Source organism: Hypanus sabinus, chromosome 6, assembly GCF_030144855.1.
Source record: "Hypanus sabinus isolate sHypSab1 chromosome 6, sHypSab1.hap1, whole genome shotgun sequence".
NCBI classification, from domain to species: domain Eukaryota; kingdom Metazoa; phylum Chordata; class Chondrichthyes; order Myliobatiformes; family Dasyatidae; genus Hypanus; species Hypanus sabinus.
In genome coordinates, this window is record NC_082711.1 from 178,263,249 (window position 1) to 178,334,367 (window position 71,119).

Consider the following 71,119-nt stretch of genomic DNA (forward strand, 5'->3'; position numbering starts at 1 on the left):
TTCCTATAGTGGGGGAGTCTAGGACCGGAGGACACAGATAGAGTGGATGTGGAGAGGATGTTTCCTATAGTGGGGAGTCTGGGACCAGAGGACACAGATAGAGTTGATGTGGAGAGGATGTTTCCTATGGTGGGGGAGTCTAGGACCGGAGGACACAGATAGAGTGGATGTGGAGAGGTTGTTTCCTATAGTGGGGGAGTCTAGGACCAGAGGACACAGATAGAGTGGATGTGGAGAGGATGTTTCCTATAGTGGGGAGTCTGGGACCAGAGGACACAGATAGAGTTGATGTGGAGAGGATGTTTCCTATAGTGGGGGAGTCTAGGACCGGAGGACACAGATAGAGTGGATGTGGAGAGGATGTTTCCTATAGTGGGGAGTCTAGGACCAGAGGACACAGATAGAGTGGGTGTGGAGAGGATGTTTCCTATAGTGGGGGAGTCTAGGACCGAAGGACACGGATAGAGTGGGTGTGGAGAAGATGTTTCCTATAGTGGGGGAGTCTCGGACCGGAGGACACAGATAGAGTGGATGTGAAGAAGATGTTTCCTATAGTGGGGGGAGTCTAGGACCAGAGGGCACAGATAGAGTGGATGTGGAGAGGATGTTTCCTACAGTGGGGGAGTCTAGGACCAGAGGACACAGATAGGGTGGATGTGGAAAGGATGTTTCCTATAGTGGGGAGTTTAGGACCAGAGGGCACAGATAGAGTGGATATGGAGAGGATGTTTCTTATAGTGGGGGAGTTTAGGACCGGAGGACACAGATAGAGTGGATGTGGAGAGGATGTTTCCTTTAGTGGGGGAGTCTCGGACCGGAGGGCACAGATAGAGTGGATGTGGAGAGGATGTTTCCTACAGTGGGGGAGTCTAGGACCAGAGGGCACAGATAGAGTGGATGTGGAGAGGATGTTTCCTATAGTGCGGGGAGTCTAGGACCAGAGGGCACAGATAGAGTGGATGTGGAGAGGATGTTTCCTATAGTGGGGAGTCTCGGACCGGAGGACACAGATAGAGTGGATGTGGAGAGGATGTTTCCTATAGTGGGGGAGTCCAGGACCAGAGGACACAGATAGAGTGGATGTGGAGAGGATGTTTCCTATAGTGGAGGAGTCTAGGACCAGAGGACACAGATAGAGTGGACGCGAAGAAGATGTTTCTTTTAGTGGGGGAGTCTCGGACCGGAGGACACAGGTAGAGTGGATGTGGAGAGGATGTTTCCTATAGTGGGGAGTCTGGGACCAGAGGACACAGATAGAGTTGATGTGGAGAGGATGTTTCCTATGGTGGGGGAGTCTAGGACCGGAGGACACAGATAGAGTGGATGTGGAGAGGATGTTTCCTATAGTGGGGAGTCTGGGACCAGAGGACACAGATAGAGTTGATGTGGAGAGGATGTTTCCTATAGTGGGGGAGTCTAGGACCGGAGGACACAGATAGGGTGGATGTGGAGAGGATGTTTCCTATAGTGGAGGAGTCTAGGACCAGAGGACACAGATAGAGTGGATGTGGAGAGGATGTTTCCTATAGTGCGGGGAGTCTAGGACCAGAGGGCACAGATAGAGTGGATGTGGAGAGGATGTTTCCTATAGTGGGGGAGTCTAGGACCAGAGGACACAGATAGAGTGGATGTGGAGAGGATGTTTCCTATAGTGGGGAGTCTGGGACCAGAGGACACAGATAGAGTTGATGTGGAGAGGATGTTTCCTATAGTGGGGGAGTCTAGGACCGGAGGACACAGATAGAGTGGATGTGGAGAGGATGTTTCCTATAGTGGGGAGTCTAGGACCAGAGGGCACAGATAGAGTGGATGTGGAGAGGATGTTTCCTATAGTGGGGGAGTCTAGGACCAGAGGACACAGATAGAGTGGATGTGGAGAGGATGTTTCCTATAGTGGGGGAGTCTAGGACCGGAGGACACAGATAGGGTGGATGTGGAGAGGATGTTTCCTATAGTGGAGGAGTCTAGGACCAGAGGACACAGATAGAGTGGATGTGGAGAGGATGTTTCCTATAGTGGGGAGTCTGGGAACAGAGGACACAGATAGAGTTGATGTGGAGAGGATGTTTCCTATGGTGGGGGAGTCTAGGACCGGAGGACACAGATAGAGTGGATGTGGAGAGGTTGTTTCCTATAGTGGGGGAGTCTAGGACCAGAGGACACAGATAGAGTGGATGTGGAGAGGATGTTTCCTATAGTGGGGAGTCTGGGACCAGAGGACACAGATAGAGTTGATGTGGAGAGGATGTTTCCTATAGTGGGGGAGTCTAGGACCGGAGGACACAGATAGAGTGGATGTGGAGAGGATGTTTCCTATAGTGGGGAGTCTAGGACCAGAGGGCACAGATAGAGTGGATGTGGAGAGGATGTTTCCTATAGTGGGGAGTCTGGGACCAGAGGACACAGATAGAGTTGATGTGGAGAGGATGTTTCCTATAGTGGGGGAGTCTAGGACCGGAGGACACAGATAGAGTGGATGTGGAGAGGATGTTTCCTATAGTGGGGAGTCTAGGACCAGAGGGCACAGATAGAGTGGATGTGGAGAGGATGTTTCCTATAGTGGGGGAGTCTAGGACCAGAGGACACAGATAGAGTGGATGTGGAGAGGATGTTTCCTATAGTGGGGGAGTCTAGGACCGGAGGACACGGATAGAGTGGGTGTGGAGAAGATGTTTCCTATAGTGGGGGAGTCTCGGACCGGAGGACACAGATAGAGTGGATGTGAAGAAGATGTTTCCTATAGTGGGGGGAGTCTAGGACCAGAGGGCACAGATAGAGTGGATGTGGAGAGGATGTTTCCTACAGTGGGGGAGTCTAGGACCAGAGGACACAGATAGGGTGGATGTGGAAAGGATGTTTCCTATAGTGGGGAGTTTAGGACCAGAGGGCACAGATAGAGTGGATATGGAGAGGATGTTTCTTATAGTGGGGGAGTTTAGGACCGGAGGACACAGATAGAGTGGATGTGGAGAGGATGTTTCCTTTAGTGGGGGAGTCTCGGACCGGAGGGCACAGATAGAGTGGATGTGGAGAGGATGTTTCCTACAGTGGGGGAGTCTAGGACCAGAGGGCACAGATAGAGTGGATGTGGAGAGGATGTTTCCTATAGTGCGGGGAGTCTAGGACCAGAGGGCACAGATAGAGTGGATGTGGAGAGGATGTTTCCTATAGTGGGGAGTCTCGGACCGGAGGACACAGATAGAGTGGATGTGGAGAGGATGTTTCCTATAGTGGGGGAGTCCAGGACCAGAGGACACAGATAGAGTGGATGTGGAGAGGATGTTTCCTATAGTGGAGGAGTCTAGGACCAGAGGACACAGATAGAGTGGACGCGAAGAAGATGTTTCTTTTAGTGGGGGAGTCTCGGACCGGAGGACACAGGTAGAGTGGATGTGGAGAGGATGTTTCCTATAGTGGGGAGTCTGGGACCAGAGGACACAGATAGAGTGGATGTGGAGAGGATGTTTCCTATGGTGGGGGAGTCTAGGACCGGAGGACACAGATAGAGTGGATGTGGAGAGGATGTTTCCTATAGTGGGGAGTCTGGGACCAGAGGACACAGATAGAGTTGATGTGGAGAGGATGTTTCCTATGGTGGGGGAGTCTAGGACCGGAGGACACAGATAGAGTGGATGTGGAGAGGTTGTTTCCTATAGTGGGGGAGTCTAGGACCAGAGGACACAGATAGAGTGGATGTGGAGAGGATGTTTCCTATAGTGGGGAGTCTGGGACCAGAGGACACAGATAGAGTTGATGTGGAGAGGATGTTTCCTATAGTGGGGGAGTCTAGGACCGGAGGACACAGATAGAGTGGATGTGGAGAGGATGTTTCCTATAGTGGGGAGTCTGGGACCAGAGGACACAGATAGAGTTGATGTGGAGAGGATGTTTCCTATGGTGGGGGAGTCTAGGACCGGAGGACACAGATAGAGTGGATGTGGAGAGGTTGTTTCCTATAGTGGGGGAGTCTAGGACCAGAGGACACAGATAGAGTGGATGTGGAGAGGATGTTTCCTATAGTGGGGAGTCTGGGACCAGAGGACACAGATAGAGTTGATGTGGAGAGGATGTTTCCTATAGTGGGGGAGTCTAGGACCGGAGGACACAGATAGAGTGGATGTGGAGAGGATGTTTCCTATAGTGGGGAGTCTAGGACCAGAGGGCACAGATAGAGTGGATGTGGAGAGGATGTTTCCTATAGTGGGGGAGTCTAGGACCAGAGGACACAGATAGAGTGGATGTGGAGAGGATGTTTCCTATAGTGGGGGAGTCTAGGACCGGAGGACACAGATAGGGTGGATGTGGAGAGGATGTTTCCTATAGTGGAGGAGTCTAGGACCAGAGGACACAGATAGAGTGGGTGTGGAGAGGATGTTTCCTATAGTGGGGGAGTCTAGGACCGAAGGACACGGATAGAGTGGGTGTGGAGAAGATGTTTCCTATAGTGGGGGAGTCTCGGACCGGAGGACACAGATAGAGTGGATGTGAAGAAAATGTTTCCTATAGTGGGGGGAGTCTAGGACCAGAGGGCACAGATAGAGTGGATGTGGAGAGGATGTTTCCTACAGTGGGGGAGTCTAGGACCAGAGGACACAGATAGGGTGGATGTGGAAAGGATGTTTCCTATAGTGGGGAGTTTAGGACCAGAGGGCACAGATAGAGTGGATATGGAGAGGATGTTTCCTACAGTGGGGGAGTCTAGGACCGGAGGACACAGATAGAGTGGATGTGGAGAGGATGTTTCCTACAGTGGGGGAGTCCAGGACCAGAGGACACAGATAGAGTGGGTGTGGAGAGGATGTTTCCTGTAGTGGGGGAGTTTAGGACCAGAGGGCACAGATAGAGTGGATGTGGAGAGGATGTTTCCTGTAGTGGGGGAGTTTAGGACCAGAGGGCACAGATAGAGTGGATGTGGAGAAGATGTTTCTTTTAGTGGGGGAGTCTAGGATCAGAGGACACAGACAGAGTGGATGTGGAGAGGATGTTTCCTATAGTGGGGAGTCTCGGACCAGAGGACACAGATAGAGTGGGTGTGGAGAGGATGTTTCCTACAGTGGGGGAGTCTAGGACCAGAGGACACAGATAGGGTGGATGTGGAGAGGATGTTTCCTATAGTGGGGAGTTTAGGACCAGAGGGCACAGATAGAGTGGATATGGAGAGGATGTTTCTTATAGTGGGGGAGTCTAGGACCGGAGGACACAGATAGAGTGGATGTGGAGAGGATGTTTCCTATAGTGGGGGAGTCTAGGACCGGAGGACACAGATAGATTGGATGTGGAGAGGATGTTTCCTATAGTGGGGGAGTCTAGGACCAGAGGACACAGATAGAGTGGATGTGGAGAGGATGTTTCCTATAGTGGGGGAGTCTAGGACCAGAGGGCACAGATAGAGTGGATGTGTAGAGGATGTTTCCGATAGTGGGGGAGTCTAGGACCAGAGGACACAGATAGAGTGGATGTGGAGAGGATGTTTCCTATAGTGGGGGAGTCCAGGACCAGAGGACACAGATAGAGTGGATGTGGAGAGGATGTTTCCTATAGTGGGGGAGTCTAGGACCAGAGGACACAGATAGAGTGGATGTGGAGAGGATGTTTCCTATAGTGGGGGAGTCTAGGACCAGAGGACACAGATAGAGTGGATGTGGAGAGGATGTTTCCTATCGTGGGTGAGTCTCGGGCCGGAGGGTACTGCCTGAGAATATTAGGGCCCCTCTTTAACACAGAAATGAGGAGGAACGAATTCAGCCAAAGATGGCGAATCTGTGGAATCCGCTGCCACAGGCAGCTGTGGGAGCCAAGCCAAGGTGGGACTGTTAGGGTTTTGATCGGTAAGGTGATTAAGAGCTGTATGTGGAAGATCAGTCCCATTGACTGAAAACAAAAAGAAAGGCACCCTTTATTGAATGACGGGGCAGAATCATTGTGTTAAGTGATCCGTTTGACTAGCTCACCTGGATGCCAGCTCAGAGTACCAAGTGGGACCCTGACGGAGACAACATCTACCATATTGCCCTAATCTGCCTTCAATCAGATTGGTGAGGCACAATTCCACAAAGCCACGCTGACTCTTCCTAATCAGCGATTGCCTTTCTAAATGCAGGTAGATCCCATCTATCAGAATCTGTCCCAGTGGCAATAGACGTTGGGCTCACAGGTCTGCTGTTTATTTAAGCCCGTTACCCCTACTGGGGCACAGTAGCTCACCAGAGTCCTCAGTCCATCTGCCCCACGGAGGCACAGGATACCGACAGCAGCTCAGAGACCCCTGACCTGGGCCAGCCTTTCAAGTTGTCCCCAGCTGGTGTCAGCTTCCAGGTCGCGTCGTCGGCTGTTCTCCTGCCGGCTTCTCGTCCGGATTGCCACGTTCCCGCGTGCCTGGCGCACGTGCTCGATCAGACACGCGTCACGGCCTCAAACGTCTTCAAATCAGAGAACGTCCCTCTTCCAGGGATGAAGTATTTGGAGCTTGTGTTGCCGTTTCTGTAGCTCTGTGTGTTTTTACGGAATGGGGTTGCTAGTCCCACGCCCAGCCCTCCTTCTCTCGTAGCCAGGCTTGGGTCCGTGCATGGTGGAGGTAAACTGGTCATTAATTCCAAGGATTTTCCTCGCAGCCTTCCTTAACGAAAGCACAACCATTATTCGGTGTCACGTCACCATGGTTACTGATGATACAAACTTCTCCACAAAGGGCCTTAGTGCGACGGCCCCCCCCCCCCGCCCCCACTTCCTCAGGAGCCGAAAGAAATGTGGCTTGTCTGTGTCAGACTTTGCAGATGCGGCGCAGCTACCTGCGGTCACAGCTCAGCATATCGTCGAAACCGGATTCCTCCCCATCGACTCTGTCTGCACTTCTCTTAGCAGATGTCATAAGCAAAAAACCCTTCCCACCCCGCATAGAACATAGAATATAGAAAACCTACAGCACAATACAGGCCCTTCGGCCCACAAAGCTGTGCCGATCATGTCCTTACCTTAGAAATTACCTTGGCTTACCGATAGCCCTCTATTTTTCTAAGCTCCATGTACCTGTCCAGGAGTCTCGTAAAAGACCCTATCGTATCTGCCTCCACCACCATTGCCAGCAGCCCATTCCACGCACTCACCACTCTCTGCGTAATAAACTTACCCCATGACTGTTCCACTATTATCCTGCTTATAGTTCACATCCCATGCTTGTCTACCAGTTGACTGTTCCGTGTAGCTGACAAAATGGCAGGCTCAGCGAGGACCCATGCGGGCGCCCGCGGCCCAAAGGAAGTGAGAGGAGTCAAAGGAGAAACCGCTGACTGTGAGGAGCAATATTCTCACTTCTCCTATCTCCCTTCAGGCAGGAGACACAATCGCCTGAAAGCACGTCTCAGCAGACGCCAGGGCTTGCGCATCGTTTGCCTGCTCTGCACTTTTTCGGTAGCATTCAAGTTCAAGTTTATTGTCATGTGACTGCACATACGGACAATCAAGCGAAACAACGTTCCTCCGGACCGCGGTGCTCCCACAATACACATATCACACACTTCACATCAACAAAATATTTTCGCAAATAAGTTAATAAAATATAATTCAAGATACATGTAGTGTACAGCACAAGTAAATAGTAAACGGTTTGCTATCCGAGTGAGGAGACCTCGGAGGTGATACGGACATTTCACATGTATTTTCATGATCAGTAGCCTAAAATCAATAAGATACACCCGAAGTATTCAGGCAGCAAAATCTTTATTGTCCAGTGTAATCTGTGAACGCTGGCAACGGAGCGATTCCGCATCTAGTGACATCATACTGCGGCTGCGCACTCGTTGCGGAGCCTTTGTCCCTGCCTGCCGCTGTCCGTGGTTACTGGAACCGCCGCTCCCGTCCCCAGGCTGTCCGGAGGCCGGCCGCTGACCCGACAGAATCCTGTCTCCAACCAGGGTTGTCCAAACTCTCTTCGGGGCTGATTGTGCGGTCCCGGGTGAATGTTAATTCTGACCCGGTCCTTTCCGGGTATACGTGGGTCCCGTCCGGTCTCGGACCTGATCTGGGGTATCTGTGCGTCTTGACCCGGAGTGTGTGTGTGTATTCTGTCCGGTCCTGACCCGGAGTGTCCTTGGGTCCTGCCTCGGTCCTGACCCGGTTCTGTCTCGGGTTTCCTAGGCTCCGGCGCCGGACAGGCTGGGCGCTATCCCGCTCCTACGGACCATGCTGAGCCAGAGCCGGCGCAAGAAGCTGGTGAGCCCGCCGGGCCCGGACAGCGGATCGGCGCAGGACCTGCGGGAGGCTCTGTCCGCCCTGCGGAGCGACCGGACGGAGGAGGAAAAGCGCACGCACTTGGCCTACATCCATCACCTGGTGAAGGAGGCCTGGCATCTACCGGGACAGGGCAGGGAGGTGGCCTCAGCCATGTGCCGAGAGATCCGGCTGCAGGGGACCCTGGAGCTGCTGGTGGAGATGATGCAGTCTCGGGGCACTGACACCCGGTACGAGGCGGGCAAACTCCTGGAGCAGGTGCTCATCACGGAGAACCGGTGAGTGGGGCGAGGAAAGGAGTCACAAAGAGGGAGAGAGAAAAATGCCCCCACCCCTCCACTTCCCTCTTCTTCTTCCCCTTCACCCACCGCATCACACTCCCCTGCCCCCATACCCGCATCCCTTCCCACGCCCACCACCCATCGTGTCACACTTCCTGCTCCCCCTCCTCTACCTTCCTCTCCACTCCCTTCCCCTTTCCCACCACTTCCTCTCCCTCCCTATGATTTTTATGATACCGTTAAACAAGAGGTTTGTGGACCTAGGTTTCCAGGGATATGGGCAGGAAACCTGGGGTCCACAAACATTTTTCTGCATATTCATATGCAGGACTATGAAATTGCTCAGATTCATTCTGTAGGGATCTCGGCAGGTACCGTTGAAAGTTAAGAGCAGGAACAAACTCGGGTTGGGCAGTTTTCACCCGAACTTCGGATGCTGCGGAGACCAGATGGAGGTTTAAAAATCGTGACTGGTACAGGGAGGGTAAACGGTCAGAATCGCTTTCCCAGGGTCGAAGTGCCACAGTCGAGACTGGAGAGGACATACGGGTTGGCAGGACAGCGTAGCGGTGAGAGTAACAATGCAACACCAGCGACCCGGGTTCCGTCCCTGCCGCCTTCTGTGTGTACTCGTGACCGTGTGGGCTCCCTCCCACACTCCGAAGGGTTGAGATAAAGTTTATCAGCTTGATTTGTCTCGTACACGCACGCTGAAACATCCTGTGAAATACAGTATTTGCATCGTCGAATCAGCAAAGATTTCCTGGGGCAGCCCGCAAGTGTCCACACTTCCGTCTCCAACATAGTCCGTCCACATCCAGGGGCTCCCATGGACCCCCATCAATAACCAAGCACCAGGATGGGAACCCCTGCTACAGAATGTTGGAATGTGTGAGGAAACTGGAGTACCCGGACAAAACCCATGACTACTATTAATGTTACCCATTTTCTTGTAAAAAGTGCAGTGCTCCCCCCAGTAACACCCCTCGCCCAGTGTGACCCTCCCTCAGTAACACACCTCCCCCAATAACACATATTCCCCAGTAACACACCTCCCCCAGTGTGACCCTCCCCCAGTAACACCCCTCCCCCAGTGTGACCCTCCCCCAGTAACACCCCTCCCCCAATAACACATATCCCCCAGTAACACACCTTCCCCAGTGAGACCCACCCCCAGAAACACACCTCCCCCGTGTGACACTCCCCCAGTAACACCCCTCCCCCAAAAACACATATCCCCCAGTAACACACCTCCCCCAGTAACACCCCTCCCCCAATAACACATATCCCCCAGTAACACCCCTCCCCCAGTGTGACCCTCCCCCAGTAACACCCCTCCCCCAATAACACATCCCCCAGTAACACACCTTCCCCAGTGAGACCCACCCCCAGAAAAACACCTCCCCGTGTGACACTCCCCCAGTAACACCCCTCCCCCAAAAACACATATCCCCCAGTAACACACCTCCCCCAGTGTGACCCTCCCCAGTAACACCCTTCCACCTGTAACATACCTCACTCAGTAAACTACCTCCCCCATAACACACCTCTCCCTGTACCATCTCTCCCCCAGTACCACCCTCTCACAGTAACACACCACTCTTCCCACAGTGTGACCCTCCCTCAGTACCGCCTCCCCCACAGTGTGACCCTCCCTGAATATTGAACCTACCACAATGTGACCCTTCTCATTATAAGAATGATGTGGAAGCTTTAGAGAGGGTGCAGAGAAAATTTACCAGGATGCTGCCTGGATTAGAGAGGGTGCAGAGGAGATTCACCAGGATGCTGCCTGGATTAGAGAGGATGCAGAGAAAATTTACCAGGATGCTGCCTGGATTAGAGAGGGTGCAGAGGAGATTGACCAGGATGCAGCCTGGATTAGAGAGGATGCAGAGGAGATTTATCAGGATGCTGCCTGGATTAGAGAGGATGCAGAGGAGATTGACTGGGATGCTGCCTGGATTAGAGAGGGTGCAGAGGAGATTGACCAGGATGCTGTCTGGATTAGAGAGGGTGCAGAGGAGATTGACCAGGATGCTGCCTGGATTAGAGAGGATGCTGAGGAGATTTACCAGGATGCTGCCTGGATTAGAGAGGGTGCAGAGGAGATTGACCAGGATGCTGCCTGGATTAGAGAGGGTGCAGAGGAGATTGACCAGGATACTGCCTGGATTAAAGAGGGTGTAGAGGAGATATATCAGGATGCTGCCTGGATTACAGAGGGTGCAGAGGAGATTGACCAGGGTGCTGCCTGGATCAGAGAGGGTGCAGAGGAGATTGACCAGGATGCTGCCAGGATTAAAGAGGGTGTAGAGGAGATTTATCAGGATGCTGCCTGAATTAGAGAGGATTCAGAGGAGATTGACCAGGATGCTGCCTGGATTAAAGAGGGTGTAGAAGAGATTTATCAGGATGCTGCCTGGATTAGAGAGGGTACAGAGGAGATTGACTGGGATGCTGCCTGGATTAGAGAGGATGCTGAGGAGATTTACCAGGATGCTGCCTGGATTAGAGAGGGTGCAGAGGAGATTGACCAGGATGCTGCCTGGATTAGAGAGGGTGCAGAGGAGATTGACCAGGATGCTGCCTGGATTAGAGAGGGTGCAGAGGAGATTGACCAGGATGCTGCCTGGATTAGAGAGGGTGCAGAGGAGATTGACCAGGATGTTGCCTGGTTTAGAGAGGGTGCAGAGGAGATTTACCAGGGTGCTGTCTGAATTAGAGAGGGTGCAGAGGAGATTGACCATGATGCTGTCCGGATTAGAGAGGGTGCAGAGGAGATTGACCAGGATACTGTCTGGATTAGAGAAGGTGCAGAGGAGATTGACCAGGATGCTGTCTGGATTAGAGAGGGTGCAGAGGAGATTTACCAGGGTGCTGCCTGGATTAGAGAGGGTGCAGAAGAGATTGACCAGGATGCTGTCCGGATTAGAGAGGGTGCAGAGGAGATTGACCAGGATACTGTCTGGATTAGAGAAGGTGCAGAGGAGATTGACCAGGATGCTGTCTGGATTAGAGAGGGTGCAGAGGAGATTTACCAGGGTGCTGCCTGGATTAGAGAGGGTGCAGAAGAGATTGACCAGGATGCTGCCTGAATTAGAGAGGGTGCAGAGGAGATTGACCAGGATGCTGTCCGGATTAGAGAGGGTGCAGAGGAGATTGACCAGGATACTGTCTGGATTAGAGAAGGTGCAGAGGAGATTGACCAGGATGCTGTCTGGATTAGAGAGGGTGCAGAGGAGATTTACCAGGGTGCTGCCTGGATTAGAGAGGGTGCAGAAGAGATTGACCAGGATGCTGCCTGAATTAGAGAGGGTGCAGAGGAGATTGACCAGGATGCTGCCTGAATTAGAGAGGGTGCAGAGGAGATTGACCAGGATGCTGCCTGGAATAGAGAGGGTGCAGAGGAGATTGACCAGGATGCTGCCTGGATTAGAGAGGGTGCAGAGGAGATTGACCAGGATGCTGCCTGGATTAGAGAGGGTGCAGAGGAGATTGAGCAGGATGCTGTCTGGATTAGAGAGGGTGCAGAGGAGATTTACCAGGATACTGTCTGGATCTGAGAGCATGTGTTATGAGGAAAGGTTGAGCGAGCCAGGGCTTTTCTCTGGAGTGAAGGATGATGAGAGGTGACGTGACAGAGGTGTGCACAATGATGAGGCATATATTAAGTGGACAGCCAGAGCCTCTTTCCTTTGGTAGGAATAATTAATACCTGGGGGGAGTAATTTAAAGGTGTTTGGAGGAAAGTCGGGGGTTGACAGAGGTAGTTTATTTGACACACAGAGTGGTGGCTGTGTGGATCTCGCTGCAAGGGTGATTGCAGAGGCAGATACTTCAGGAACTTTAAGAAACCCTTAGATAGGTACATGGATGAGGGAAAATTGGAGGGTAAGATTGATCTTGGAGTAAGTTAAGAGATTGCCACAACATTCATAAGGCATGCTCTCAATACGGATGGCATCTTGATAAATCTCCTGTGCACCCTCTGTAAAGTGTCCACATTCTTCCTATAATGAAGGGATCACAATTGAGTGCAATACTTCACGTGTGGTCTCACAGACCCTGATTTGGGAAGCTGTCACCATTGCTTCGTCACTGATTCTAACCTCTGAAACTCCCTCCCCAGCAGCCAAGTGAGAAAACCTTCACCATAAAGGCTACAATGGACCAGAACTGAACTCAATACTCCCAGTATGTGTGGTCTACCCAGTGTTTTATTGAGCTGCAATATTACCTTGCAGCTCCTGAACTTAATTCCAGTGAGTAATGAAGATCCACACCAAACCCTGCCTTAATCACCCTATCGACTTGCACCACACACGAAATGTTGGGGGAATTCAGCAGACCAGGCAGATTCTATGGAAAAAAAGTACAGTCAAAGTTTCGGGCCGGACTCTTTTCCATAGACATTGCCTGGCCTGCTGAGTTCCTCCAGCATCTCGCGTGTTGCTCGGATTTCCGGTATCTGCAGATTTTCTCTTGTCTATTAACTTTGATGGATTTATGGACGTGAACTGTAAGGTTCCTCTGTTACTTTGAATTCTGCCATTAACCCTGTACTCTGCCTTCACATTTGGCCTTCTAAAGTATACACTTGACACTTCTCTGGACTGAGCTCCATCAGCCATTCTTAACCCAGCTCTGCAGCCTGCCCTGTGCTCTTTGGGACCTCATCTCATGTTTTACCAATGTACTGCCCGCTCTCCCCCTTGAGAAATTTCTACAACCTCTCAGAGACATCTTTGAGCCTGGTGCCTGGGAGTCTGCACACCTTCCTGGCATCTGTTCTGCCGCCACAATATGTCCTATTTGACTCCTTCACCCAACGGCCAGAACCGCACGCCTGCAGATCAGTGGGGAAACCATTGTCTGCAAGTCTGAGGCTGAGGGCGGCCGGAGGCTGAAGATGGCGTGCCCTGAACCTGGACAACGTGTCTGGTCTTAGATGGCCGGGAGGGAGAGAAAGGGCTTCTTTTGTTGCCTTGAACATGCAAAATGCTGAAGGAACTCAGCAGCTCCAGCGGCATTCAGGAAATCAACCAATAAGATTGTTTAACACCATTTCCAGAACACAAGTGTAAAGGAGAATGACATAATTTTCTTTCCATAGATGCTGCCTAACCTACTGAGCTCCTCCAGCATTTTGTTCAAAGTTCAAAGTAAATTTATTATCAAAGTACTTTTACATCACCTACAACCCTGAGATTCATTTTCTTGTGGGCATACTCAATAAATCTACAGAATAATAACCATAACAGAATCAATGTAAGTCTGCCCAACTAGGGTTTTCAACTAGAGTCCCAGAAGACATCAAACTGTGCAAATACTATCAAAAGGAAAGAAAGAAATATTGAGAACTTGAAATGAAGAATCCTTGAAAGTGAGTCCATAGGTTGTGGGAACATTGGCAGAAGTGAAATTGAATGAAGTTATCTCCTCTGGTCACGAGTCTGATGGCTGAGGAGTAATAACTGTTCCTGAACCTGGTGGTGTGAATCCTGAGGCTCCTGTACCTTCTTCCTGATGGCAGCAGTGAAAGCAAAGTGCTGGGTGGTGGGGGTCTGTAATGGTGGATGTTGCTTTCTTACAATAACATTTCTGTAGATGTGCTCAATGGTGGGAGGGCTTTACCCATGATGGACTAGGCCATACCCACTGACTTTTGTAGGATCTTCCATTCAAGGGCATTGGTGTTTCCATACCAGGCTGTGATGCAGCCAGTCAGTATACTCTTAAGCAAACAACCATAGAAGTTTATCAAAGTTTTAGATGTCATGCCAAATCTCCCCTAACTCCTAAGGAAGTAGAGGTGCTGCCCTGCTTTCTTTGTAATTGCACTTATTTGTGGGCCCTGGACAGGTTCTCTGAAATAGTAACACCTAGGAATTTAAATTTGCTTACCCTCTCCACCTCTGATCCTTCAACGAGAACTGGCTCATGGACCTCTGGTTTCCTTTCTCCTGAGGTCTATAATCAGCTCCTTGTGAGTGTTCCTTTGGATTTCCAACTTCTGCAGAATTTTTTGTTGTTTGTGTTGTGCTGTTGTTTTGTTGTTGCTGTTGTGCTGTTGTTTTGTTATTTGTGTTGTGCTGTTGTTTTGTTGTTTGTGTTGTGCTGTTGTTTTGTTGTTTGTGTTGTACTGTTGTTTTTGTTGTACTGTTGTTTTGTTGTTTGTGTTGTACTGTTGTTTTGTTGATTGTGTTGTACTGTTGTTTTGTTGGTTGTGTTGTACTGTTGTTTTGATATTTGTGTTGTGTTGTTTTGTTGTTTGTGTTGTGCTGTTGTTTTTGTTGTACTGTTGTTTTGTTGTTTGTGTTGTACTGTTGTTTTGTTATTTGTGTTGTACTGTTGTTTTTGTTGTACTGTTGTTTTGTTGGTTGTGTTGTACTGTTGTTTTGTTATTTGTGTTGTGTTGTTTTGTTGTTTGTGTTGTACTGTTGTTTTGTTATTTGTGTTGTGTTGTTTTGTTGTTTGTGCTGTGCTGTTGTTTTGTTGTTTGTGTTGTGCTGAGCATTGTGGCTGTGCCATGTTGACACCGGAATGTGTGCAGCACACCTTTGGGTGTTACACTCTTTGGTTACTCTTTGGGTATTAGGCATCACACTCTATGTTTCAATGTGCATGTGATGAACACAGTGAATGTGAATCTTGAATCGCGATTGTGCCCCCTATCACTATCCATCTTGCTGATCCTGATTAGAGGTTGCTCTTGCTCGATACTGCTGAACTTGCTTTTGTTCAATCAGAACTGGAATCGGGTTTAATAATGGGGTCCGAATCCATTGGACGTTCAAAGCTGCCGCGCAGGTTGACTCTGTGGTTAAGAAGGTGGACGGTATATTGGTCTTCATCAATCGTGGGATTGAGTTTAAAAGCTGAGAGATAATGTTGCAGCTATATAGGACCGTGGTCAGACCCCACTTGGAGTACTGTGCTCAGTTCTGGTCGCCTCACTACAGGAAGGATGTGGAAGCCATAGAAAGGGTGCAGAGGAGATTTACAAGGAGGTTGCCTGGATTGGGGAGCATGCCTTATGAGAATAGGTTGAGTGAACTCAGCCTTTTCTACTTGGAGCAACAGAGGATGAGAGGTGACCTGATAGAGGTGTATAAGATGATGAGAGGCATTGATTGTGTGGATAGTCAGAGGCTTTTTCCCAGGGCTGAAATGGTTGCCACAAGAGGACACAGGTTTAAGGTGCTGGGGAGTAGGTACAGAGATGTCAGGGGTAATTTTTTTATGCAGAGAGTGGTGAGTGGTGCCGGCAACGGTGGTGGAGGTGGATACGATAGGCTCTTTTAAGAGACTTCTGGATAGGTACATGGAGCCTAGAAAAATAGAGGGCTATGGGTAACCCTAGGGTATTTCTAAGGTAAGGACATGTTCAGCCGAAGGGCCTGTGTTGTGCTGTAGGTTTTCTATGTTTCTTTCACCGACATATGTTGTGAAATTTGTTTTGCGGTAGCAGTACATTGTGATAGATAATAAAAAAAAAACTATAAATTACACTGAGTGCATATTTCCTGTATAAAATTAAATTAAATGAGAGAGGCAAGCATAGTGAGTTGGCGCCCCTAGACTTACTGCCCATTTGGAAATCAGTTCTATGTTGTGTAACGAGTCGATTGTCTCCCACAGGGATCGCCTGGCGCGGACTGGGCTGCCCGCCATTCTGCAGCTGGCCATGGAGCGGGACGATGTCACCATGGCAGCCATTGTCTCAGGGATCCTGGAGCACATGTTCAAACACTCCGAAGTGACCATCCATCTCCTCATCACCAACGGCGGCCTGGACTTCATCCTCTTCTGGTGCCGCAGTGCTGATGTCGTTCTCCTGCGCCACTGCGCTGCCGCCCTCGCCAACTGTGCCATGCACGGGGGCCACACCAACCAGCGGCTGATGGTGGAGAAGAAGGCGGCAGACTGGCTCTTCCCGCTGGCCTTTGCCGCGGACAGGATGGTGCGCTTCCACGCCTGTCTGGCCGTCACCGTCCTGGCCACCAACAAGGAGGTGGAGAAGGACGTGGAACGGTCCGGAACGTTGGACCTGGTCGAGCCCTTCGTCGCCTCCTTGCAGCCCGACGAGCTTGTGCAGAGCTGGCTGGATAGCACCGAGCACTCGCAGGGCCGGACGGCCTGCGAGCTGCAGAGGCTGGTTCAGCTGCTGGACAGCTCCCGACTGGAGGCCCAGTGCATGGCGGCTTTCTACCTGTGTGTGGAGGCCGGCGTGAAGGCACGACAGAATAAAACCCAGGTACCTGGCGGGGAGGGGTAGGGACTGGAGGATTCAGAGGGCGTTGGAGCAGGGAGGTCGGGGGAAGCATGAGGGTGGAGAGAGTTTTAGAGTGAACAGGAGTGGGAGGGAGGAGGGAGGGGAAGGGGAGAGGGAGTGGGTTTCTGAGGGGGAACAGGAGTTGGAGGGGGAGGAGGAAAGACAGAAAGAGTGGAGGGGTGGAATTCTCTCACTGTCTCCATCCCATCCTCTCATCCAGTGAAAGTTTCCTGAACCCGAAGAGCAGAGCTGAGGCATTAGTCCCCCCACCAACGAGACCGTTCCCTCCCCTCCCATTCCAGGGTCCCTGCTCCCCCGCCCCTACTTTTCCCTAACTCTGATTAACCCTTCCCTCCTCCTATGCCCCTGATAATCCCCACCACTCTACAATTCAAGACATCTTCACTCTTCCCTCCCTCATCACTGGCAGCCATGGTATGTCAATCTTGTGAAGGGTCTCAGCCCGAAACATTGATTGTTTATTCTCCTCCACAGATGCTGCCTGACCTGCTGAGTTCCTCCTCCTTCCTCTTTCCTCACCCCTTTCTTTTCCCTCAACTCCCCCATCTCACCTCCCCCCTTTCCAACTGTCTTTCCCTCCCCTCCTCCCTCTCCCCTTCCCCTCCCCTCCCCTCAGTATTTCTCATGAGAGGATGGGAAGGATTAAAGAAGCATTCTGTACGTCCAGTCAGAGCAGGAGGATAACAGCACTGAAGGATGGAGGAGGGTGAAATGCCTGGAGGATGCAGGACAGGTCCTAAGTGAGTTCTTTGTGCTGGTGTTCAGTGTGGGGGTGTGATAATGTCCTGAGGTATTTTGAGATCAGGAAGTAGGTGATGCTGGGTCGTGGGAGAGTACCAGCTGGGGTAAGGCCCCAAGAGCTGATGGGATCTCTCCCAGGGTGGCCAAGGCATTCAGTGGGGGTTGCTGAGGGTTGACTAAGTCTTTGTTTCCTCACCGACAATGGGCCAGGTGCAGAGAGACTGGAGAGACTGTTTAAGGGAGGAAATGGGGATAGTTGAGGAAATTATAGAGCAGTGAGTTGCTAGAGTGCCTTCTTCAGGATTAGGCCTCCAAGCCTTAGGAAGAACATGATCTGATTAGGGACGGTCACCACAACTTTACGTGGCCAGGTCATGACCTTTAACATGATTGAGGAGGTGACTGCAGAGCGCAGGGCGGTGAACGGGTTCAGCAAGACCTTTAACATGATTGAGGAGGTGACTGCAGAGCGCAGGGCGGTGAACGGGTTCAGCAAGACCTTTAACATGATTGAGGTGACTGCAGAGCGCAGGGTGGTGAACGGGTTCAGCAAGACCTTTAACATGATTGAGGTGACTGCAGAGCGCAGGGCGGTGAACGGGTTCAGCATGACCTTTAACATGATTGAGGAGGTGACTGCAGAGCGCAGGGCGGTGAACGGGTTCAGCAAGACCTTTAACATGATTGAGGAGGTGACTGCAGAGCGCAGGGCGGTGAACGGGGTCAACATGACCTTTAACATGATTGAGGAGGTGACTGCAGAGCGCAGGGCGGTGAACGGGTTCAGCAAGACCTTTAACATGATTGAGGAGGTGACTGCAGAGCGCAGGGCGGTGAACGGGTTCAGCAAGACCTTTAACATGATTGAGGAGGTGACTGCAGAGCGCAGGGCGGTGAACGGGGTCAACATGACCTTTAACATGATTGAGGAGGTGACTGCAGAGCGCAGGGCGGTGAACGGGTTCAGCAAGACCTTTAACATGATTGAGGAGGTGACTGCAGAGCGCAGGGCGGTGAACGGGTTCAGCAAGACCTTTAACATGATTGAGGAGGTGACTGCAGAGCGCAGGGCGGTGAACGGGGTCAACATGACCTTTAACATGATTGAGGAGGTGACTGCAGAGCGCAGGGCGGTGAACGGGGTCAACATGACCTTTAACATGATTGAGGTGACTGCAGAGCGCAGGGCGGTGAACGGGGTCAACATGACCTTTAACATGATTGAGGAGGTGACTGCAGAGCGCAGGGCGGTGAACGGGGTCAACATGACCTGTGGTGAGGCTTTTGACAAGGTCTCTCTAGGAAGGCGCATCCAGGAATGAGGATGACAGTGACTTGGTAGTTTGAATTCGGAATTGCCCTGCCCATTGAAGATGGGGTAGCAGTGGAGGGTGTTATTCTGACTAGAGGTCCGTGGTCGGTGGAATTCCACAGGGACCTCTGCTGTTTGTGAGGTATATAAATGACTTGGACAAGAACGCGTGGGTTAGTAAGTCTGCAGATGATCCACAGACTGGCGGATTTGTGGGTAGTGTGAAGGATCTCCCTCATCACTGCATCATCCCCCTCCCCACCCACCCATCACTGTACTGCTCCCTCCACCCTTACTGGACCCTCTCCCCTGGGCTGGGTGAGACTGGCTGGGGTCAGTGCACTCTGTGATGGGGGTGGTGTGTGTGTGTCTCTAGGTCCTGCATGAGGTGGGGGCCACCCAGAGCCTGAAGCGGATCGTCAGCTACTCGAGCTGTGGCACCGTCTCCGCCCTGGCGAAGAAAGCCCTGTGCTTGCTGGGAGAGGAAATCCCGCGCAGGCTCTCCCCCACCGTCCCCAACTGGAAACCTGTCGAGGTCCAGACCTGGCTGCAGCAGGTCGGATTTGCCGAGTACTGCGAGAGATTCTGGGTGAGCTGGGGTGCTAGCACAGGGAGGGTGGGCCGAGTGGCCTGTGGCCCCCGTCGAGCTTGCGCGGAATTCGCTCGGGGAACTCGTAAGAAACCGGTAGGAGTCACCTATCTGACTCATCGAGCATGCTGAGCCATTCTGTAAGATCATGCTGATCTGGCCATGGACTCAGCTCCACCGACCCTCCTTTCCCCCAGAATTACTTCCACAGCTCCTGGAGAGGGATGGGCTCCGCCCGGTTTCAGATGCCCACGACACGCCGTACGATGAGCAATCGCCAAAAGATCGGTGCAAAAAGCTTGTCATGACGGCGCCCCGACGACTCCACAGGGAGACAGACAGACAGACAGACACACACACACATTTCCACAGCTATGCAAAAATCTAACGAACCATTTTAAATGCATTTAATGAGGTAACCTTGACTTCTTCCCTGGACAGAGAATTCCACAGATTCATTACTCTCTGGGAAAAGCAGTTTCCCCTCATCTCTCCCCTAAATTCATTCCCTTGAATCTTGAGGCTGTGTCCCCGAGCTTTGACGATAAAGATTAGCTTTATCTGTCATACGTGCATACGATGTTTGCATCAATGACAAACACAACCCGAAGATGCACTGAGGTGACCACACTCCTGGCACCAACATTGCACACCCACGACATGCTAATTCCAAATTCAAAGTACAATTCATTACCAGAGTACATCGGTACATGTCACCACGTACAACCCTGACATTTGCACACTCAGCAAATCCACGGAATAGTAACTGCAGACAGGATCAACTAATCCTAACTCGTGCGTATTCGAAATGTGGGAGAACACCCACATGGTCACGCGGAGAACGTACAAAGTCCGTACGGACGGTGACAGGAATTGAACCCCGTCACAGAGTGTAACGCTAGCTGCTAATTATTTCCCCTCGTTCCAGTTTCACTTGTCTGTGGAAACAACTTTCTTGCCTCTATCTATCCCTTTCATAATTTTATATTCTTCTACAGGATTCCCTCTCATTCTTCTCAATTCCAATGAGAAGAACGTCAAACTGTCGTGTACTCCAACACCCTCCATGAAATGCACCCTCAGCCACTCCACACTTCTAGAACAACTCCAACCCCTTCCCAGCCACAATTCTAGAACAACCCCAACTCCTTCCCCATCCACAGTTCTAGCACAACTCCAAATCCTTGCCTTCCACAGTTCTAGAACAACCCCAACCCCTTCCCCTCCACAATTCTGAAATGACTCCTTCCCCTCCACCATTGGATTTCTGAGCAGCCCATGAAATCATGAACACAACAATGTTATTGCTCCATTTTGAAATCTATAGTTTGTTTTTTAGACCATTGGACATGGGAGCAGAATTAAATCATTTGACCCATTATACTTGCTCCACTATTCCATCATGGCTGATTTATTATCCCTCTCAATCCCCTTCTCCTGCCTTTTCCCCGTAACCTTTGACACCCCAACTAATCAAGACCCTATCAACCTCCGCTTTAAATATACCCAATGACGGCCTCCACAGCCACTTGTGGCAATGAATTCCACAGATTCACCACCCTCTGGCTAAAGAAATTCCTCACGATCTCCGTTCTAAATGGACGTTCCTCGATTCTGAGGCTGTGCCCTCTGGTCCTAGAACCGCCACCATTGTAAACATTTTCTCCACCCTCTCGATCTCGGCCTTTCAACGTTCAACGGGATCCCCTCCCCCCTCATTCTCTTAAATTCCAAGGAAGCCCAGAGCCATCAGTTGCCCCTCCTCCTAAGCCTCTCACTCAGGGAGTCTCCTCCGAACTCTCTCCAATGACAACGCATCCATTCTCAGATACGTGGCCCAAAGCTACTCTCGGTACTCAAGTGCTGTCTGACCAACACCTCAGCATTATATTCCCGTTATACTGTAGTCCTCTCCACATGGAAGCCAACACTACATTAGCCATCATCGCCTCCGTCATCTTATCGTGACACACCTCTGTTGTAGCATTGTGTTTACGGTACTGTGATGGGCGTCCACCATGCAAATGATTGTGGTTAATGTCAGGGAATCCTCTGTCAACTGATATGTGTCCACTAAAGCTACTGCCTCAGCCACAGTTGGATCTCTGTCTCCAACAGGACCTGCAAGTTGATGGAGACCTCCTACTGTTGGTGTCTGAATCGGAATTAAAGGAAGACTTGGGAATACGAACCAGCATCACTCGAAGAAGGTGCAAGAATCTTCCTCTTCCTTCCTCATTGAACAAACCATGATGTAGAGTAGATGGAGATTCACTCTGAGTCTGACCCCGGGAGTGTGTGATGGGACGGTGTGGAGGGAGTTTCACTCTGTGTCTGACCCCGGGAGTGTGTGATGGGACGGAGAGGAGGGAGCTTCACTCTGTGTCTGACCCCGGGAGTGTGTGATGGGACGGTGTGGAGGGAGTTTCACTCTGTGTCTGACCCCGGGAGTGTGTGATGGGACGGCGAGGAGGGAGATTCACTCTGTGTCTGACCCCGGGAGTGTGTGATGGGACGGTGAGGAGGGAGCTTCACTCTGTGTCTGAACCCGGGAGTGTGTGATGGGGCGGTGAGGAGGGAGTTTCACTCTGTGTCTGACCCCGGGAGTGTGTGATGGGACGGAGAGGAGGGAGCTTCACTCTGTGTCTGACCCCGGGAGTGTGTGATGGGACGGTGTGGAGGGAGTTTCACTCTGTGTCTGACCCCGGGAGTGTGTGATGGGACGGCGAGGAGGGAGATTCACTCTGTGTCTGACCCCGGGAGTGTGTGATGGGACGGTGAGGAGGGAGCTTCACTCTGTGTCTGAACCCGGGAGTGTGTGATGGGGCGGTGAGGAGGGAGCTTCACTCTGTGTCTGACCCCGGGAGTGTGTGATGGGGCGGTGTGGAGGGAGATTCACTCTGTATCTGACCCTTGGAGTGTGTGATGGGACGGTGTGGAGGGAGTTTCACTCTGTGTCTCACCCCGGGAGTGTGTGATGGGACGGTGTGGAGGGAGCTTCACTCTGTGTCTGACCCCGGGAGTGTGTGATGGGACGGTGTGGAGGGAGATTCACACTGCGTCTGACCCCGGGAGTGTGTGATGGGACGGTGAGGAGGGAGCTTCACTCTGTGTCTGACCCCGGGAGTGTGTGATGGGACGGTGAGGAGGGAGCTTCACTCTGTGTCTGACCCCGGGAGTGTGTGATGGGGCTGTGTGGAGGGAGCTTCACTCTGTGTCTGACCCCGGGAGTGTGTGATGGGGCTGTGTGGAGGGAGCTTCACACTGCGTCTGACCCCAGGAATGTGTGATGGGACGGTGTGGAGGGAGCTTCACTCTGTGTCTCACCCCGGGAGTGTGTGATGGGACGGTGTGGAGGGAGCTTCACCCTGTGTCTGACCCCGGGAGTGTGTGATGGGACGGTGTGGAGGGAGATTCACTCTGTGTCACACCCCGGGAGTGTGTGATGGGACGGTGTAGAGGGAGATTCACTCTGTGTCTGACCCCGGGAGTGTGTGATGGGACGGTGAGGAGGGAGCTTAACCCTGTGTCTGACCCCGGGAGTGTGTGATGGGACGGTGTGGAGGGAGATTCACTCTGTGTCTCACCCCGGGAGTGTGTGATGGGACGGTGTAGAGGGAGCTTCACTCTGCGTCTGACCCCAGGAATGTGTGATGGGACGGTGTGGAGGGGGTTTCACTCTGTGTCTCACCCCGGGAGTGTGTGATGGGACGGTGTGGAGGGAGGTTCACTCTGTGACTGACCCCGGGAGTGTGTGATGGGACGGTGAGGAGGGAGATTCACTCTGTGTCTGACCCCGGGAGTGTGTGATGGGACGGTGTGGAGGGAGCTTCACTCTGTGACTGACCCCGGGAGTGTGTGATGGGACGGTGTGGAGGGAGCTTCACTCTGTGTCTCACCCCGGGAGTGTGTGATGGGACGGTGTGGGGGGAGCTTCACCCTGTGTCTGACCCTGGGAGTGTGTGATGGGACGGTGTGGAGGGAGTTTCACTCTGTGTCTCACCCTGGGAGTGTGTGATGGGACGGTGTGGAGGGAGATTCACTCTGTGTCTGACCCTGGGAGTGTGTGATGGGACGGTGTGGAGGGAGCTTCACTCTGTGTCTGACTCTCCATATGTGAGAAGACGGTGCTATGACTGTGATGTTGTTTTCAATGAGGGATGAATTTGCTTTCCCTTAGGTTTCTACGGGAACTGCGGGATTTAAAGAGAAATGCCAACTACTCCACCTGCGACCCCGGCAACCTGGCCGACTGGCTGTCCAGCATCGATCAGTACTTCCGGCAGTATACCTACAACCTGGTGCACTGCGGGGTTGGCAAGGAGACCTTATCCCGAGTGACAGAGGAGCAACTGCGATGGGATTGTGGGATCGAGAACGGAGTTCACCGGGCCCGGATCTTTGCCGCAGGACAGGGTAAAATGCCGGACGCTCATCGGGACGTAGGTGAATGCTCCCCCTCCTCCCTCGGATGCTCCTGTCCTCGTCAGAGCGCTTCTGTTTCAGGCGCCTTTCGTCCTCAGGTTACCGATTTCAGATTTATTTCTCACAAGTACAGAACATCGAAACACCGAGTGACACAGCCCAGAAGCAGACTGCGAGTATCGCCATGCTTTCTGGCTCCAGCAGAGCCTGCCCACAATAACACAAACAAGAAACCCCTTTCCACCATCGCAGCCACCCACTTACACTGTCCTCTGAGCCCAGGACGGCATCTTCCTCAGCCTCCAAGTGACTCACAGACACTGGGCCGGACCTTCAGGCGGCGATTCGAACTTCTTCTTGTCTATGACTCTCTGCCCTTCCCCCTTCCAGGGTCGTGGTGAGGGCTCCTGTAGATGCCCCTTGCCTTCACCTCTCTGTCCTGCCCCGTTCACTCCCAGCTCTCTCTGACAGACCGTACACCACCCCCCCCCCCCTACATAGGCAGGCCCTCCCCTCTGCCCCCTTGGGCTCTGGTTACTCTCCTGCTGAGGCGTGCAGGTCTGGGTGTGACGATGATGTTGGAGAGACTAAATCCTTTCCAGGGCAGTGCTCAGATGCATAAGCTGGGTTTGTGCCCATGGAGCACGACAGCACGGCGCAGGCCGTTCGGCCCGTCATGTTGTGGAATAGCACAGGCCATTTGGCCCACCATGTAAGGCCAACCTGTTTCTTTGCATCTCATCCTCTTCACAGAGAACATAGCACAGTACAAACCCTTCAGCCCACAGCTTTGTGCTGATCCTTTTACCTACTGTGAGATCCATCTAACCTTTCCCTACCCTCTATTTTATCATTGTGTATCTGCCTTCTAAGATTCTCTTAAATGTCCCTAATGTATCTGTCTTTACCCTCAGCCCAGCAGCACCTTTCACACACCCACCCCTGACATCTCCCCTACACCATCCTCCAGTCACCTTCAAATTATGCCCCCTGGCATTACCCGTTTTTGTTCCTAGGACAGAGTTTCTGACAGTCTGCTCTATGTACACCTCACATCATCTTGTACACAAAGCCCTCGCTTGCTCAACCTTCCCTCATACGACATGCTCTCTAATCCAGGCAGTATCCTGGTCAATCTCCTCTGCACCCTCTCTAATCCAGGCAGCATCCTGGTCAATCTCCTCTGCACCCTCTCTAATCTAGGCAGCATCCTGGTCAATCTCCTCTGCACCCTCTCTAATCCAGGCAGCATCCTGATCAATCTCCTCTGCAGCCTCTCTAATCCAGGCAGCATCCTGGTCAATCTCCTCTGCACCCTCGTCAATCTCCTCTGCACCCTCTCTAATCCAGGCAGCATCCTGGTCAATCTCCTCTGCACCCTCTCTAATCCAGGCAGCATCCTGGTCAATCTCCTCTGCACCCTCTCTAATCCAGGCAGCATCCTGGTCAATCTCCTCTGCACCCTCTCTAATCCAGGCAGCGTCCTGGTCAATGTCCACTGCACCCTCTCTAATCCAGGCAGCGTCCTGGTCAATCTCCTCTGCACCCTCTCTAATCCAGGCAGCATCCTGGTCAATCTCCTCTGCACCCACTCTAATCCAGGCAGTATCCTGGTCAATCTCCTCTGCACCCTCTCTAATCCAGGCAGCATCCTGGTCAATCTCCTCTGCACCCTCTCTAATCCAGGCAGCATCCCGGTGAATCTCCTCTGCACTCTCTCTAATCCAGGCAGCATCCTGGTCAATCTCTGCTGCACCCTCTCTAATCCAGGCAGCATCCTGGTCAATCTCCTCTGCACCCTCTCTAATCCAGGCAGCATCCTGGTCAATCTCCTCTGCACCCTCTCTAATCCAGGCAGCATCCTGGTCAATCTCCTCTGCACCCTCTCTAATCCAGGCAGCATCCTGGTCAATCTCCTCTGCACCCTCTCTAATCCAGGCAGCATCCTGGTGAATCTCCTCTGCACCCTCTCTAATCCAGGCAGCATCCTGTTCAATCTCCTCTGCATCCTCTCTAATCCAGGCAGCATCCTGGTCAATTTCCTCTGCACCCTCTCTAATCCAGGCAGCATCCTGGTGAATCTCCTCTGCACCCTCTCTAATCCAGGCAGCATCCTGGTCAATCTCCTCTGCACCCTCTCTAATCCAGGCAGCATCCTGGTGAATCTCCTCAGCATCCTCTCTAAAGCTTTCCTATCCTTCCTGTAATGTGGCAACCAGAACTGAGCACAATATTCCCAGTGTGGTCCCACACCACTCTGACTTGGGAATCTGTCACATTCCTTTGTTACTGGTTCTAACTCCTGGAAGATGGTAGGGGAGCAGTTAGCATGACACAATTACAATATGGCATATCACTCTGTAGGGGTGGTCCCCCTGGAACTCATGCACCTTCTCCGGTTGTGACAGTTGCCTCCCACAGTCCAAAGATGCACCGGGTAGGTGAATTGTCCTGCGGTTGTGTTAGGGTTAAATCGGGGTTGTTAGGGTTAAGAGGCCGGGAGATCCTATTCTGCAATATATCTCTAAATAAATGAAATGTGTGATTCCTTCCCCAACAGTGGAGTGGGAACTGTCACCATGTGCGCTGGAAATGTGGGACCCCTAATGTAGAGAGAAGACAGACTCGAGTGTAGAGATGGCGCCTGGAGTTTATTCATAATTCCAACAGAACGTCGCTGGCTGGCTCGACCAAGTGATGACAGGAGAGATATAACACTCTCAAAACTAGGACCTTGCGATTAGTGCTAATTGGGCGTCTGCTTAAATAATTCAAGTAACAGAAAATCCCTGAACCTATCAAAATAAACTCAACAAGTTAAACAGAAAGTACCAGGAGACTGCCTTACAATGAGCAAGTCGCTGGAGTAAAGCACACAGAACTCCCAAATCATTAACAAGTCTCATTAACTGACCAATCAGGTACTCTAACAGCCCAACACTGTCTGGCTACCCCACACATGCCCGAAGAACTCGCTTCAGGGAACAGCTTCACTACAACGATGACATGAGTTCCAGGAGGTTGCCCACCTCTCTCCCACTCCAGCTACCCCAGGGGCAGTTGATATCAACCAGCTGGGGCCACTTCCTGAACACTGCAGTCCTTGCCTGCTGCGAGGGTCTCACTACCCTCCTACCCAACCCAGTCCTCTAAAGCTCGTCTTTTCTTGCTTTCCAGATCTGCAGTCCAACCTGCCCTGCGAACTGGAGGTCAGAGACAACGCTCCTGACGTCTTCATCAGTTACCGCCGATCCACGGGTTCACAGCTGGCCAGGTCTGTACTCAGTCCCGTGAAGCTGAGGACCGCGTGCTGGGTGGGCACAGGGGGGAGGCTGACGGTTTGGATGTTCCACTGGGGACTGAGGGTTGTGAGGGAGGTTCCAGTGGAGGCTGATGGTTGTGAGGGAGACTCCAGGGGAGGCTGAGGGTTGTGAGGGAGGTCCTGCCAGATGAAGGTTGGGTAGGTAAATTGAACTGAAACAAACAGTGAGATACATTGTTGGCATCGATGACGCAAAGAGTCCGAGGATTGTGCTGGACTGGGCCCAGCCCGCAAGTTTTGCCAAGCTTCCAGTGCCAGCATGGTGTGCCCACAACTCTCTAACTAACCCGCGCACCTTTGAATGTAGAAGGGAACTGGAAACTGGAACACGTGTGGTCACAAGGGGAACGTACAAACTCCTTACCGAGAATTGAACCTGGATTCTGGCGCTGTAAGTGCTGCCCACATTAGGGTTGAAGGTTACCCCCTGTGAGTGAAGCTGGTGGTGGTGGGGGGGGGGGGTGTGCGGGGAATGTGCGCTGATTGATGTCGAAGCTCTTCGGCTGATGCCCCACAGCTGGTGCCAACGGGGGAAGGTGTGGGCCTTGTTCTGACCCGCCTGCTCCCTCCTTCTCGCACAGCCTCCTGAAGGTCCACCTGCAGCTCCGAGGGTTCAGTGTCTTCATCGACGTGGAGAAGCTGGAGGCCGGGATGTTCGAAGACAAGCTTCTGCAGAGCGTGAAGAGGGCGAAGAACTTCGTGCTGGTGTTGACAGCCAACGCGTTGGACAAGTGTGTGGGTGACCTAGAGTTAAAGGACTGGGTCCACAAGGTGAGACGTTATTCAGGCAGGAACACGCACAGAATTCTGGAGGAAGTCAGCAGGACAGGCAGCATTTACGGAAGGTAATGAACAGTCAGTGTCTCTGACCGAGACCCTTCATCAGGAGTGGAAAGGAAGGGGGAAGAAGCCGGAATGAGGGAGGCTGGAGATGGAGGAGGAGTACAAACTGGCAGGTGATTGGTGGAGCAGGTAGGTAGGTGATCGGTGAAGAAGTTAAAGGGCTGAAGAAGGAATTGGATCGGAGAGGAGACCATTGGAGAGAGAGAAGGAAGAGGACTACTCGAGGGAGGTGATAGGCAGGTGAGGATTAGGGAGAGGCTGAGAGGGAAAAGGAATGGGGAGTGGAAGATAAGAGAAGGGACATTAATCTGGGTATTGGTTACCTGCATCGAGGAACAGTAAAGACCTTTGTTTTTCTCTACACCTCATTACACAGTGCAGTGAGGTAGTACAATATAAAACAGTAACAATATACAAAAAAAGTACAACAGTTACAGAGAACGTGCAGTTCTGGGAGGTGATTGGTGAAAAAGTTAAGGGGCTGAAGAAGGAATTGGATCAGAGAGGAGAGTGGACCATTAGAGAAAGAGGGAGAGAGAAGGGCACGGGTAGATAGAGGTCGAGTCCATTATGACATACTAGGGACCCATTCAACAGTTTTATGACAACGGTTATAGAATCTGTCCCCGAGCCTGGTGGGACGAGCTGTCAGGCTTTTGTATCTTCTGCCCGATGGGAGAGTGGAGAGTGTCCAGGCTGGGTGGGATCTTTGATTCTGCTGGCTGCTTTACCGAGGCAGTGGATATGTGGAGACCACGGAGGGCAGGCTGGTTCCCAGGGTCTATTCTCTGTGCTTTCTTGCCGTGATGGGCACAGCAGTTGCCGTACAGAGTCCGGATGAACCCAGATCGAATGCTTTCCCTGGAGCGTCAATAAGAATTGGTGGGGATCGAAGGGGAGGTGCCGAATTTGGTTTGCCCCCTGGGGAAGTAGAGGCATTAGTGAGCTCGTGGCCATCATCACCAGGACACTGATAATCTTCACTCCTCGGAACTTGAAGCTCTCAACCTGATCACCAATGATGTAGACAGGAGCTTTTAAGAAAGGAGGCGGGCACCAGAAAGGAAATTATAGACCAGCTGGCTTGACCTCAGTGGTTGGAAAGATGTTAGAGGCTATTGTTAAGGATGAGGTTATGGAGTACTTGGTGATACAGGACAAGATAGGAAAAAGTCAGCAGGGTTTCCTGAAGGGAAAATCGGGCTTGATGAACCTGTTGTAATTCTTTGAGGAGATTGCAAGCAGGATAGATAAAGGGGATGCAGTGGATGTTGTACATTGGGACTTCCAGAAGGTCTTTGGCAAGGTGCCACACATGAGGCTGCTTACCAAGTTAAGAACCCATGGTATTACAGGGAAGTTACTGGCATGGTTAGAGCATTGGTTGATTGGTAGGAGGGAGTGAGTGGGAATAAAAGGTTGGCCGCCAGTTACTAGTGGTGTTCCGCAGGGTCAGTGTTGGGACCGCTTCTGTTTATGCTGTATATCAATGATTTAGATGATGGAATAGATGGCTTTGTTGCCAAGTTTTCAGATGATACGAAGAATCTTGGAGGGGTAGGTAGTGTTGAGGAAACAGGTCGGATGCAGAAGGATTGGACAGATCATTAGGAGAATGGGTAAAAGAATGGCAAATGAAATACAAAGTTGGAAAATGCATGGTCATGCACTTTGTGCGGACTAGTAAATAAATAAATGTGCGGACTATTTTCTAAACGGGGTGAAAATCCAAAAATCTGTGTCCTTGTGCAGAGCACCCTGAAGGTTAACTTGCAGGTTGAGTCGGTGGTGAGGAAAGCAAATGCCATGTTAGCATTCATTTCGAGAGGTCTAGAATACAAGAGCAGGGATGTGATGCTGGTGAGGCCTCACCTTGAGTACTGTGAAAGATGTGCTGACATTGGAGAGGACCCAGAGCAGGTTCACCAGGATGATTTCGGGAATGAAAGGGTTATCAAACGAGGAATGTTTGATGGCTCTGGGTCTGAACTCGGTGGAGCTCAGAAGGATGAGGGGGGATCGCATTGAAACCTTTTGAAAGTTGAAAGGCCGAGACAGTGTAGATGTATTTTCCCACGGTGGGGGGGGGGGGGGTCTAGGACAAGAGGCTACAGGCTCAGGATAGAGGGATGCCCTTTGAAAACAGTGATGCGGATACATTTCAGGGTGGTGAATTTGTGGAATTTGTTACCCCAGGCAGCTGTGGAGGCCGGGGCATTTAAGGTAGAGATTGATAGGTTCTTGATTGGACATGACATCAAAGGTTACAGGGAGAAAGCTGGGAAGAGGAAAAAGGATCAGCCCTGATAGAATGGCAGAGCAGATTTGACGGGCCAAATGGCCTAATTCTGCTCCTATGTCTTCTGTGATCCCTTCCTGAAAACAATAACCTGCTCAATTGTTTTGCTGGTGAGGGAGAGGTTGCAGTCACAGCACCATATGAGTGAGGGAAAAATGCTCCTCCTTCATCAGAGGCTGACTCCACGGGTTCACTGCCCCTCCTACACCTCCACACTCCCTCCAGATCAGTGGAGTTGAGGTAATTGGATAAATCAGGGCAGCATCTAAAGGATACCCAGTAGTGACCTCTCCTCCCACGAGGAATTACAGGGAGAGGAGCAATGTAGAAAGGGAAATTGCAAGGTTTGGAGGGAGAGGCAGGGGAATGGATGGAGTGGAGGGGATAGTAGGTGAGGGAGTAGACTGAATTAGTCTGCGAGTTTGGAATTTGCGTGGACACAGAATGACTCTCCTGAAAGTTGGGAATCAGCACCAGACGATTGTTGCTTCTTATTTCCTGAACATGGAGCTGTGTGTGTGCTGTCTGTGACTTAGGGCCTAGGCATAATTCCCATCTTAACCGGGGCACAGACAGGGAAAGCCCAGCCAAAACGGGGGAACAGCCTTGAACTGCACAGAGCAGCTTCCGCAGGCAGGGGGCAGCGTTGAGCAACAGAGCTGCAGATTACACCCAACTCTTACCCGTCTGTGTGTGTGTGAGACAGAGAGAGATCCGACCGTGAGAGAGAGAGAGAGTGAGTGAGAGAGAGAGAGTGAGAGAGAGAGTGAGAGAGAGAGAGTGAGAGAGAGAGTGAGTGAGAGAGAGATGAGTGAGAGAGAGAGTGAGAGAGAGTGTGTGAGAGAGTGTGAGAGAGAGTGAGAGTGAGTGAGAGTGAGTGAGAGAGAGAGAGAGAGAGTGTGAGAGAGAGTGAGTTAGAGAGAGAGAGAGAGAGTGAGAGAGAGAGTGAGAGAGAGAGAGTGAGAGAGAGAGTGAGAGAGAGAGAGAGAGTTAGAGAGAGAGTGAGAGAGAGATGAGTGAGAGAGAGAGTGAGAGAGAGTGTGTGAGAGAGTGTGAGAGAGAGTGAGAGTGTGAGAGTGAGTGAGAGAGAGAGAGAGTGAGTGTGAGAGAGAGTGAGTTAGAGAGAGAGAGAGAGAGTGAGAGAGAGAGTGAGTGAGAGAGAGTGAGAGAGAGAAAGTGAGTGAGTGAGAGAGTGAGTTAGAGAGAGAGAGAGAGAGAGAGAGAGAGAGAGAGAGAGACGACCCCCAGTGAGAGGGGGTGAGTGTGAGAGAAGTATGGCCCTCAGTGAGAGGGGGTGAGTGAGTGAGAGAGAGGGGGTGGGAGGGAGAGGGGGAGGGGGAGGGGAGAGAGAGAGAGAGAGAGAGAGAGAGAGAGCGAGAGAGAGAGAGAGAGAGAGAGGGGTCCCCCAGTGAGGGTGTGAGAGAGATAGAGATCCGACCCCCAGTGAGGGTTGGTGGGTGTGTGGCATGAGGGGAACATTACTGGCCGCTTCAGGAAAAGTTTGTGGTTAACTGTCCCTTCTTGGGACAGGGGCTATGGACATTCACCTCCTGACAGCTTCCACAGTCAGGATGGTGGGAAATGGAGATTGCTGCAAAAGGGGATCTGTTCCAGCTGAGGGTGGTAGATGGCTGAAATAGGACCAACCCCGCCTGATGCTTTTGTGTGACCACCTGACCATCCGCTCCTCTGCATCTGTTTCAGGAGATTGTCATTGCATTGTCGTACAAGAAGAACATTGTACCCATCATCGACCAGTTCTGCTGGCCAGACCCCAACCTCCTCCCGGAGGATATGAGAGGCATTCTCAAGTACAACGGTGTTCAGTAAGTGGTGTTCCTCTGGCTGCTGGCCTTGGAGCTGTGCTGCAAGGAGGCGGGCAGCCAGTCTGTCCCGGGCTCGCCTTACTCTCCTGGGTGCTCGGAGGGCCTTTCGGGTGGATCCAGCACTTGAAAGCTCTGTCCTGGCTACATGACAGAGACTGCCCTCTTGAATATACATTCCCGTTCTCTGGGTCTCAGTTTGTCCAGCATCGACCTTGAGTCTACTTATCTGTGGACAGTAAGTCAGTGGGTAATGAGACCACCAAAGTTACCACGGAGGTTGATAGGGCATTAAGAAGCCATATGGTGTGTTGACCTAAATGGTTTTGGGGACGAGTTCCTTGGAACATGGTAGCATAGCGGTTAGCGTAACACTATCACAGCATCAGTGACCCGGGTTCAGAATCCTCCGCTGTCTTGTAAGCAGTACCTACTTTCTCCCTGTGACGGCATGCATTTCCTCCAGGTGCTCTGGTTTCCTCCCACATTCCCATAGAGTTATTGAGTTGTGGGCATTGCAAGCCCAGCACACTCCTCGCTGATTTGATTTTTATTCCTTATATAGGAGCAGAATTAGGCCATTTGCCCTTTAAGGTCTGCTCCATTCTTTTATCACGCTGATTTATTTTCCTGCTCGATCCCATTCTCTGAGCTCTCCCTTACTCAACCAGAATCTGCTAACCTCTGCTTAAATATGCCCAATGATTTGGCCTCCACAGCCGTCTCTGCCAATGAATTCCACAGCTTCACCAGCCTCTGGCCCAAGAAATTCCTCATCTCTATTCTTGTATTCTGAGGCTGTGCCCTCTAACTCCCCCACTATAGGAAACATCCATACTACCTCAGCCTTTCAATATTTGATAGGCTTCAATGAGATTCCTCCCTTATTCTTCTCAACTCCATCGAGTACAGGACCAGAGACATCAAGCATTCCTTATATGTTCATTTCTGCTGAGCATTTCCCCAAGAACATCTGCTCCCAAGTTCCTGCCTAACAGCATTGTATTTTCCCCTACTCCAATTAAATGTTTCCCCAGATTGTCTGCTCCTATCCCTCTCCAGCGCTATGGTGAAGGGGATAGAGGTGATCACTACCTCCAAAATGCTCTCCCACCGAGAGATCTGATATCTGACCAGGTTCATTTCCCAATACCAGATCAAGAACAGCCTATCCTCGAGTTGGCTTATTGTGTCAGGAAACCTTCCCAAACACACCTAACAACCACCACCCCATCTAAACACATTGCACTAAGGAGGTACCAATCAGTTTTAGGAAAGTAAAAATCTCCCATCACAACCACCCTATTATTATCGCACTGTTGTAGAATCTGCCTCCCTAGCTGCTCCTTGATATCCCTGTTACTATTGGGGGGGGGGTCTATAAAAAAAACACCCAGAGTTATTGCTCCTTGCCTGTTTCTGACTTCCACCCACCCTGACTCAGTAGACTATCCCTCCATGGCTTCCCCCTTTCTGCAGACGAGACACTCCCAAATTAGCAATGCCATGCCCCACCTCTTTTGCCCCCCTCTCTGTTCTGGAGATCAGGATGGTGTGTGTTACTGGTTGCATGGTTTCCTTGGGGCTGATTTTAGGGTCTTGCGTCTGCTCTAAATTCGTCCACGGTGTGCCTCGGTTGTGTGTGGCTTGTCAAACATCGTTTGCTCCCTTTCTCAGGTGGGTCCATGAGTACCAGGATGCCAGCGTGGAGAAGATCCTGCGGTTCCTGCTAACCCAGAATGGCTGCCTGGCGCCAGCAGGCGTGGATTCAGAGAAGCAGGCCTAACACTCACCTCGATGCCCCGCAGAGATCCCACGGACTTCTGTTGTGTACGATCGCTACGAGCAGTGGAAGTTGGTGCTGATAATGTGGAGGGCGGATGGGCGGGGTCAGCGCTGGACGCTGGTGTCCCTGAGGCCATCTACTGGCCGTATGTGGTGGGCAGGAAGGGGCCTCTTCTGGCAGTGGGACCCTCACTCTGATCACTGAAACCTCAGGGTCACTGGGGCAGCAACGTGGGCTCATTTAGGGAGCTGGGCACACCCGAGACACACCTACGTGCACTCCCAGCAACACATAATTAACCACACTCACAGCTGACCACTAACTTGCAAGTAGTCACATCTAACACACTCACTCATACCTAACCTCAATAACTCACAGCTGTACACACTTAACCAACTAACTCACACAACTATGCAACCTAACACACACTAACTCACAGCTACACATATCTATCCATAAGATCGCAAGATACTGGAGTAGAATTAAGCAATTTGGCCCATCGAGTCTGCTTTGCCATTTCATTATGGCTGATCCATTTTCCCTCTCGGCCCCAGTCTCTATCCCTTCATGCCCTGACCAATCAAGAATCTATCAACCTCTGCCTTAAATATACCCAATGACTAGGCCTCCACACAATAGGAAACATCCTCTCCACATCAACTCAATTGAGGCCTTTCGACATTCAATAGGTTTCAATGTAGTCACCCCTCATTCTTCTGAATTCCACTGAGCAGAGGCCCAGAGTTATTAAACGCTCCTCATATGACAAACCATTCAATCCTGGAATTTTTGTGAACCTCCTTTGAGCCCTCTCCAGAGTCAGCACATCCTCCATAAGGGGCCTGAAATTGCTCGCAATACTCCAAGTGAGGCATCACCAGTGATTTATAAAGCCTCAACACTTCATCCTTGATATTCTTTTATATTCTAGTCCTCTCAAAATTAATGCTAACATTGCAATTGCCTTCTTTACCAGACTCAACCCGCAAATTAACCTTTAGGGAATCCTGCACAAGGACTCCCAAGTCCTTTTGTGCCTACGATTTTTGAATTTTCTCTCCATTTAGAAGTCTTCCCTTTTATTTCTTCTACCAAAGTGCATGACCATACACTTCCCGACACTGAATTCCATCTGCCAGTTCTTTGCCTATTCTCCTAATCTGTCTGAATCCTTCTGTAGCCTTTGTTTCCTCTAAAAATCTGCCCCTCCACCTACCTTTATATAGTTAACAAACTTGGCCACAAAGCCATCAATTCTGTCATTCAAATCATTGACATACAGTGTAAAAAGAAGTGGTCCTGATACAGACCTCTGTGGAACAGCACTTGTCACAGGCAGACAACCAGAAAACATTCCCTTTATTCCCAATCTCTGCTTCCCGTCAATCAGCCAAAGCTCTATCCATGGTAGTATCTTTCCTGTAATATCACGGGCTTTTGTTAAAACAGCCTCATGTGTGGCACCTTATCAAAGGCCTTCTGAAAATCCAAGTGCACAACATCCACTGATTCTCCTTTGTCTATTCTGCTTGTTATATCTTCAAGTCACTTTTATTGTCATTTCAACCATAACTGCTGGTACAGTACACTGTAAAAATGAGACAACGATTTTGAGGACCATGGTGTTATGACAGTACAAAAACGAGACTGAACTACATAAAAAAAGGAGAAAACTATATGGGACTGCATAAAGTGCACAAAACAGTGATTTCTGAAAGATTTGTAAGGCACTATTTTTCCTTGAGGAAGCTGACTATGGCCTATTTTATCATGAGCCTCCTAGTGCTCTGAAACCACATCCTTAACGATCAACTCACATCTTGCGGAACCTGAGATTACAGTTATCTATCGCCCATCTCCTCATTCGAACTGCAGCTCAGAACACCTTGTGCAGATGTTGTTATCCGGAGCCTGGAGGTCTCCCAGAATTACATCTGACACACAGGAAAAAACACTGCTCCCGCAGCCATTCTCACTGTATTACAGACAAGGAATAAGCTCCACTTGCACCTGCATTATTTTTATTTGCCCTTTCTAATGAATCTTGCTCAGTGCTTGGTTGCTGTCCAACCTTCTGTGAGGGCAGACCTGATCAAAAAGATAGATCTCTTCTCATACTCCCACTCAGCAACTGATTGCAGTCCAACTCCCAGACACTGTCCACACTCACAACTACAATGACAGACCAACACAGCCACATACACATAACACACTCAATTAGATTCAGACCCTACACTCAGCTCCGCACACTTACCCAGTCACCTGAACCAACACTACACTTGCACCCAACACACACTCACACCTCCCCACCCTCACCCACGTGAAAACACTCAAGACACGCTACAGACCTCTACCCCATACAGACCCCCACCCTACTCTACTGGGTGCTTGATCACAGCCTGACTACCAATGGCCACCCCAACCAGCTCAGCCCTGTGGCATTTACCTACTCAGGTAGTGCCTACCTCTACTGGTGTTCCTTTGTGCCTTTACCTTCCCTCCAGGGGTAACACCAGCCCCTTGAACACCACGGAATACCTCCCCTGGTTCCCATTCAACCAGGTCTTGGATGGGTAGATTATTAGAATCTCAAGTAATGCAATACATACCACACTCAGCTAATAACTCTGTGCTTTAGGATCAGAAAATATTTGCAGATTGTAGAAAGATTTTGTCATAGCTCATTAAAAATCTTTCCCACTGAGACTGTGAAACGAGGCCCTTCAATCTACTGCTCCGGACAGAGCACTGCGATACCACACTAGGTGGCAGCACAGGCTATCAGAAGGAGCGTGGGTGGAAGATATAAACAGATTAAGTGAATGGGCAATGACATGAGTATTATTTGGAAGAATAAGAGGTCAGCCACTAGGAAAAAGAGATATTTTGAAGGTGAAGGGCTGGCAGGGACCCTGGTGTCACTGAAATTAATCTGCAGGTCCTGCGCACTGGCATTCGTTGACAAAGGATTTGTTCACAAGAGCGGAGAGTTCTTGCTCTGAGTACAGGGTTAATGACAGGGCAGTGTGCAGGAACAGAGGGATCTTGGGATCCACGTCCATAGATCCCTCAAAGCTGAAGAGAAAGTGGACAGGATGGTTAAGAAGGCATTGGTCTCCAGCAGTCAGGGGATTGAGTTCTAGAGCCGCAAGGTAATATTGATCTCTATAAAACCCCGACTGGACCACACTTGGGAGTATTCAGTTCTGCTCACCTCATTATAGAAAGGCTGTGGAAGCTTTAGAGAGAGTGTCGAGGACATTTACCAGGATGCTGTCTGGATTAGAGGAAAGTTTAAGCAAGCTAGGGTGGTACTGAGGGAGGGTCACACTGGGGGAGGGGTGGTCCTGAGGGAGGATCACATTGTAGGAGGGGTGGTACTGAGGGAGGGTCACACTGGGAGGGGTGGTATAGAGGGAGGGTCACACTGCGGGAGGGGTGGTACTGAGGGAGGGTCACACTGGGGGAGGGGTGGTCCTGAGGGAGGGTCACACTGTGGGAGGGGTGGTACTGAGGGAGGGTCACACTGTGGGAGGGGTGGTACTGAGGGAGGATCACACTGTGGGAGGGGTGGTACTGAGGGAGGATCACACTGTGGGGGGGTGGTACTGAGGCAGGGTCACACCTCGGGAGGGGTGGTATACAGGGAGGGTCACACTGCGGGAGGGGTGATACTGAGGGAGCACTCTGAGCAATTCCCTGCTAGCCGTCCCGTGCTCTCAGTAGTGCGTGTTGACTGGGCTGTGCTCCCTCAGTACTGCCCCACTGACTGCGTTTCCATCTGTCACTGCAGAATTACGTACGTCGCCATGCACTGAATTCAACATCTTGGGGGTGGGTTTAACCATAACCTCCTGCCGGAGGTAGGGAGAGATTGTGGATCCCGTGGGGCCTGCACCTTCACAAGCGGACGATGCTGCAGGCTGGAGGTTCCCTGTGCCAGACCACCATACAAATGGGAGCAGAGCTGACACTCAGTTTAATTACAGCACTTTAATATCTTCCTGTCCTCGTACGTGACAAGAAAACCACTGCAGCAAGTATTTCTGTCCTGCCCTGTCCAACACGGGAAAAGTATAATCAAGTACAAGTCCTGGAAAATTACGATCTTGTGATAGCACCGGGTCTGTGTGGGTTTCTTCCAGTTGCTCCCGTTTCATCCCACATTCTGAACACGTACGCGTCAGGGTTAGTAAGCTGGATGCACACTGTTTGCACCAGAATCACGGCAACACGTGCGGGCTCCCCCACCCTCAGGTTGCGTTGGTCATTTACAAAAACGAAACATTTCACTGTATGTTTCCATGCACGCGTGACAAATAAAACTAATCCATAAAACAAATGGTGCAAGAACTCCAGCAGATCAGGCAGTGTCTATGGATGGGTATAAACTCTCAACATTTTGGACCGAGACCCTGACAGTGACTCTTTATTCCTCTCCACAGATGCCGCCTGACCTGCTGAGCTCCTCCAGCAGTCAGTGTGTGTTGCTCTGAATGTCCAGCATCTGCAGAAACTCTTCTGTTTAGGATCCTGTAATAATTAATTTTTTTTGGTCAGTTCTGAAATTTAACTAAATTCATTGGTAATACTCTCGGTTTAAACATTTCAAGGTGCATAACCAATCCAGGAAGAGGAAGGTATAAAGAACAGTGGAAAGGGCAGAGCAGGGAGACTATAGTGTAACTCTGCCTGAGAGCCAGTAAGGAGTGGATGGGCTGAAAAGCCTCATTCTCCAATCCTTGGAGTACCAGCTGGAAAGTACTCAGAAGTCAGAGATCGGGGGGGGGGGAGACAGTGTGTCTCAGCACCATCATACGGATCCATCCGGATGGGTGACATCACAGGAAGTTCACTCATTCACAATGGAGGAGGTGTCACGACCACTGCTCAGGGCGTCATCTCCAAAACGGCGATATTGCAACTCTGTCCCTCTGCACCCCAGGATCCTTAAAGACAAAAGCAGATCAATAACATCAGAAACTGTGACAGAAGCATCTAACCCATGACATCCCAGCCCTAGGAGCAAGTAACTGGAGAGTATAGGGAGAGCTTTCATCTGTGTTCTGCGACTGTGTGATCAGATGGTGTAGAGCAGGGTTCCGAACCTGGAGTCCAGTTAATGGTAGAGGTCCATTGCATAAAGAACATTGGATACTCGTGATGTAGAGTGAGCTTCTCTCCGTGTCTGACCCCGGGAGTGTGTGATGGGACGGTGTGGAGGGAGTTTCACTCTGTGTCTGACCCTGGGAGTGTGTGATGGGACGGTGTGGAGGGAGTTTCACTCTGTGTCCGACCCCGGGAATGTGTGAAGGGACGGTGTGGAGGGAGATTCACTCTGTGTCTGACCCCGGGAGTGTGTGATGGGACAGTGTGGAGGGAGATTCACTCTGTGTCTGACCCTGGGAGAGTGTGGAGGGAGATTCACTCTGTGTCTGACCCTGCAAGCGTGTGATGAGACGGTGTGGAGGGAGATTCACTCTGTATCTGACCCTGGGAGTGTGTGAAGGGACAGTGTGGAGGGAGTTTCACTCTTTGTCTGACCCCGGGAGTGTGTGATGGGACAGTGTGGAGGGAGATTCACTCTGTGTCTGACCCCGGGAGTGTGTGATGAGACGGTGTGGAGGGAGATTCACTCTGTGTCTGACCCCGGGATTGTGTGATGGGACGGTGTGGAGGGAGATTCACTCTGTGTCTGACCTTGCAAGCGTGTGATGAGACGGTGTGGAGGGAGATTCACTCTGTGTCTGACCCCGGGAGTGTGTGATGGGACGGTGTGGAGGGAGATTCACTCTGTGTCTGACCCCGGGAGTGTGTGATGGGACGGTGTGGAGGGAGATTCACTCTGTGTCTGACCCCAGGAGTGTGTGATGGGACGGTGTGGAGGGAGATTCACTCTGTGTCTGACCCCGGGATTGTGTGATGAGACGGTGTGGAGGGAGATTCACTCTGTGTCTGACCCCGGGATTGTGTGATGGGACGGTGTGGAGGGAGATTCACTCTGTGTCTGACCCCGGGAGTGTGTGATGGGACGGTGTGGAGGGAGATTCACTCTGTGTCTGACCCCGGGAGTGTGTGATGGGACGGTGTGGAGGGAGATTCACTCTGTGTCTGACCCCGGGATTGTGTGATGAGACGGTGTGGAGGGAGATTCACTCTGTGTCTGACCCCGGGATTGTGTGATGGGACGGTGTGGCGGGAGATTCACTGTTTTTCCTTTTTTGTTTTGAAGAGCTAGCTCTTTCACCGTCTCCCTCTCTTTTTTCCCCAACTCTCTCTCTACATTCCCCCATCCTTCCTTCCTCTTTCCCTCACTCTCTCCCTCTTTCTCCCACGGTCTCTATCCCCCACACGCTCCACTCTCTCTATAACCCACACGCTGCACCTGACTCCCACTCTCTCTATATAACCCAGTCTCTCCCTCTCTATGCCCCACTCTCTCTTACTCCCACTGTCTCTATCCCCCACACGCTCCACCTCTTACCCCCACTCTCTCTATATAACCCAGTCTCTCCCTCTCTATGCCCCACTCTCTCTCTCACTATACCCCTCTCACTCTCTCTGTATCCTCCACACTCTCTCTCCTCCCAATCTTTGTCCCTCTATCCCCCCACACTGCCACTGCAGGCCAGACTCCCATCTGTATTCGCAGGCAGAGTGCATTCCTACTGGTTCACCCACCTCACTGCACTGCATTCCTCCTCCCGTGTCTGGTGCTGGGCTGTGAATGGGTGTGGCTCCTCCAGGTCATTTGGAGGAAGGCTGATTGCTGACAACACTGTTTTATTCTCAGACTCCTCTCGCTCTTGATAACACAGCCGCACCGGCATTAAAACTGCTGATAGATCATTCCTATCAGGAGCACTGATAACGCATTTCCTGCACAGTCAGCCCGAGCTGTGCACATCACTTTAGAGTGGAGAGGAGGAGGAATTTCTTTAGCCACAGATGGCATTGGGTATTTACAGTGGCGGTTGGTAGAGTCTTGATTAGTCAGAACAGCAAAGGTTCCGGGAGAAGGCAGGAGAATGGGGACTGAGAGGGGTAATAGATCAGCAGACTTGATAGGCTCATTCTGCATCTAAGTTTCAGGGTCTTATCCTGGGTAACCAGTTAACAGCATTTTGGGGACACACAAGCAAAGCATGTCCAAAGCAGATATAACCCAGGGAAAAAGCACTCTTTACCTAATAATCCAATGACAAACCACTTTTACCCCATGAAAATCTGTTTACCCTAAAGCCCAGTGAAGAAATGCTTTCCCAATCACTTAATGAATTTTGTTTGTTCAATAACACAATTAAGAACCATTTTTACCGTATAACTTACTCTTGAAACATTTCCACAATAACTCCATAAATAATGTTTACCCACTAAACCAAATGAAGAACTGTGTTTGCCCACTGAAGCAATGAAGCAGCCAGCTTACCCGACAACCCACCACACCGAGAGCTGCCTTACCAGATAATCCCTGCTGGAATGAGGAGGAGAGCAGCACCAAAGAGAAACGAGAATCCCTTCATGAAGTAGAGTGTTGCAGGATACAGGGAGCTGAAAACCAGTGTCGACACCAGAGAGCAGGCACTTTCCACACAAGCCACCGAGGCAAACAGGGCTCCTGGTGGGAGAGAGGAGAGCCGTCTCAAACAGACCGTCTTCTGATTGCCTCCCTGAGGGCAATGGCGAGGATTCCACCTCACACGTAGGACCTACTCAACTTGCAGAGCTTGTCAGGGTCTGGAAGGCCAGATTTATGGGGCGCCGGTTTCGATTAGACCACAGAACAGACTTTCAGCCCATTAACTGTGCCAACCTTTAAACTAGGCTTGATCAGATTAGCTTTCCTCCAAGGTGACCACAACCTTGTTGTGATTTGGAGCCTCAATAACCTGGACAGCTCTGCTGGCTGGAGTCCGGGCTTTCTGCTTTGGCTCTCGGTAGGATCACCGGTACCAAACAGGTGAAAGGGTAGAGGCCAGACTAAGAATGGTCAGTCCATCAGTCCTGTTCGGGGGGTCAGATCAGGGCTAACAACCCCGACCGGTCAAAACAAAACTTACTGAAACAGCAATGAAGAATCCTCCTACATCCGAGAGGTCAAGGACAGAGATGGAGGACCTTCATTGCTGCCCTAACACAAACAACATATAGGCAAGTAAGCCAGCCTGATTTGTCACAGGTGCATCGAAACACGAGCGAAAGGTGTTAATTGTGCCAACAAGTACAAGCTGTGCTGGGGGCAGCCCGAAAGGATCTATTCTGCACACTATTACAGCTTGAGGAGTTACAGTTCGGAGTTCAACTCTGGCCCCATCTGTAAGGAGGTTATATGTCCTTCCCATGTGGATTTCCTGCCACATTCTAAAGATGTACCAGGTACTAGGTTAATTGGTCATTGTAAGTTGTTCTGTGATTGGGCTACCGTTAAACCGGTGGCACGGCTTGTTGGGTTGGAAGGGCCTTGTCCAAGCTGTTTCTTGAAATATATAAATAAATGATGGTTGTCCCCGTAACCACGTGCTCCAGAATCCTCCTACACTCCAAAGACATTCGGGTGTGTGTTGGTAAGTGTGGGCATGGTGACACTTGTGGGCTGCCCCCACAACACCCTGGGGCTGTGTTGGCCGTTGACATAAATGATACATTTCACTGCGTGTACGTGACAAATAAAACTAATCTTTAAAGGTCTGAAGATCCAGAGCAACAGACATGGAGGGACTCAGATGGTCCGCAGGATCTATAGAGAGGAATCAACAGTCTATGTTTTGGACCGAGACCCCTCATTGGGACTGGAAAGGAAGGGAGAAGGATTCAGAATAAGAGGGTGGGTGCGGAGGGAGAAGGACAATGACAAGCTGGCAGGTGAGAGGTTAAGACCGTGGGGGGGGGGGGTGTGGTGGGTGTTGAAGTAAGAATGTGGGAGGCGATAGGTGGAAAATGTAAAAACTGGAGAACCTGATAGGAGAAGAGGTAAGAAGATGACCAAAGTGGAGAATTGAAGGGGGGAGCGGGAAATATTACCATACATTCGAGAAATCGCTTCACGCCATCAGGTTGGAGGCTACCCAGATGGAATGTGAGGTGTTGCTCTCCCAACCTGAGAGTGGCCTCATCGTGGCAGTCGAGGAGGCCAAGGACCCACACGATGGAATGGGAATGGGGACTGGAATTAAAATGGCTGGCCACCAGGAAATCCTGGTTTTTGCCAATGGAGCGAAGGTGCTCGACAAAGCAAAGCATTTCACCGTATGCTTCGATGTACATGTGCCAAATAAAGGTAATCTTAAAAACTCTTCATCTTCGTTCTGCCTAACACTGCAAAGTGGCCTGAGAATGAGCGCAGGTCAGCAATGTCACTGCACTGAGGTGTCCCAGTTCCTGAGCAAACTGGCTAATCCCACGAGTGTTGACAGAATCACCACTCTCCAGCCCACACCCTTCATGGAACTGCTGGTATTCTCCACAGACCTGTGTTTTAGGAGTTCCTTATCAATCAGAACAAGGTCAAAACTGTAAAACCAACTAACCTTTGCTCATCCAATGTCAGTGATTTTATTTTAGCGTTTTACAGCCGAGGATAACAATGACGCAGGACTGTAGATGTTCAGGAAATCCACATCCCAAAATAAGGCAATAATGATCACTCATCTCACAATGGCCCCAGTATTTACCTTTGATCCGAGAACATTGCAGCAATCGCTCATCTCACTGATCATAATCTGCTGAGAGTACAATATGGGGGAAGGATGTGGAAGCTGCACCAAAACAAGGGTTAGCATCATGTCCAGGCAACCACAGTCAACAGCAGGGCTCCATGGGTTAAAAGAGATTGGGAACCCCTGGTTTACCGATAGTGTGTAATCAGAAAGAGTTGAAGGGAAGAGGTTTCATCGGCAAAGGAGGTGACAGAGCAATTTGGAATATAGGGACAAGATTCACTGTGGCTTTTCAATGATTCTACTGTGTTTCTTTGTATTTACCACGAATGCCTGAAGAAAATGAATCCCAGGGTTGTATAGGATGACATATATGTATTTTGATAACTTACTTTGAACTTTCTGAACTTTGAAGATAAGGATGCAAACAAAGGATTGTAGGGTTACTCTTACTATCGGTCAGTTACTTTACTAATTCTAAAGTATTATTGGATATAAACGGGCAGATTCTATTGGCTATAATACCTGTATTGTTGTAGTGTGATTGGTGATTGATCAGCCAATAAGGAACTTGAACATCCAGTTGGTCAGTATCCAGTTTACTCTGTATAAAGATGCCATTTCTTCGTTCAAACTTTAGAACAGATTGGTGACAGGGGCCAAGTTTTCTCCTTGTGCACAAGTAAATGAAGTCTGATTGAGGACCGAGTGTGAGTTTGCCGAGTCTGGTTAATCGGTGGCGATAGGGGAGGGAGACCTGGGACAGCACGCGGCCTCGCTTCCGCTACCGTCCAAGATAATAAAGTTGGGAATCTGCAGGTCAAAGGGTATACCATTACGTCATGTCCACACCTCTGAAATCATTAGATAATCTGAGTACTTCCAGCATTTTGTGTTCCATTTCGAGATACAGCACGGTAACAGATCCTTCGAGCCCAATTATACCCACATGACCAATTAACCTACTAACCCGTCTGTCTTTGGACTGTGGGAGGAAACTGGAGCACTCGAAAGAAACTCTACAATCATGCAGAGAACAGAGAAACTCCTTGTGGAGAGCAGCGGGAATTGAACGTGGGTTGCTGGTGCTAGATTAGCATTATAGTACAATACAGACTCAAACTTTTAACTGCAGATTTTCTACAGCTTTTGTATTTTTATTCTTGGTCATTAAATCAAACCACAAGCCGCTGTGTCCACCTGAACTTACCTTGTTGTGTCACCTCCACCAAATTTGACATCTTGGCTCTAAGCACAGGAGTTGTGGTCATAGCAAGAAATCGTAGCCCGTAGCCTGGGAAAGAGGAAAGGGAACTTATTAATACTATGTAGTATCACTTGAAACAGCCACTCCACATGTGCTGGAACACTGCTATGGGTCTCCATTTGAAACTTTCACTTTTTTATTGAATTGAATTGACTTTATTACTTACATCCTTCATATACACAAGGGGTAAAAATCTTTACGTTACGTCTCTGTCTAAACGTGCAATTTATAGTAATTTATAATAAATAGTATGTACAACAGGATAGTCAATATAACATAGTGTTGTGTCAGCGGGAATTAATCAGTCTGATGGCCTGGTGGAAGAAGCTGTCCCAGAGCCTGCTGGTCCTGGATTTTATGCTGCAGTACCATTTCCTAGATGGTAGCAGCTGGAACAGTTAGTGTTTTGGGGAGACTCGGGTCCCCAATGATCCTTTGGGCCCTTTTTATGCATCTGTCTTTGTAAATGTCCTGAATAGTGGAAAGTTCACATCTACAGATGTGCTGGGTGTATGGAGAGCTGTGGTCTAGGTGCAGATTAATGGAACAAGCAGAATAACGCCGACTAGGGCCTACGTTACGTGATCACGGGGAGAGGGAACATACCTGTGAACATGAGGGAGCTGGTGGCAGCCACTGAAAACACCACCAAGCCTGCCATGTTGGACAAGAGGCCGATCCCTGCGATGGCACTGTCGCCGGAGCACAGCTTCATCACCTTCAGCCCCAAAAGGCTACTCAGGTAGGTCAGGTGCTCCATCGCCGAGCCGTACCCGATCAGGTCAGACCGCCAGCACAAGGGGGAGCTCAGCTCGAAGAGGATCAGGATGTCCTTCACTCCGAAGTGTACCGTTACCACGATGAACAGGGAGAGGGCGTACAGCCAAAGGCTGAGCCTGCCGCTCGAGTACAGGCGGTACACCGACCTGTAGTGTTCGACGGTGAAGAGCCTGGCCGGTTGCTTTGTGGACACAGACTCCCGGACGAAGGCAAAGCTATAGGCAGCAGTGACCAGGTTCAGGGCCAGCACCAGCCAGAACGGATTGGTGTAACCCTGAGCCTTGCTCCACTGCCCCCCAATAATGCTGCCGATCATCCCCGCAATGCCCAGGCACGACTCCAGCACAGCCACGCGGATGGTGCGCGACGGCCTGTCAGTGATGTCAGCGATGTAGGAGAAGCAGCCGGCCAGGATGCTGCTGAAATCCCCCAGCAGCGCACTGAGTAGGCGGCCGATCATAAAGTAGCCAACCGGCAGCTCCTGGTACATGACGATGAGGTAGAGGGCCGACTGCAGAGCCAAGCCCAGGGCCGGCACGATCAGGATCCATCTGCGCCCGACGCGGTCACTCCACGGTCCAAGCAGAGTCACAGAGAAAAGTCCCACAGCAAAGCCCCCCATGTTGATGTACAGATTCCAGTGAGAGGTTATTGTCTCTACCTCCTGTAAGGCAAATCACAAAATAACTGTCAGCAACTCCCTCCAGTGCACTCACGTTCAGATTTAGTCATCACGTTTTGCAACTCTGGGGTCAGATTCAGGCCTCCTCTTTTGTCACAGTCAGGCCGCTCTCAGGTTGGTGGAGCAACATCTCGTATTCCGTCTGGTAACCTCCAACCTGATGGCATGAACATCGACTTCTCCAACTTCCAGTAACTATCTCCCCCTCCCCACTCGGGCCTTACAACTCTTCTCCTCACCTGCCTATCACCTCCCTCTGGTGCCCCTTCTCCTTCCCTTTCTCCCATGGTCCACTCTCCTCTCCTAGAAGGTACCTTCTTCTCCAGCCCTTTACCTTTCGCACCTATCACCTCCCAGCTTCTTGCCTTATCCCCCTTTCCCTACCCGTCCAGCTCCACTTAACATCTTCTAGCTTCTCCTCCTCCTCCTCCCCCCCCCCCCCCCCCCACCTCCTTACTCTGGCATCCTTCGCCTTCTTTCTGGTCCTGACGAAGGGTCTCAGCCCGAAATGTTGACCGGTTATTCATTTCCACGGTTGCTGCCTGGCCTCCAGCATTTTGTGTGTGTTGCTCTGGATTTCGTGTTTAGATTCAGGTCCGATTTAGATTTATTTATCATATGTACCTCAAAACATACATTGTCACGTCATTTGTGTTAGCAGCCAACTGCACCTGAGGATTTGCTGGACGCAGCCTGCGAGTGTCACCACATATTCCGGCGCCAACGTAGCACGTCCACAATGTTTAGCAGAACACAGACCATAATGATAAAACAAGCCCCTTCCCCACCCTCCCAACAACTGTCCCACTCACACACACAGACAGGACTCCGAGCTCCCAATCCTGGGCCCAGACTCTCAGACACCAGGCCTTCAACCTCCAGGCTCGCAGACGTTTGGGCTTAGCCAACCCTAAGTGCCCTAACTGTACACACTGTCCAAATTCTGCCTCGACTGGACAGTATGTCTCCTGAGGACAGGCTGAGCGAGCTCGGGCTTTCTCCTTGGAGCGAAGGAGGAGGAAAAGTGCTGTGACAGAGGGGTCAAAGTAAAATTTATTATCAGAGTTCACACACATCCAACCCCAAAATTCTTTTTTCTGTGGGCATACTTAGCAAATCTACAGAACAATAACTGTGAACAGGATCAATGAACAACAAACTATGGAAATGCAAATATAAATAAATAGCAATAAATCAAAATAATAACGTTAGTGTCCTTAAAGTGAGACCATCAGTTGTAGGAACACCAGAAATAGAATGAGTGTAGAATGAGGGAAGGGTTAGATTGATCTTGGAGTGGGTTAGACTGTCAGCACTACATTGTGGGCTGAACCAAGATGGCGCCTACGTACAACGCTCCTTTGGTTGACAGCTCCTGGATAGATCACGGAACTATCATTTTCATTTCTTTTAGGTCTCTTACATTTGCTTCTCATCTTGAATGTGATTCTGGAACTGCTGAAGACCGTGTCTTGGTGTTCCAGCGCTCTGCAGCCTCCGAGAGGAGTCTGGGACCAGAGGCAGAGTGCACAACCCTCATAGCGAGCAGGCTGCATGACCAGGTGCAAGCCCACGTTTGGCTCCATTTTGCTGATTATAGCTTCCAGTAATGCTGGCCAATTAAAGCGACGCAGGAAATTGAAGCAGCGAAGCCATTGCAGAGTCAGCACTGGCTGCTGCCTTTTCATCAGTTGCTCGATACTGGAAGGAGAGAGCCTGACACTGTGCCCCAAGAATGTTGCACAGGTTTTTCCTGCATTTTCAATGTGGACTTGGGCTACAGACTCTTTTTTTCAGTCTTATAGTTTTTGGCACGATCTTGGGTTTTTTTGTGCAGAGAGGGGCATTTGAGGGTCAATGTACCTGATCCACTTAGTTTTTTTGTGTGGGGAAGAGTATTTGGGGGGGGGGGTCAATGTGACTGATCTCTTTTGTTTGTTTTTGTGCAGGGGGAGGGATTTGGGGGGTTGATTGTGCTGCCTTTCCTTTCTCGCTTGGTTTCATAGCTACGTGGAGAATTGAAGAATTTCAGTTATATAATGTGATAATAAGTGAACCTTTGAACCTATGTTGTATCACTCCCAAAACTTTGATCTACCACTTTATTATTACTAATTCTTAATTCTCCGCAGACGACAAACACCCATGAAACCCGCTGTTATTTTTTTTTTGGAAACTCTTTGCAATGTATTACAAATACATGCTTTAACAGTAACTGTTCCTACTTACTTGTTTTTGTATTCTACAATTATTGATGACTGTGTTGTTTACAGATATTGCATAATCAATATTATGTGTTTATTCAAAACTTAATCACGGTATTTATCTTCGTAATCTCCTTTGATTACGTGGTGTTTTTATTTGACATTGAATGGTCGAGCTGATTAATCTGAACTAGTTTACTTTGATTACCGATTCCATGAATAACCCACAGAGAGAGTGCTTTAGCAAGTTTTTCCACATTGTTTATATTGATTAGCTACAAGTCAATTTTACTGATCATCTAGTTTGCTATCAACTGTCTGGTGGTACATTTATTATTCTGTGTAATTGATTAATGATAATCAATAATTAACTACTTGATAGTGCGTGGATGAAACATTAACCAGTTCTAACGATGGAAAAAAGGCAAGCTATTGGAGGAATTCAGTGGGTACGGCAGTGTCTGTGGGGGCAGGGTAGTTGATGTTTTGTTGTTTTCCGGTTGTCCACTGTCCATTTCAGATGCTGCCTGACCTGCTGAGTCTAGGATGGAAGTATAATTATACAGACAATGGGAAAGTTATCCCTTGTGTGTCTCTTGACCTCATTGCTGGAGATTCAGTGGCTCTCGACCCTGGCACTTTGATCTTGCCCACGCTTTCAATGACTTGGTCCAACATGACTTGCCTTTATTGGGATCTTTCTCCTTTCCACATCTATCTTAAGGTTTAGGGTTATGAATAAGTTAAGGTTTGTGGGGAAGTTAGGGATAGAGAAAGAGTTGGGGATGGAGGTGGAAGCTGGAGGAGAGATGGGCGTGGAGGTTAGGGGATGGAAATGACGGCCTGGAGGGAAGAGAGAGATAGGGGTCTGGCTGGGTCAGGGTTTGTGGGGGTGGAGTTTAGTGTTAGGGATAGGGGTAGGTTGGGGGATGGAGGAGACCTGGCAGAGGTGGTTTTTACCTGGAACAGGTGGAGGGGGGAGCATTTTTTCTGGAGCATCCTATTGCTGCATATCTATGTGCAGGATGGGGTGGAGTGCCCCTCTTTAGTGGGGGTTGTACCGGACTGTACCTGTGTTCAAAGATATAACTTCCCTACTTTGTGTAGCTTTTGTGTGTGTGTGTGTGTGTGTGTGTGTGTGTGGGGGGGGGGGAGGGGGGGGAGTAGGCTTTAAACAACAGGGAACACCATTTTCTGAATGCTCTAATGTTATAGCTCCAAACAATATTTTTAGGTCTAGCAACCATACACACAAAATGCTAGTGGAACACAGCAGGCCAGGCAGCATCTATAAGGAGAAGCACTGTCGACGATTCGGGTCGAGACCCTTCGTCAGGACTAACTGAAAGGAAAGTAAAAGAATCTTTCAGTTAGTCCTGACGAAGGGTCTCGGCTCGAAACGTCGACAGTGCTTCTCCTTATAGATGCTGCCTGGCCTGCTGTGTTCCACCAGCATTTTGCGTGTGTTGTTTCAATTTCCAGCATCTGCAGATTTCCTCGTGTTTGCTTTTTAGGTCTGGTTTAGTTTTGACCATTTGGGGAGTAGGTTTTGTTTTTTACGGCCTGGTTCTCTAGAGTCTAGCAGATTCCAGCCTTGACCAGCGGTTATCCTGTGAAATTAATGATGGATCATTGCGTGAAATCCGTTTGCTCAGTCTGTTTTAAATATTGACGCCCTGACCAATCTGTTATCTTATGTACTCGGTTTCGAAAGCTGATTATTCTGGTCTGAAGACATGTTATCCCCAGTAACCGGTTACTAATGATCGGTTCTCCCGAGTAACCGGCTACTGGTGATCGCTTATCCCCAGTAACCGGCTACTGACGGTCGGCCCTGCCGAATAGCCGGCTACTAGTGTTCGAGTAAGCGGTCAGCGACGAGGAGCGGCTGCCTCACCCTCTCCAGCTGGGCCTCGGGCCCCCGCGACCCGTTGCAACCTCGGCTCCGGTTGCCGCTGAATCCGAGCTCGGCGCTCACCCTCTGGAAGATGTACTGCGTGGTGAGCGGGCCCTGCAGCGCCAGCGCCAGCATGGCCATCAGCAGCACGGGCTCCACCGTCACGCAGCAGCAGCAGCTCCGCAGCCGAGTCCCCAGGCCCGGTGCCCGAGCCGGCCCCTCTCCGGGGGACGGCAGCGGCGAGGACGCGGCTTCGGCCTCGACAGCCGCCATCTCGCCACTGGGGGGCGGGGCAAAGACCTGTCAGTCTCCGCTCTCTCCGGGGTAAGCCCCGCCCCTAACAAGCTCCTCCCACAGTGACGTCAATTCGCCCAGCTCCGCGCCGCAATATTTCTGTCCCACGCCGTTACTTTTTCCTTTGCCATGCCCCTGTGCTAATTTACCTTTGTCCCACCCCAAGCTAGTTCCCATTTCCTCTGCCCCCTGATAATTTCTATTTGCCCTGTCCCTTCATAAGACCATAAGATATAGGATCAGTAGGCCGTTCGGCCCATCGAGTCTGCTCTGCCATTCAATCATGGGCTGTTCCAATTCTTCCCGTCATCCCCACTCCCCTGTCTTCACCCTGTATCCTTTGATGCCCTGGCTAATCACGAACCTATCTATCTCTGCCTTAAATACACCCAATGACGTGGCCTCCACAGCCACTCTTGGCTACAAATTCCACAGATTTACCACCCTCTGACTGAAGTAATTGCACCGCATCTCAATTCTAAATGGACGTCCTTCAATCCTGAAGTCATCTGCTCTTGTTCTAGAATCCCCCTACATAGGAAGTAACTTTCATAATTTTTCCTTTGTTGTGACCTCATGCTAATTTTTACTATTTGTCCCATTCCTGCTAACTTTTGCCCTTTACCCCCACCCCATGCTAATTTCTGTTAATTGACCCACCTCCTTTCTGATTTCTGGCCTTCCCCACCTCAATGTCCTTTTGATAATTTCTGTCCTCCCCACCCCCACCCCATGGTAATTGCTGTCATTTGCCCCAACCTCATGCTAATTTTGGCAGATTAATACCCTGCTCCCCTACCAGTTTGGCTCTTTGCCCCAGCCCCCATGCTAATGTTGTCCTGCCTCCCATTCTAATTTCTGACTTTGCTCCACCCTTTGTAATTTCTATGCCGTCTCTTTGCTAATACATAGCTTATCCCTAGCACTTGTCAATCAACACTAACCCATTTTCCCACCCTCTTGCCAGTTTTTACTCTTCATTCCATTTGTTGCTTAAAATAACCTCTGGTAATCTGTCAGGCTCAGAACACTTCTGGATCAGTAGATTACCAGGGGTATTAGCCACTGTTCTAGAACAGTTCTCTCCTCGACAGATTACCAGGGGTATTAGTCGCTGTTCTAGAACAGTTCTCTCCCTGATAGATTACCATGGGTATTATTCACTGTCCAGAACAGTTCTAACCCTGATAGATTACCATGGGCATTATTCATTGTCTAGAACAGTTCTCAGCCTAATAGATTATCAGGGGTATTAGTCACTGTTCTAGAACATTACTCTCCCTGATAGATCACCATGGGTATTATTCACTGTCCAGAATAGTTCTCACCCTGATAGATTACCGGGGTATTATTCACTAGTTTAGAACAGTTCTCACCCTGATGAATTACCAGGGGTATTATTCACTGGGCAGAATCGTTCTTGCCATGATAGAGAGGGAAAACACACCAGTCCTCATTGAGGAGTCAGCACTTGAAAGGGTACGTAGTCTGTCCCAACGATGAGACCTCGGTGGTACAGGGTATTCATTAGTCTCACAGCCTGGGGGAAGAAGCTGTTACCCAGTCTGACAGTCCCAGTCCTGATGCTCCTGAACCTCCTTCCTGACAGTGGTGGGTCAAAGAGATTGTGGGCCGGGTGGTGGGGATCCTCAACAGTGCTTCAGGCCCTTCACTTGCAATGCTCCGAGGTGCCATTCATCATGAAGGACCCCCTCACCCAGGACAAGCCATCTCCTCATTGCTCCCATCAGGGAGGGGGTACAGGAGCCTGAAGACCCACAGTCGGTATTTTATGGACAGTTTCTTCCTCTTGGCCATCAGACTTCGGATGGGTGCATGAGTCTACGAACACTACCTCACTCTTTGCTTTCTCTATGTTTTTGGGGTGTTTGGGAGGGGCAGCAACTCTGGCAAAGGGGTTTGTTGAGTCCTCCAGGGGCAGCTCACTCACCTTTGGTCCCCACCTGTGGCTGCCAGTAGCTGTTTGCATGTGACGGCGGCCACACCCTGGTCCTCTGCTTCGACAGGCGGGCTAAACCAGCTGAGGGTAGCCAGCGGGTCTCATACCCCAGTGAGATAGGGACACGCCTGTCCTAGCAGGTGAAATCAGCTCCAGTGGAGCAGGCGAATGAGATCTACAGTCAGAAAGGTAGTACTGGAACGCTCCGTAGAGAGCGAAGAACAATGCAAGGCACAGAAGATGACCATGGTCATCCACTCCAACCGAGGAAGACCACAGCTGTAACAACTACTTGTACCACTGGACCTGGACTTCTAGGATTGAGAGAAGTCAATCTGCCCCAACTGCCCCAGTGCAATGGCCTTTCCTCTTTAAAAACTCCCTCACACAGGTTTCCTGTCATCGTTGGATACAGTGGATGTTGCACTATTAATTTGTTTAATACTTCTTGTTATAACTGATAACTCAGTGATTCTATTCTGATCCTGATTTACCAGAGCCACTTTGCAGCAACCTACAGCATGCAGTTTACTCCGCAGTTATGTATAAACTGTAGAATGCCCAGACCCTTTTCCATAGTGAATACTGAAGCAAAGTATTCGTTAAGTACCTCTGCTATCTCCTCTGGTTCCATACACGCTTTTCCACTGTCACACTTGATTGGTCTTATTCCCTCATGTCTTATCCTCTTGCTCTTCACATACTTGTAGAATGCCTTGGGGTTTTCCTTAATCCTGCCCACTAAGGCCTTCTCATGGCCCCTTCTGGCTCTCCTAATTTCATTCTTAAGCTCTTTCCTGCTAGCCTTATAATCTTCTAGATCTCTATCATTACCTAGTGTTTTGAATCTTTCATAAGCTTTTTTTCTTCTTGACTAGATTTTCAGCAGCCTTTGCACACCATCGTTCCTGTATCCTACTGTCCTTTCCCCATCTCATTGGAACGTACTATGCAGAACACCACACGAATATCCCCTGAACATTTGCCACATTTCTGCTGCACCTCCGATCCCAATTTGTGCCTGATGGCCTCATATTTCCCCTTACTCCAATTAAACGCTTTCCTAACTTGTCTGTTCCTATCTCTCTCCAATGTTATTGTAAAGGAGATAGAATTATGATCACTATCTCCAAAATGCTGTCCCACTGAGAGACCTGACACCTGACCAGCTTCATTTCCCAATACCTGATCAAGTGCAGCCTCTCTGATCGCCTCATTATAGGAAGGATATGGACACCTTAGAGGGGGTGTGGAGGAGCTTCACAGAATGCTGCCCGATTACAGAGCATGTCTTATAAGGAAAGTTTGAGTTTTTCTCCTTGCAACAAAAGGGGACGAGAGGTGACTTGTCAGAAGTGTACAAGATGATAAGAGGCACAAATAGTGGACAGGCAGGGATGGGAAAATGCTTAATACGAAAGGGTATAATTTTGAGGCAACTGGAGTAATATATGGGGAGATTTCAGAGGTAGGTTCTTTACACAGAGTGTGGTGGGAGCATGGAACGTGCTGCCAGGGCTGGTAGAGACAGGCACATTAAGGTATTTAAGAGACTCTTAGACAAGCATGTGGATGAAAGAAAAATAGAGGAATTTGTCAGCACAACATTGTGGACCAAAGAGGCTACACTGTACTGTACTGTTCCAATCCTAACACTGATGTCAATGCCAAAGCCACCAGCTGGTCTTCCCCTCACATTAGGGTTCTCTCTAAGCCGTTTGGGTGCACAGCCACGCAGTAAGAGAAATGCTCCTGCACACCTATCCATTGTTGCTATGCAGCAGGAATTTTCTTTTATGTAACATCAATATAATTTTGGAATTATGCTAATATAATTTTGAAATATATGTTAATGCAATTGTGAAAATTGCGCAACAGCACAATTCCTGCAGATTATTTCCTGCAGAGCATCAAGCAAGCTCACCTCTGTCCCAGGATACTGACGGACTTTTACCGCTGTACCATTGAGAGCATACTCACCAACTGGTAATTGTCCCGTATCAGATTGCAAAGCACTCCAGTGGGTGGTGAAAACTGCCCAGCGGATTATCAGCACCTAATTGCCCACCATTGAGAACATCTACCATAAACGCTGCCTGGGCAGGGCAAAAAACATTATCAAGGATGCATCTCACCCTAACCATGGACTTTTTACTCTCCTCCCATCCGGTCGGCGCTACAAGAGCCTCCGCTCCCACACCAGCAGGCACAGGAAGAGCTTCTTCTCTGAGGCTGTGACCTTGCTGAACCTCCCATCACAGTGCTAAGCAGTATTGCACCCGTATTGCACTGTCTCAGTACTTTCATATTTGTGTGTTGTAGCACTTACTTTTTATTCAGTTATTTTGTAAATAACACTTTGCGTTTCTAGATAGATGCTAACTGTATTTCATTTGGCTTTTTATCTGTACTCGGCACAAAGACAAAAAAGTTGAATCTATTCTAATCTAATCTAATCTATATACCCAGTAGTTAATTAATGTAACCATAAATTTTCTTGGTAATAAATGTACCATAGACTTCACTTTGAAACATTTTAGAGCTTCAATGTATTTACATTGTCAGTGTTTTAAATTACAACACTGCTACAAATTGTAACAATAAGTGCAGAATGGAAGTCGGTAGCTCGTTGTAAACAAACTGCCAGCCCACTGAACACCGATGCCATCTAGTCAAAACATTTTTCTTTTGCCATTGTGTTTTTCAGTTGCTTTAACTGCCTGACAGCTTTTACTTTTGTCCTGACTAGTGGTTTGTGTTTGTTTCAAGTGTATATTCTAAAAGAAACATTTACTGTGCTGCCCAAGAACAAAGGGGATGAACTGAGAGCTTGGATACATACATGGAATTATGATGTAGTGGCCATTACGGAGACTTGGCTGGCACCAGGGCAGGAATGGATTCTCAATATTCCTGGATTTCAGTGCTTTAAAAGGGATGGGGGGGGGGAAGGGGAGGAGGTGTGGCATTACTGGTCAGGGATACTATTACAGCTGCAGAAAGAGTGGGTAATGTAGCAGGATCCTCTTTTGAGTCAGTATGGGTGGAAGTCAGGAACAGGAAGGGAGCAGTTACTCCATTGGGAGTATTCTGTAGACCCCCTGGTAGCAACAGAGATACCGAGGAGCAGATTGGGGGGAAGATTTTGGAAAGGTGCAAAAATAACGGGGTTGTTATCATGGGTGACTTTAACTTCCCTAATATTGATGGGCACCTGATTAGTTCCAATGGTTTAGATGGGCAGAGTTTGTTAAGTGTGTCCAGGATGGATTCCTGTCACAGTATGTTGACAGGCCGACTAGGGGGAATGCCATACTAGATCTAGTATTAGGTAACGAACCGGGTCAGGTCACAGATCTCTCAGTGGGTGAGCATCTGGGGGACAGTGACTACTGCTTCCTGGCCTTTAACATTATCATGGAAAAGGATAGAATCAGAGAGGACAGGAAAATTTTTAATTGGGGAAGGGCAAATTATGAGGCTATAAGGCTAGAACTTGCGGGTGTGAACTGGGATGATGTTTTTGCAGGGAAATGTACTATGGACATGTGGTCGGTGTTTAGGGATCTCTTGCAGGTTGTTAGGGATAAATTTGTCCCAGTGGGGAAGATAAAGAATGGTAGGGTGAAGGAACTATGGGTGACAAGTGAAGTGGAAAATCTAGTCAGGTGGAAGAAGGCAGCATACATGAGGTTTAGGAAGCAAGGATCAGATGGGTCTATTGAGGAATATAGGGTAGCAAGAAAGGAGCTTAAGAAGGGGCTGAGGAGAGCAAGAAGGGGGCATGAGAAGGCCTTGGCGAGTAGGGTAAAGGAAAACCAAGGCATTCTTCAATTATGTGAAGAACAAAAGGATGACAGGAGTGAAGGTAGGACTGATTAGAGATAAAGGTGAGAAGATGTGCCTGGAGGCTGTGGAAGTGAGCGAAGTCCTCAATGAATACTTCTCTTCGGTATTCATAAATGAGAGGGAACTTGATGACGGTGAGGACAATATAAGTGAGGTTGATGTTCTGGAGCACATTGATATTAAGGAAGAAGAGGTGTTGGAGTTATTAAAATACATTAGGACGATAAGTCCCCAGGGCCTGATGGAATATTCCCCAGGCTGCTCCATGAGGCGAGGGAAGAGATTGCTGACCCTCTGGCTAGAATCTTTATGTCCTTGTTGTCCACGGGAATGGTACTGGAGGATTGGAGGGAGGTGAATGTTGTCCCCTTGAAAAGGTAGTAGGGATAGTCCGGGTAATTATAGACCAGTGAGCCTTATGTCTGTGGTGGGAAAGCTGTTGGAAAAGATTCTTAGAGATAGAATCTATGGGCATTTAGAGAATCATTGTCTGATCAGGGACAGGGATCAGGGACTTTGTGAAGGGCAGATCGTGTCTAACAAGCCTGATAGAGTTCTTTGAGGATGTGATCATGCATATAGATGAGGGTAGTGCAGTGGATGTGATATACATGGATTTTAGTAAGGCATTTGACAAGGTACCACACGGTAGGCTTATTCAGAAAGTCAGGAGGCATGGGATCCAGGGAAGTTTGGCCAGGTGGATTCAGAATTGGCTTGCCTGCAGAAAGCAGAGGGTCGTGGTGGAGGGAGTGCATTCGGATTGGAGGGTTGTGACTAGTGGTGTCCCACAAGGATCTGTTCTGGGACCTCTACTTTTCGTGATTTTTATTAACAACCTGGATGTGGGGGTAGAAGGGTGGGTTAGCAAGTTTGCAGATGACACAAAGTTTGGTGGTGTTGTGAATAGTGTTGACGATTGTCGAAGATTGCAGAGAGACATTGATAGGATGCAGAAGTGGGCTGAGAAGTGGCAGATGGAGTTCAACCCAGAGAAGTGTGAGGTGGTACACTTTGGAAGGACAAACTCCAAGGCAGAGTACAAAGTAAATGGCAGGATACTTGGGAGTGTGGAGGAGCAGAGGGATCTGGAGGTACACGTCCACAGATCCCTGAAAGTTGCTTCACAGGTAGACAGGGTAGTTAAGAAAGCTTATAAAGTATTAGCTTTCATAGTCGAGGGATAGAATTTAAGAGTCACCGGGTAATGATGCAGCTCTATAAAACTCTAGTTAGGCCCCACTTGGAGTACTGTGTCCAGTTCTGGCCGCCTCACTATAGGAAGGATGTGGAAGCATTGGAAAGGGTACAGAGGAGATTTACCAGGATGCTGCCTGGTTTAGAGAGTATGGGTTATGATCAGAGATTAAGGGAGCTAGGGCTTTACTCTTTGGAGAGAAGGAGGATGAGAGGAGAAGACAGAGGAATATTAAGAGGAATAGACAGAGTGGACAGCCAGCGCCTCTTCCCCAGGCCACCACTGCTCTGTACAAGAGGACATGGCTTTAAGGTAAGGGGAGGGAAGTTCAAGGGGGATATTAGACGAAGGTTTTTTACTCAGAGAGTGGTTGGTGCGTGGAATGCACTGCCTGAGTCAGTGGTGGAGGCAGATACACTAGTGAAGTTTAAGAGACTACTAGACAGGTATATGGCGGAATTTAAGGTGGAGGGTTATATGGGAGGCAGGGTTTAAGGGTCAGCACAACATTGTGGGCCAAAGGGCCTGTACCGTGCTGTATTGTTCTTTGTTCTATGTTCATTTTCCAGGCCATGTAAAAGTTTCCTGCCCAGAGGGACGGTTGATTAGTGCAGCTGGGAAAAAAAAAGAGGGAATTTTGCTCCTCTCCTCTTGTCTACATAGAATAGAGGAACAATGTGTGTCCAACAGTCACCAGAAGCAGCCACCATACGGGTAAATCAAGAGCAAGGGATTTTTTGCGGGGGGGGGGGTAGGGAATTCATGTTAAACCTGCACCAACCCTTGTGTAGACCTCACCCACTGAGTCAAAGTGGTGTTTATCCATTTGCACGTGAATGAAAAGGCACTGCTTGACAATAGTCTTGCTGTTTTTAAAGTGCTGTAATGGAACAGTCCTGAGAGTCAGGACGGGAGATCCCTGCTGGCCGAAGGCAAGAGGGCTATTCGACCTCAGTTCAGCGGGTCACGGGATTGGACTTCCATGCAAGTTCAAAGTCTGTGATGGGCAAGTCCTGGGGTCAATATCGAAGCCTGAGGCCCGAAGACCACAGTTGGCATGTCCGGAAATCGGAGGCCCAGTGTCTGTGAGTCTGCAAGTCCAGGCCAGGGACTGGAGGTGACCTTTCCTGGGGTGGAGGCCTCCCTGTGTGTTTGGGTGGGTGGGAAAGGGGCTTGCTTTACTGCTCTTGCTTTGCTGCTGCTTGTCTTATGTGTTGTTCTGCCAAAATGATGGGCATGCTGAACATCAGCTGATACTTGCAGGCAGCTCCCAGCATGTCCTCAGGTTGTGTTGGTTATTAACGCAAACAACGCATTTCACTGCATGTTTTGATGCACATGTACATGTGATAAATAAATGAATCTGAATCTGACCACCAAGAGTTCCAAAAGGTACTTGAAGAAGGCAAGACAGCAGCTTTGCTTGTAGAGATTTGGTATGTCAACAACTACACTCAAAAAACTTAGATAGTTGTATCATGGAGAGCATTCTGACAGGCTGTGTCACTGTCTGGTGTGGAGGGACTACTGCACAGGATGGAAAGAAGCTGCAGAAGGTTATAAATCTAGTCAGCTCCATCTTGGACACTAGCCTACAAAGTACCCAGGACATCCTTAGGGAGTGGTGTCTCAGAAAGGCAGCATCCATTATTAAGAACCTCCAGCACCCATGGCATGCCCTTTTCTCACTGTTACCATCAGGTAGGAGGTACAGAAGCCTGAAGGCACACACTCATCGATTCAGGAACAGCTTCTTCCCCTCTGCCATCTAATTCCTAAATAGACATTGAATCTTTGGACGCTACCTAACATTATTAATATATATTATTTTTGCTTTTTGCATGATTTTTAATGTATTCACTATGTAATTGATTGATTTAGTTGTTTATTATTATTTATCTATATCATGTATTGCATTGCTGCTAAGCAAACAAATTTCACAACACATTCTGGCAATTATAAACCCGATTCCGAAATCAGCCATGATGGAATGCCGGAGCAGCAGACTTGATGGGCTGAATGGCCTAGTTCTGCCCCTCCCCCTGTCTTAGTGTCCTATGGCCTCTAACCTACACCTAGTAGGCAGAGTGAGTGAGTTGGGCAGAGGGCAATGAGAGTCAGGAAGCAAGACGGAGGACGGTTTGGTGGGAGTTCATTGAAGAGCAGAGGGTGGGATAGACCAGTGGGTATGGTCGAGGACCAAAGACACGGACGTGGGACATCCATTGTCTGCTGGCAGAAAATGAACAAGGTCAGTGGGTTCCAGAGCTGGGGTTCTTTCTGGGCAGGAGGAACGCGTTCCAGTGACCCTTTGGGTTTGTGATTCGGTGAGACCGAAGTTTGGGTCCTGCCATTGGTAAGAGCAGAGCCCGAGGCCAGTGTTTGGTGATTGGTGGATCCTGGGATCAACGTCAAGGGTCGAATCAAAATTCCAGAAATTGAAGCCCATCGGTCGGAGCAGAGACTGCGAATCACTGCGAGATCTCGGAGGGGTTGAAGCCGGTGTCTGCAGGCCTGACTCAATGTCCGCTGGAGGCTGCGGGGTTGAGGCTTGTCCCATGTGTAAGCGTGTGGATGGGAGGGAGGAACGGGGCTTGTTTTTGCTGTTGTACTCTGCATTGTTCTGCTGAGCACCAAGGACATGCTATGTCGGCATCAGAAAGTGTGGCCACACTGGAGGGCTGCCTGCAGTGCATCCCTGGGTGTGTTGGTTGTTGATGCAAGGGACGCAATTCACAATACGTTTCCACGTTCTCAGTATCAATAAACTTGAATAAGCTTGAATCTTGCCTGTGTCTCTAGCGATCAGAGGCACTGGGGACGGCCAGGATTTTCCTGGTGTTAGGAAGGAAAAGTGTTTGTATACATTAACAGCAACTTTCAGATCACGTCTTGGAGTTTCCTCAAATCTGAAAAACAGCTGAAACGAGATCTTGCGAAATTCAGAAAATTTACAGTGTGGGAGGCTGCAGTCCTACAAAAGGAAGCAGGTTGTGTTGGCAACTGCAAAGCGAGGCCAAGGGAGCAAAGGAACACAGGCCCTCATCTCCAGGCCCAGCCACAGACACATCTCGAGATACTGGCCAGGAAGAGCAGGTGAGTGTGAAATCCAGGAAGGGCCGAGTCATTGAGTGTATTTGAAGCAGATGTTGATAGACTCTTGATTAGTCAGGGGGTCAAAGGCTACAGAGAGAAGGTAGGAAAATGAGGTTGAGAGGGATTTGGGATGTCAACAAATACACTCCAAACTTCTGTAGCTGTACCGTGGGGAGCATTCTGACAGGCTGCATCACTGTCTGGTATGGAGGGGCTACTGCACAGGACCGAAAGAAGCTGCAGAAGGTTGTAAATCTAGTCAGCTCCACCTTGGGTACTGGCCTAGAAAGTACCCAGGGCATCTTGAGGAAGAGGTGTCTCAGAAAGGCAGCATCCATTACTAAGGACCTCCAGCACCCAGGGCAAGTCCTTTTCTCACTTTTACCATCAGGTAGGAGGTACAGATGCCTAAAGGCACACACTCAGTGATTCAGGAACAGCTTCTTCCCTTCTGCCATCCAATTCCTAAATGGACATTGAAGCTTTGGACACTACGTCACCTTTTTTAAACATACAGTATTTCTGTTTTTGCACATTAAAAAAAAATCTATTCAATATATGTAATTGTTTTACTGTTTATTATTGTGTGTTATTTTGTTTATTATTTTTTCTCTCTGCTAGATTATGTATTGTATTGAACTGCTGCTGCTAAGTTAACAAATTTCACGTCACATATCGGTGATAATAATCCTGATCCTGATTCTGATTCTGATTATGCATATAAAGGATAAAGAGGATAAAGCAAGACAGGCTTAAGGCTGTTGGGCAGGTGAATCTGTAATAAATGCTCTGATCTGTATTCCTATTTCTATAATGATCATTTTTATTGAACATAACTAAGTTGTTAAGTTTTATTACATACTGTAGATTCAAGGTTAAACCCTGAGAACACTTCCTGTGAAGAACAATTACCCTCTCAACCTCGTCAGCATAATTTCCATGGTCAGACCTTTGTTCTATGGTCCCTTGACAGGCTCCTATCTTCTTGTCTTTAAAAATATCAGCTCACTCAGCTCTGATCTCAATGTCCGCCACCCTGTGCTCTCCAACTTCCACAGGCTCTTACTCCACACCTCAAAATCTCACCTCCCTCCCTCTAGCAGATTATTATAGATGTACTGTGGGTGGGGAGGTGGAGATATGTCTCTCAAAGGAGGTGTAAGGCACTCGCTATTTTCACTTTCCTGCAGGTCACCCATGGGCAAGGTGTATCGCCTGCTCAGCCCAGAATCAGGGTCACATGAAAGCATGAGAGCAGATGCTGGATGGTCGTATGAGCAGTTGGTGCACATCACAAATCCTGGTTGTGTGACCGCTAATGCTATTCAAACTATCTCTGAAGAGTATTGACAATGCCTGGGGTCACCTGTCTTGGAAGGACCCTGCCCAGAAGAAGGCAATGGCAAACCATTTCTAGAAACATAGAAAACCTACAGCACAATACAGGCCCTTTGGCCCACAATGCTGTGCCAGACACATCCCTACCTTAGAAATTACTAGGCTTACCCATAGCCCTCTGTTTTACTAAGCTCCATGTACCTATCCAAAAGTCTCTTAAAAGACCCTATCGTATCCGCCTCCACCACCATTGCCGGTAGCCTATTCCACACACTCACCACTGAGTAAAAAACGTACCCCTGACATCCCCTCCGTACCTACTCCCCAGCACCTTAAAACTGTGTCCTCTTGTGGCAACCTTTTCAGTTCTGGGAAAAAGCCTCTGACTATCTGCACGATCAATGCCTCTCATCATCTTGTACACCTCTATCAGGTCACTTCTCATCTCCGTCGCTCCAAGGAGAAAAGGCCGAGTTCACTCAACCTATTCTCATAAGGCATGCTCCCCAATCCAGGCAACATCCTTGTAAATCTCCTCTGCACCCTTTCTATAGCTTCCCCCATCCTTCCTGTAGTGAGGCGACCAGAACTGAGCACAGTACTTCAAGTGTGGTCTGACCAGGGTCCTATATAGCTGCAACATTACCTCTCGGCTCCTAAATTCAATTCCAAAATTGATGAAGGCCAATACACCATACGCCTTCTTAACCACAGAGTCAACCTGCGCAGCTGCTTTGAGCGTCCTATGGACTCAGACCCCAAGATCCCTCTGATCCGCCACACTGCCAAGAGTCTTACCATTAATACTATATTCTGCCATCATATTTGACCTACCAAAATGAACCACTTCACACTTATCTGGGTTGAACTCCATCTGCTGCTTCTCAGCCCAGTTTTGCATCCTATCAATGTCCCATTGTAACCTCTAACAGCCCTCCACACTATCCACAACACCTCCAACCTTTGTGTCATCAGCAAACTTACTAACCCATCCCTCCACTTCCTCATCCAGGTCATTTATAAAAATCACGAAGAGTAGGGGTCCCAGAACAGATCCCCGAGGCACTCCACTGGTCACCGACCTCCATGCAGAATATGACCTGTCAACAACCACTCTTTGCCTTCCGTGGGCAAGCCAGTTCTGGATCCACAAAGCAATGTCCCCTTGGATCCCATGCCTCCTTAATTTCTCAATAAGCCTTGCATGGGGTACCTTATCAAATGCCTTGCTGAAATTCATATACACTACATGTACTGTTCTTCCTTCATCAATGTGTTTAGTCACATCCTCAAAAAATTCAATCAGGCTTGTAAGGCACGACCTGCCCTTGACAAAGCCATCCTGACTATTCCTAATCATATTATACCTCTCCAAATGTTCATAAATCCTGCCTCTCAGGATCTTCTCCATCAACTTACCAACCACTGAGGTAAGACTCACTGGTCTATAATTTCCTGGGCTATCTCTACTCACTTTCTTGAATAAAGGAACAACATCTGCAACCCTCCAATTCTCCGAAACCTCTCCCGTCCCCATTGATGATGCAAAGATCATCACCAGAGGCTCAGCAATCTCCTCCCTCACCTCCAACAGTAGCCAGGGATACATCTCATCCGGTCCCGGCAACTTATACAACTTGATGCTTTCCAAAAGCTCCAGCACATCCTCTTTCTTAATATCTACATGCTCAAGCTTTTCAGTCTGCTGCAAGTCATCACTACAATCACTAAGATCCTTTTCCATAGTGAATACTGAAGTAAAGTATTCATTAAGTACCTCTGCTGTTTCCTCCAGTTCCATACACACTTTCCCACTGTCACACTTGATTGGTCCTATTCTCTCATGTCTTATCCTCTTGCTCTTCACATACTTGTAGAATGTCTTGGGGTTTTCCTTAATTCTGTCCAGCAAGACCTTCTCCTGGCCCCCTCTGGCTCTCCTAATTTCCTTCTTATGCTCCTTCCTAGTAGGCTTATAATCTTCTAGCTCTCTAACATTACCTAGTTCTCTGAACCTTTTGTAAGCTCTTTTCTTCTTGACTAGATTTATTACAGCCTTTGTACACCACGGTTCCTGTACCCTACCATAACTTCCCTGTTTCATTGGAACATACCTATACAGAACTCCACACAAATATCCCCTGAATATTTGCACGTTTCTTCCGTACTTTTCCCTGAGAATATCTGTTTCCAATTTAAGCCTTCAATTTCCTGTCTGGTAGCCTCATAATTCCCCTTACTCCAATTAAATGCTTTTCTAACTTGTCTGTTCCTATCCCTCTCCAATGCTATGGTAAAGGAGATAGAATTATGATCACTATCTCCAAAATGTTCTCCCACTGAAAGATCTGACACCTGACCAGGTTCATTTCCCAATAGCAAATCAAGTACAGCCTCTTCTCTTGTAGGTTTATCTACATATTGTGACAGGAAACCTTCCTGAACACACCTAACAAACTCCACCCCATCTAAACCCCTTGCTCTAGGGAGATGCCAATCAATATTTGGGAAATTAATATCTCCCATCATGACAACTCTGTTATTATTACACCTTTCCAGGATCTGTTTCCCTATCTGCTCCTTGAAAACCCTGTTACTATTGGGCGGCCTATAAAAAACACCCAGTAAAGTTATTGACCCCTTCCTGTTCCTAACCTCCACCCACAGAGACTCCGTAGACAGTCCCTTCATGGAGTCCACCTTTTCTGCAGCCGTGACACTATCTCTGATCAACAGTGCCATGCCCCCTCCCTGTCCTTTCTGAAACATCAGAAGTAACCATTCCTGTCCCTGAGCCATCCAAGTCTCTGTAATGGCCACCACAGCATATGTCCAAGTACTGATCCACGTTCTAAGCTCATCCGCTTTGCTCACAACACCTCTTGCATTAAAATAGACACATCTGAGACCTTCGGTCTGAGCACGTACCTTCTTTATCACCTGCCTATCCTCCCTCTTACACTGTCTACTAGCTTTCTCTATTTGTGAGCTAACCCTCCTCTTCCTCAGTCTCTTCAGTTTGGTTCCCACACCCAACAACTCTAGCTTAAACTCTCCCCAATAGCCTTAGCAAACCTCCCTGCCAGGATATTGGTCCCCCTGGGATTCAAGTGCAACCCGTCCTTTTTGTACAGGTCACACCTGCCCCAAAAGAGGTCCCAATGATCCAGAAATCTGAATCCCAGACCCCTGCTCCAATCCCTCAGCCACACATTCATCCTCCACCTCATCCTATTTCTATTCTCACTGTCATCAGGCACAGGCAGTAATCCCGAGATCACTACCTTTGAGGTCCTGTTTCTCAACTTCCTTCCTAACTCCCTGTCGTGTTTTTTCAGAACCTTTTCCCTTTTCCTACCTACGTCATTGGTACCAATATGTACCACAACCTCTGGCTGTTCTCCTTCCCACCACAGGATATCTTGGACTCGATCAGAAACATCCTGGACCCTGGTACCTGGATGGCAAACTACCATCCGAGTTTCTTTCCTGTGTCCACAGAATCGCCTGTCTGACCCCTGACTATAGAGTCCCCTATCACTACTGCCTTCCTCTTCCTTTCCCTACCCTTCTGAGCCACAGGGCCAGACTCTGTGCCAGAGGCCCGGCCACTGTCACTTCCCCCAGGTGGGCTGTCCCCCACAACAGTACTCAAACAGGAGTACTTATGTCAAGGGGTACAACCACAGGAGTACTGTCTAGTACCTGACTCTTCCCCTTCCCCCTCCTGACTGTGACCCACTTGTCTGTCTCCCATGACCACATGCCTATAATTCCTCTCTCTCACCTCCTCGCTGTCCCTGACTAGGCGAAGGTCATCGAGCTGCATCTCCAGTTCCCTAACTCGGTCCCTCAGGAGCCGCAGCTCGACACACCTGGTGCAGATATGGCCATCTGGGAGGCTGGGAGACTCCAGGACCTCCCACACCTGACACTGAGCACAGAAAACTGGCCTCACACACATACTTCCTACCTCGCCTCGTCCCGTTACCGCCTAAGCCCGTTGAGCCAAAGCCCCGTCACTCTGCTGCCTCTCAATCCACTGCCCGCTGGATATGGCGGTCTTCTTTCTAACCTTTCGCGCTCTACTGGCTGACGTCACGTGCCTGCACAGTCTCGCCTCTCTTTAACCCGAGTAGTAAAAAACTCCTTCACTCCAAAAAGTCAGCAGTTCACTCGCAGCTGCCTTGCTCCGAATCACTTCTGTAGAAAAATCTGTCAAGAACAATCATGCTCATGGAAAGACTGTAATCGCCACGTCAAACAACACTGCACATAGCGAACAAACGAACAATGAGGAGCATGCTGACTGGTTACATCAAATTCAAGTTCAGTTTATTGTCATTCAGCTGTGCACACCTATACAGCCAAATGAGACAGACAGACAGACAGACTTTATTGCTCCCAAGGGAAATTGGGTTTCATTACAGCCGGCCCAACCAAGAATAATGTAGAAATAGACAATAGACAATAGGTGCAGAAGTAGACCATTCGGCCCTTCGAGCCTGCACCGCCATTTTGAGATCATGGCTGAGAATATAGCAATATAAAACCATAAATAATTAAATAATAATAAGTTAATCATGCCAAGTGGAAATAAGTCCAGGACCAGCCTACTGGCTCAGGGTGTCTGACACTCCAAGGGAGGCGTTGTAAAGTTTGATGGCCACAGGCAGGAATGACTTCCTATGACGCTCAGTGTTGCATCTCGGTGGAATGAGTCTCTGGCTGAATGTACTCCTGTGCCTAACCAGTACATTACGGAGTGGATGGGAGTCATTGTCCAAGATGGCATGCAACTTGGACAGCATCCTCTTTTCAGACAACACCTTTTCAGGACATTGTTCCTTCAGACCAACACTGTACGTACAACTCACACACAACTGTACACATGTATACCACCAAGCGAAACAACATTCCTCTGGACCAATGTGTACAACAAGGTATATATAACTCACACACAACACATAAAGTAATATTAGCGGAGATAACAAAAGGTGCTTTTATGACAGAAGTTAAAAAGGAAACAGTATAACAATACTAGCACTTCATATGTGATGAGATCTGTGGTGGTGGCTGGGAGTTCAGTAGTCTCATGGCCTGGGGGAAGAAGCTCTTTCCCATCCTAACAGTCCTTGGCCTAATGCTTGCCTGATGGTAGGGGTCAGAAGTTGTTGGACAATGCTGAGGGCCCTGAGTTTCATCATTTGATCTGGAGGTACCACTGCACTGGATCAGGAAAAACTGCAGAAAGTTGTAAATGCAGCCAGCTCCATCATGGGCACTAACCTCCCCAGTATCGAGGACGTCTTCAAAAGATGATGCCTCAAGAAGGTGGCATCTATCGTTAAGGACCTTCACCACCCTGGACATGCCCTCTTCTGATTACCACCATCAGGGCCGAGGTAGAGGAGCCTGAAAACACACACTCAACGTTTTAGGAACAGCTTCTTCCCCTCCTCCTTCAGAGTTCTGAATGGACAGTGAACACTACCTCACTGTTTTGTTCTTTTTTCATTTAATATATTCTTATTGTAGTTATAGCAATTTTTATGTTTTGCAAGGTATTGCTGCCACAAAACAACCAATTTCACAACCTATGTCAGTGTAAATAAGCCTCATTCTAACACTGATTGTGATTTTGGGAGCGTTGAGGAATTTGCTAGCCTTTAATGTTTTAGTGAAGTATGCGGAGTGTGCCCAGACATCACCTGTCATGTCCATGGACCAGTGCTAGCTGGCTGTGGAAACATACTGCTCACCAGTGCAAAGTGCTTGGCAAACTTTGGTAGCTAATAACTTGTAAAAGAATCATTAACTCGCACACAGAACAACTTCCTCATCTTAAAGAGGAAGATGTTGATTGTCTGAGTTATAAATAGATGGGAAGAGATCAGGGAAGTTAATTGCCAGATCACTTGCTATCTCAGCTCAGCATGAGGGTGCCAAACATTGAAAAGGGACGTCAGAGATGTGTCCTGGGTCCTGAAGAATATTTACATTCTGTGAGATTCCTTACAACTGTATCTTGAATTTTAAAAAAAATCTCATTTGATATTCAGTTAGAACATAGAACAGAACAGTACCGGCCCTTCAGCCCACAATACTGTGCTGACCCTTTAACATACTCCAAGATCAATCTAATACTCCCCTCCCACATAAGCCCCCATCCTTAAGACCAGAAGACCACAGGACATAACAGCAGAATTAGGCCATTCAGCTGATTGAATCTGCTCTGCCATTCCATCATGGCTGATTTATTATCCCTCTCAATCTCATCCTCCTGCCTTCTCTCTGCAACTTGTGGTGCCCTGACTAATCATGACTTATCAGCCTCCACTTTAAATATACCAGTGGCTTGGCCTCCACTGCCATCTCTGGCAATGAATCCTCAGATTCACCACCCTCTGGCTAAAGAAATTTCTAATCAACTCCATTCTAAATGTATGTCAGTCTCTTCTGAGCCTGTGCCCACTGGTCCTAGACTACTCCCCTACAGGAAAATCCTCTCCACATCCATTCCATCTCGGCCTTTCAGTATGCAATAGATTTGAATGAGCCCCCCCCCCACCCCATTTTTCTAAACTCCAGTGAGTACAGGATCGGAGCCATCAAACACGCCTCACCATTAACCCTTCCATACCTGGAATCATTTTTGAGAACCTCTTCTAGGCCCTCTCCAATACCAACACATCTTTTCTTTGAGGAGGTTACATGTAGGATAGATAAAGGGGATGCAGTGGGTGGTTGTATATTTGGACTTTCAGAAGGCCTTTGACAAGGTGCCACACATGAGGCTGCTTACCAAGTTAAGAGCCCATGGAATTACAGGGAAGTCACTAAAGTGGTTAGGGCATTGGCTGATTGGAAGAAGGAAGTGAATGGGAATAAAAGGATCCTTTTCTGGTTGGCTGCTATTGACCAGTGATGTTCCGCAGGGATCGGTGATGGGACCACTTCTTTTTATGCTGTATATAAATGATTTAGATGATGGAATAGATGGTTTTGTTGCCAAGTTTGCAGATCATATGAAGATTGGTGGAGGGGCAGCTAATGTGGAGGAAACAGGAAGGCTGCGGAAAGACTTAGACAGATTAGGAGAATGGGCAAGACAGTGGAAAATTAAATACAATGTTGGAAAATGCATGGTCATACACTTTGGTAGTAGAAATAAATATGCGGACTATTTTCTAAACGGGCAGAAAATCCAAAAATCTGAGATGCAGAGGGACTTGGGAGTCCTTGTGCAGAACACCCTGAAGGTTAACTTGCAGGTTGAGTCGGTAGTGAGAGAGGCAAATGCCATGTTAGCATTCATTTCAAGAGGTCTAGAATACAAGAGCAGGGATGTGATGCTGAGGCTTTATAAGGCACTGGTGAGGCCTCACATTAAGTATTGTGAACAGTTTTGGGCTTCTCATCTTAGAAAAGATGTGCTGACATTGGAGAGGGTTCAGAGGAGGTTCACAAGGATGATTCTGGGAATGAAAGGGTTATCATACGAGGAACAGACTCTAGGCCTGTTCTCACTGGAATTCAGAAGGATGAGGGGGGATCTCATTGAAAACTTTCAGATGTTGAAAGTCCCAGACAGAGTAGATGTGGAAAGAGCAAACACGAGGAAATCTGCAGATGCTGGAAATTCAAACAACAACACACACAAAATGCTGGTGGAACACAGCAGGCCAGGCAGCATCTATAGGGAGAAGCACTGTCGACGTTTCGGGCCGAGACCCTTCGTCAGGACTAACTGAAAGGAAAGACGAAGGGTCTCGGCCCAAAACATCGACGGCACTTCTCCCTACAGATGCTGCCTGGCCTGCTGTGTTCCACCAGCATTTTGTGTGAGATGTGGAAAGGATGTTTCCCATGGTGGGAGAGTTTAGGACAAGAAGGAACAGCCTCAGAATAGAGAGGCATCAATTTAAAACAGAAGCAGTGAAATCTCTTTGGCCAGAGGGTGGTGAATTTGTGGAATTTGTTGCCACATGCAGCTGTGGAGGCAAGGTCATTGGATGTATTTAAGGCAGAGTTTGGTAGGTTCTTGATTGGACAGGGCATCAAAGGTTATGGGGAGAAGGTCAGGGAGTGGGGCAAAGGAGGGGAAAAATTGATTGAATGGCGGAGCAGACTGGGTGTGCCAAATGGCCTAATTCTGTTCCAATATCTGATGGTCTTTAACTTACAATGTGAAAAGAAACAGTCTTGATACCAACCACTGTGGAACACCTCTAGTCTCTGGCAGCCAATCAGAATAGATCCCTTTTACTCCCACTTTTTGCCTCATGCCAGTCAGCTAATAATCTATCCATCCTAGCATCTTTTCTGCAGTACCATGGGCTCTTATCCGAAGCAGCCTCATGTGTGGTGCCTTGTCAAAGTCCTTCCGAAAACCCAAGTAAACAACATCTACTGATTCTCCTTTGTCTATCCACAAATAATTCCAACAGATTTGACAGGCAGGATTTCCCCTTAAGGAAACCATCTTGATTTTGGTCTACTTTATCATGTGCCTCCAAGCACCCTGAAACCTCATCCTTAGTAATAGATACCATCATCTTTCCAACTACTTTAAGTCAAGCTAACTGGCTGATCATTTCCTTTCTTCTGTCTACCTCTCTACTTCAAGAGTGGAGTGACATTTGCAATTTTCCCAACCTCCAGAAACATGCCAGAATCTACAGAGTCTTGCAAGATCATTACTAATCCCTCCACAGTCTCTTCAGTCACAGTCGGAGAGGTTGCTGCGTCTCGAAGTTCTTGGAGATGTTATCGAAATTCTGAGATTTATGGATTGGACTCCAGTTCAAACCAACCGTCCTTTATGTTGGCCACTTTCAGTTCTGTGTTTTTTTATCTTCTTGCTCTTGCTAGTTCTTCCCTGTTGCCAGGGGAGGGGATGGGGGATTGGGGTTTGATCTTTGTGCTGTTGTTTCTCCATGTGGGGGGGGG

General features: G+C 49.2%; 2 protein-coding genes across 4 annotated transcripts; one reads left to right on the forward strand and one right to left on the reverse strand.

Moving 5' to 3' along the window:
- The first annotated feature begins 7,810 nt into the window (after nucleotides 1-7,810).
- On the forward strand, nucleotides 7,811-38,738 carry sarm1 (sterile alpha and TIR motif containing 1). 2 transcript variants are annotated; one of them, XM_059973698.1, is made up of 9 exons: nucleotides 7,811-8,504; nucleotides 16,152-16,767; nucleotides 19,236-19,448; nucleotides 21,567-21,658; nucleotides 23,629-23,894; nucleotides 27,051-27,147; nucleotides 27,777-27,966; nucleotides 32,042-32,163; nucleotides 33,838-38,738. In XM_059973698.1, the coding sequence occupies exons 1-9, from the start codon at nucleotides 8,179-8,181 to the stop codon at nucleotides 33,944-33,946; spliced, it is 2,031 nt and encodes a 676-aa protein (XP_059829681.1). In that variant the 5' UTR covers nucleotides 7,811-8,178; the 3' UTR covers nucleotides 33,947-38,738. The 2 variants fall into 2 exon arrangements, with proteins under 2 accessions (XP_059829681.1, XP_059829682.1); XM_059973699.1 differs by having other exon boundaries at nucleotides 23,629-23,864.
- slc46a1 (solute carrier family 46 member 1) lies at nucleotides 37,920-50,732 on the reverse strand. 2 transcript variants are annotated; one of them, XM_059973702.1, is made up of 5 exons: nucleotides 50,514-50,732; nucleotides 45,476-46,313; nucleotides 44,813-44,896; nucleotides 41,408-41,564; nucleotides 37,920-38,895 (listed from the first exon to the last, which is right to left on the reverse strand). In XM_059973702.1, exons 1-5 carry the CDS (start codon nucleotides 50,703-50,705, stop codon nucleotides 38,799-38,801), a joined length of 1,368 nt encoding a protein of 455 aa, XP_059829685.1. In that variant the 5' UTR covers nucleotides 50,706-50,732; the 3' UTR covers nucleotides 37,920-38,798. The 2 variants fall into 2 exon arrangements, with proteins under 2 accessions (XP_059829685.1, XP_059829683.1); XM_059973700.1 differs by having other exon boundaries at nucleotides 50,433-50,732.
- Between the last annotated feature and the right edge of the window lie 20,387 nt (nucleotides 50,733-71,119).

Excerpts from the sequence above, each read along its gene's own strand:
- sarm1 (XM_059973698.1), top strand. The coding sequence starts at position 8,179 with ATGCTGAGCCAGAGCCGGCGCAAGAAGCTGGTGAGCCCGCCGGGCCCG. Across the intron at positions 23,895-27,050 it reads GGACGCTCATCGGGACGTAG|ATCTGCAGTCCAACCTGCCC; the intron begins GTGAATGCTCCC and ends CTTGCTTTCCAG. Across the intron at positions 27,148-27,776 it reads ACGGGTTCACAGCTGGCCAG|CCTCCTGAAGGTCCACCTGC; the intron begins GTCTGTACTCAG and ends CTTCTCGCACAG.
- slc46a1 (XM_059973700.1), bottom strand. The coding sequence starts at position 50,705 with ATGGCGGCTGTCGAGGCCGAAGCCGCGTCCTCGCCGCTGCCGTCCCCC. Across the intron at positions 44,897-45,475 it reads CAGCTCCCTCATGTTCACAG|GCTACGGGCTACGATTTCTT; the intron begins GTATGTTCCCTC and ends CCTCTTTCCCAG. Across the intron at positions 38,896-41,407 it reads ATTCCAGCAGGGATTATCTG|GATCCTGGGGTGCAGAGGGA; the intron begins GTAAGGCAGCTC and ends TTTGTCTTTAAG.